Raw genomic sequence first — 60,948 nt, 5'->3', positions numbered from 1 at the left:
ACTGGCCCCAGGGTGGATCAGGGCGGTGCATTTCTGGAATGTTCCATGACTGTCAAGGCCAGTGTGCACAGCTAAACACAACCAGGTTCCTGGTTCCTGGCAGTCCTCGATTTCCTGAAAAACCTTCCACACAGTGGGCCCGAGCTTCAGCTAGAAGGCCGTATAAATCTCCTCCCTGCCCCCACTATGACGTGCAGCTTCAGGGTGGATGAATTCGCCTGTGATAAGTAAGGCTTCTGGAAGAAAGAGCTGCCTAGGGGAGCAAATGCTTCCCGCCTAGGGGAAGCAGTGCCTTGTGCCCCTGGCACAGACAGGACCTGGGACCTGCGTCCTCCTCTGGCCCCCAGTCCCCCATCCAGGTGCTTAGATTGGGGAGGCAGGGCAGCACTTCTCTCACCCCCAGCCTTTGATGCGACACAGAGCCTGGGGTTCGCTGGAGTAGGGCTGCGGAGGAGGAAACCCTGTGGTCGCGGTGGGGACTGGAGACCTCTGCCCGCCCTCGGGAACGTGTATCTTTCCTCTGTTTGCTTGCAGGGAGGAGAAGGTGAGTATAGCAGAGAACTGGAGGGGACTTCGGAGTCCGTCTCCCATGGGGCCTAGTGCTGAGGAACTTTTCCAGGTGGAGGGTAGGGTAGGCCTGGGTCATGAAATGGAGTCACAAACATACGTTTTGTTGTTGTTGTTGTTGTTTTCCTGAGACAGAGTCTTGCTCTATCCAGGCTGGAGTGTAGTGGCACGATATCAGCTCACTGCAACCTCTGCCTCCTGAGTTCAAGCAATTCTCCTGCCTCAGCCTCCCAAGTAGCTGGGACTACAGGCACACACCACCATGCCGGGCTAATTTTTGTGTTTTTAGTAGAGATGGGGTTTCACCATGTTGTCCAGGCTGGTCTCGAGCTTCTGACCTCAGGTGATCCACCCATGTCGGCCTCCCAAAATGCTGGGATTACAGGTGTGAGCCACCGTGCCTGCCCCACAGATATACTTTTAAGATAGAAGAACCGGGACTGCTGCAGCCTCATACTCAGCTAAGCCTTTGGGTTTCCAAGTAAGACCCAAAGCAGTAAAGATTTCCTTCAATTGGCCAACTCTTCAGACTGCTCACAGGCAAAAGAAGTGGACAAGGACTCAGCTTTTACACAGTGTCCCTGTCCCCTCCCCTGCAGCTTGCTTTCTTTCCTTTTCTTTCTTTCTTTCTTTCTTTCTTTCTTTCTTTCTTTCTTTCTTTCTTTCTTTCTTTCTTTCTTTCTTTCTTTCTTTCTTTCTCTCTCTCTCTCTCTTTCTTTCTTTCTTTTTCTTTCTCTCTCTCTCTCTCTCTCTCTTTCTCTCTCTCTCTCTCTTTTCTTGAGATAGGGTCTCACTCTGTAGCCTAGGCTGGAGTGCAGTGGTGTGATCTTGGCTCACTGCAGCCTTGATCTCCTGGGCTCAGGTGATCCTCCCACCTGAGCCTCTCAAGTAGCTGAGACTACAGGTGTGTGCCACCGTGCCTGGCTTTTTATTTTTGTTTTGTATTTTTTTTATAAAGACAAGGTTTTGCCATGTTGTCCAGGCTGGAATTCTTGGGCTCAAGCAATCCTCCCACCTTGGCCTCCCAAGGTGCTGGGACTTACAGGCGTGAACCGCCATGCCTGGCCACCCCTGCAACTTTTGATGTCACTTAAAGGCAGTTCTTTTCTCCCAGCTGAGCCCCAGCTTTCACCTCGAGGGCAGGGACAATGCCTGACTCTCCTTTTGCATCCTCAGTGCCTTAAAATCTAGGCAAGATGGGTGCTCAAAATGTCCAGTGAATGATGAATAAGGGGCAGGAAATCACAGTGGGGGATGAGGGAGGGAGACAGAGAGGTTGTCTGCAGGGAGCCTGCGGAGTGGGGGGGAAGAGGAGATGGGAAGGGCACAGTCCTCCAACAGTGAGGTTGGAGGACACTTGTCTCTCAGCCTTCTGACGCCATCTGCAAACCTCACAGGTCCCCTTCCACAGCCTTTCCTGAAGGTTTGCTTAAGAAGGTCAGGAGAGAGGGGAGAGGGAATTAGCCGGAGACAACAGGTTTCTTTTCTCAGTGGTTGGAAGTCAGTAGAGGCTGGGGTGGGGAAGGGCTGGCATGGGGAGCCACCTTCAGGTACGTGCATTCCTCATTCATGCTGAGCCCTGGGCTCTAGACAGCATCACACAGGCCTGCATGCTGGCGACACTGGCACAGAGAGGTGAGTCATCCATTCTTCATGGCACAGCTGTCGCCTTCCTGAAACTCGCATTAGACACGCACTCACAGAATCACATGTACCACGTGCAGCCATTACAGATGGGCACACCAACCCCAGACTGCTGTTGCCAGGTATGTACGTGTTTCCTCTCGCTCACTGGTCCTGCAGAGCCCGGGGACGTCTGCAAGGGTGAAATGAGGTACAGATGAGGTTCACTGAGGCCACTTTTCTCTATTTTTGTGCTAAAGTGACCAAGAGTAAAAACTCTGGTCACCTGGCAGCCCCTGTACTGGAGATCGGATATAAAGAATATGTAGGCCGAGTGTGGTGGCTCACGCCTGTAATCCCAGTACTTTGGGAGGCTGAGGTGGGCGGATCATGAGGTCAAGAGATTGAGACCAGCCTGGTCAACACGATGAAACCCCATCTCTACTAAAAATACAAAAATTAGTTGGACGTGGTGGTGCACATCTGTAATCCCAGCTACTTGGGAGGCTGAGGCAGGAGAATTGCTTGAACCTGGGAGGCAGAGGTTACAGTGAGCCAAGATCGTGCCACTGCACTCCAGCCTGGTGACAGAGAGAAGCTCCTTCTCAAAAAAAAAAAAAAAAAAGAAAGAAAAAAAGTAAGTCTACAAATATTACAGTCAATGGATGCCTTCGAGACCATGAACCAAGCCTAAGCACCTAGAGGCCCCAGTGAATCTGTTTGGCCGGCACATGGCTTGTATCCATTTACAGAGTAACCGCTCACTTAGGAAGCATCCAGCCGGCGCTCCCTGCTGTGCGCCAGGCCTGGGCTGGGTGCTGGGGTGCAGAAAGAAGAAAGGCAGGTGGTGCCCGCCCCAGGACCTTGGCTTCTCTCCATGCCCCATCGGGGGGTCTCCTGAACCTGAGCATTTCCCCAAAGCGAGCGCATTTTGAGTTCTTTTACAAATAATGTTTCCAAGGACTGAAACCAAAAGATCCCAGTAGAGAGAAGGGGTTTATATTACCGTTCTCCCAGCCCTGCTGCCTAACCTAGAAGCATCAGAGGCAGATTGCTTCTTGGAGGTTATCCAGTGCAGGGTTTCTTTAGGTCAGAAGAGAGTGCGGTGACAGTGTCGTGATGTGTACGAATTCAAGAGGTGTAACTCAGGCTCTACCTGCAAACCCAGGGTACAGTCTGCTGCCGAGAGGCTATCGGAGTGGTGAGTAGCCATTCATACCGCCTGTCATCAGAGAAGGAGGAGTGGGCAGGGGAGGGCCAGGTCGTGTGGCCTCCGGAGATGGCAGCAGATGATGGAGATCCGGGCAGAGGCAAGTTGAACTTTGTCCCTGGCTATGCCACTGATTCTGATTCATCATTTAGAGAGGACTCATTGGTTTTCTCTTCCTGGGCCGGCCTGCCTTTCTTTCTTTCTTTTCTTTCTCTTTCTTTCTTTCTTTCTTTCTTTCTTTCTTTCTTTCTTTCTTTCTTTCTTTCTTTCTTTCTTTCTTTCTTTCTTTCTTTCTTTGGTTCTTTCTTTCTCTTTCCTTCTTTCTTTTCCTTCCTTCCTTCTTTCCCTCTCTCCCTCCCTCCCTTCCTTCTTTCCTTCCTTCTTCTCCTTTCTTCCCTTCCCTTCCTTCCCTTTTTTCTCTCTTTCTATCCTTTTTTCTTTTCTTTCTTCTTTCTTTCTTTTTTTTTTTTTTTTAAGAAAGAAGCACCTGCCTTGCCGCCTTCCCTCCTCCGCCTGTCCAAAAGTGAATGATAAGAGTCGGGCAGTGTGCATGTCTTCTCAGAAGAAAAACTGAGGCTCAGATGTGACTTAGTGTCCCCGGTGAGTGGGTGCCTCATAAATGTTGGATATTAACTGCACCGAAAAGTCTTCTTGGGCTGTCTTCACTGTCTTCTTCTTGGCTTTGGATTCCTGAGCTGCAAAATAAGGCTGTGAGTGGAGCTCCTGACCGAGGACTGTGTGCTCCCCGATAGCTCCAGGATGGTGCAGAGTGCTGACAGCCATGCCCTGGAGCTTGCGCTTGCCAGTGCTTCGTGGGTAAGGAATTGTGAGGATTGTACAGCCCTGACAGCTCCTTAGCGATCACATAGCTCAGTAGGTGAGCCCAGCAGTTTCTGGGTGGGGGAGGGTGCTGAGTGAGCCACCAGTGGAGAGGCGCTGGACGAGATCCACTGCCCGCAGAAGAGGAGAGGGAGGTTCTGAGTGACCCACAGCACACTCCACACGCTTGGAAGATGGGGAAGCCTTCCTAGCCCCCCACTGAGCCCTGGAGGCAGCCAGTGGAACGTTCTGGGTCTGACACCCGAGTCATTTTTCACCCTGATCCTGCCCTCTTCTTGGCAGCTCTCAGAACTGACTCCTGAGGGAAGGCAAGTGTGTAAACTGACTTTCTCCAAAGTTCTCACTCTTAGGAGGATGCAGGTGAAGTTATCTATGATTCTCCCTGTGGGTCCGGTGAGTCCTCAAACTGCTTCCCTCATGGTGATAAAGTGACTGCCAGCACCCTCCAGGCCACATGCATCCTCGTTCATATCTAGGAGGGAGATGGCTCCACATCCCCCAGACATAGAACAAAGCCCCAAAAGAAGAGGACTTGCTGGTTTTCCATTCTTTGCTTTCCTGGTTTCTTAAGTCCTGGAGGTAGTGGGTTAAAGTCAGAATGGACAAGTAATTCGTTATCCAGATCAGGCCTTTTCGAGAGTGATGGGATGGGTGGTGTACGTGATAATGGCATTGGGATGGCAGGGGCAGCTGGTCACCTTGGCCCTTGTGGGGGACCCAGGAGAGCCGAGTCAAGGTCCAGCTCTGCCACTGGACTTTCTGGGGCTCAGTTTCCTCCTCTGTCAAATGGTGTCATTTCATTGTGATACTTTTCGTCTCTAGTTTCCTAATAAATGTCAGCGGCTTGACAGAATGCATCTCATTTTGAGGGGAAATGTCCACTGCATTGATTTTAAAATATCTCCTGGAAAAGGGGGACCTTCTTAGCAGAATTTACCATTTAAGGAGCCAAGTGGTACTGCCAGTAGCAGGCCCTGGTGACATCTGTCCTCACGGCTGGCCGGGGTTTGAGAGTGAAGCATGCGAATTCTGTCTCCTCTCCCCCTGCTGCCTTGAGCAGAGAAGGAATTTCTCAGGCTCTCATTCCCATAAATCTTCCCACTTACGACTCGAGTGCAACCTTTCCCTCCCTGCCCACCCTATCAAGCAAAACAAACCTAACAAAACTGCAAATGATCTAAGACCAAAATAGACCTTTCTGAATTTTGACCTTGTGGGCATGGTGGTTCATTGAAGCCAGCTTCATCTTCCCGGCATGCGTGGCCTTTCGGTTTCACCCTTTTCTGTGCCCGTGGCTGACATGTCCCCTTTGTCCTAATGCTGCCAGCCCTTCCTCCTTGAAGTGTCTCTGGGATGCCCCTCCTCTTCGTTGGCCTCCATGGGGCCTTCCTCAGCCGATCACTCACTGTTCCTGCCTCCCGGCCGATGGCTCTGATTCTCAATGGCTTCTGCATAGTGAGTGCTGCCAGGCGGTCTTCCTGGAATATCTCCTTCACCACGTTGCTCCTTCTGCCTGAGAATCTATAACGAGCACGGAAGGTCTCAGGATGTTGTGGGGACACGCTGGGTTGTTCTGATGGGCCTTTGAGGGGCTCCTGTCCAGTGGCCCTGGAATGTCTGTGTGGGAGGACTTGGTGTGGCAATCTGGTTGGAGGGGAGGGGTTACTTTTATAGAAAGCACCCCATCTTTACTTCCTGCATCATCATAAAGCCATGAAAAGAGTGAAAGTTTCCAAAGGTGATTTTATTAGAGTGCTTCACAGTCCAGCTACAGAACATCCACATCCAACTACTGTCAACAGGGGCTTCGTCAGCTCCCACAGCTAAAACACACCAAGGAGGGGCAGGCACCTGGGTTGATTTTCTCCAAAGCTCTTGATCCTATGAGGCTGCAGGTCGAGTTATCTGTGATGCTCCCTGCGGGTCAGATTAGTTCTCAGCCTGCTTCCCTCACGGTGATAAAGTGGCTGCCAGCACCTCCTGGACCACGTGCGTCCTTGTTCACAGGCAAAAGGAGGGAGACATCTGCCCTCACAGCCGGCCGGGGTTTGAGAGTGAACCTTCCCCTGAACATAGAACAAAGCCCCAAGTTCCCTCGGAAAGGATTCATTTAGGTTTTTCGTCCATCCTTGAAACCACATCTACAATAAGAGAAGTCACTGCAGGTCCCGGGGTGCCCTCCTGGAGCCTCAGGGGTGTCAGCACCCACCCCACAGGCCATTGCTGAGTGACTGCGGGTCGGCGGGGGGCCCCGCATCACCACAACGTAAGATGGAGAAACCACATCACAGGGAGCAGCGCTAAGGGATGGCCAGACGGAGGGGTAGGTGGAGACTTTGTACGTGTGGGGTGCACACACCCCAGCTCCCGCCCGGCCCCACAGGCTGTTAGCCGGGCATGAAAGTGCTGGCCCAGGGCTGAGCGCAGGCTCATGTCTGTAATTCTAGCACTTTGGGGGGCCAAGCTGGACGGATTGCTTGAGCCTAGGAGTTCGAGACCAGCCTGTGCAACACAGTGAGACCATGATTCTACAAAAAATAAGAATTTAGCTGGGTGTGATAGTGCGTGCTTATAGTCGCAGCTACTTGGGAGGCTGAGGTGGCAGGATTGCTTGAGCCAAGGAGGTCGAGGCTACAGAGAACTGGGAACACACCACTGCACTCCGGCTTGGGCAACAGAGCTCTCAATTTATGCGATCATGGCTCTCTGCATTGACTCTGTCGCCAAAATAAAATAAAATAAAATAAAATAAAATAAAATAAAGTTCTGGCCCAGAAAAAGGAGTGGGTTTGAGAAATAGTTGGGGTGGGGAAGGAGCTTTCCTGAAAGAGACACCTTTTCTTTGAAAAAGGAGAAACGGTGGCTCTGGAAGGACCCCCTCTGGAGTCAGACTTGAGTCCAAACATGCTTTTGAGGACACATCAAGTGTACACAAAACAAAGGAGGGGGTGCAGGTGTGGGGCCCCCACTGCGTCCTGGGGTGCCCCAGTCGATGGCATCTTGTGCCTGCCCTTCAGGATGGAGTGGGTTTCCTTCTGGTGCACAGCTCTGTCCCCCTGGGTGCCTGCTGCCTCTCTGAAAGTCCCCTTTTGTGTATGCATCAGCCCCAGATTGATATGGCCAGAGAGTACGTGGACACCTGCGTGCCTCAGTTTCCTCACGGAAGAAGCAGAGACGCGTTCACAGGAAACCACATAAGAAGCTTCTAGATACAAGCCTCACCCTTGAGGACAAAATTGACTTTCCTCAGGACTGAAAAGTCCCGGGGATTTTGGTTTCTTTATGGCTGGGAGTCAGGAAAGACCCTTCCTGCCCAGTGGCGAGGACATGTGGCCTCTCCTTCTCTGCTTTCCTGGGGAAGGAAATGGCAGGCGGCACCTCGCTTTACTCCATGTCCAGCCCAACAGCCCTTCCTATGTTGGAAAACTTGTAGAATCCATCTGGGGAAGAAAAGGTGCTGTGGTTCCAATTGCAACGACATCCTCTGTTCACTGCTGCCCAGGCCCTGTGGCACCAGGTAAGCTGCTGGAGTGGATGGTGGGGGTGGCTGTATTTTGGGAGGCTCCCATGCATGTTGTGTGACCATGGGGTGGGGCACACAGTGGCCCCTCAGGGGCATGTGGTTTGGTGGACCCCAAGTTCACAGCAGTGAGACCCACTGAGTCAGTGGTGGTAGTGAGGTTCCAGGAGCCTGGCTTTTCAATGCAAGAAGACACGTTGCTGAGGGTCACCTGAAGCTGGAATTGGACCAACCCAGGAAGAATAAATGAGACACTCGCAGAACCAGAAGGACCTTAGTGACCCCCATTCCCCTCCTTTGAGTTTATAGAGAGAGAGACAGGGAGGCCCAGGGAGGGGACAGGATTTACCCACAAAACAAAGCACTAGAAAGGGTTGGAATTTGACTTGAACTCTTGAACCTATTATCTTCTCATCTCTAGTCCTGGACTTGTTATTGCAAATACATCACGTAAATGGAGAAACTTAATGTTTTCAAGAATGTATGGCTCAAATAACATACACTGTTAACTATTTTAAGGCCTAAAAAACAAAAGAAAAACAGGTCAGGCAACCTCGTCACTTCTTCGTTCTTGGTTTTCACATCTCAACAGGGTTCTTACCAGTCAGGGTGGTCTGGAGTCAGAAAGGCCCCAGGGTCTCCCCAGATTTTAGGATTCTGAGGCCTAACTCACAGGTCTCTGGTTTGGAGTGCATTCGTATGCATGGGGGTCTCCTTCAAGTCACTTAATGCTTTCAGAAAATGTGAAAAAAATTAGTGGGGCATGGTGGGGTACACCTGTGGTCCCAGCTACTCTCGAGGTTGAGGTGGGAGGATAGCTTGAATCCAGGAGGTTGAGGCTGTGGTGAGCTATGATAGCACCACTGCACTGTAGCCTGGGCAACAGAGCGAGACCCTGTCAAAACACACACACACACACACACACACACACACACACAAACCAACCAAACAAAAAAAGCAAGAAAATGTGACCACATGTGAGAGAGGAGAAGGAGCTACATGAGGACGTCAACATGCCAGCGAGGCCTTTCAGAGGTGTTTTGGTCTTCAGGGCTTACACTGGGGAAATTACGTGCATAGAACAGACAGTAAGAGAATGAAGAGGGTCTTTCGAGGGTCAGCCCCCCGAGGTCCATGCTCGCTCCTTGATCATGATTTTGGTTTTGTTTTGAAAGCAGGAACCCAGTCTTCCCGTTCCACTGCTAGGTCTGCCTTATGTAACTGCGTGGGCTTGTTTTGAAGCCGGATTTAATTTTAGGTGAAGTTATACATATTTAGACTTACTAGGCCTCATGAGGAGTGAAACTCAGTCTGGCTGGTGCTTGCTCTGGGAATTAACGTGGTGTTTTCATCTGAGTTCTGGAAATCAACTGCTGCAGGAATATGTCTTGGATCCCACAGTGGTGGGGTCCCACCCACCCCGGACACTGTGCAGAGCTGGCCCTGAGCCTGCACCCCCTCCTTCATTTTCCTGCACTCGATGTGTACTCAAGAGTGTATTTGAACCAAGTCTGACTGCAGAGGGGGTCCTTCCAGAGCTACCGTTTCTCCTCTTCCAAAGAAAAGGTGACTCTTTCAGGAGAGCCCCTTCCCCACCCCAACTATTTCTCAAACCTACTCCTTTTGCTGGGCCAGAGCTTTATCTATCTATCTATCTATTTATTTATTTACTTATTTTGGAGTCAATGCAGGGAGCCATGATCACACCACTGCTCTCCACCTCTGTTGCCCAAGCTGGAGTGCAGTGGTGCCATCTCAGCTCTCTGTAGCCTTGACCTTCCAGGCAGCGATCCTCCCACCTCAGCCTCCCAAGTAACTGGGACTACAGGTCTGCACGACCACACCTGGCTGATTCCTTGTGTCTCAGTTTCCACCTCACCTTTCAGGCCTGTCTAGAGAAAAATCCTGCAATGAAGCTTGTGGAGATCCTTGAAGTTGAGACCAGTGGAGCCTGGTCTAACCCCAGGATGGGTGGTGAGACCCGGGCAGGGAGTGCGTGCGGGCTGCTCTTGCTGTTTTCCATGCAGCACAAAGGATGCCCGCCCGGGATCCTGCCCTGGCTAATGACATTGAACCTGCATCATGCGTCTGCACCGCCTCCCCGAGTCTGAGGACTGTGCTGCGCAGCCTCCTTCTGGTACTGAAGTTGGAGGAGCGAGAAGGGAGGACCCCTTCCTCCTTGTGAAGTCCGAGGACAGGCTCCTTCTGACTGGAGAACGGAAACATCACTATTGCTTATGAGAGGATGGGAAGGGAACCACCCCCCGCAGAAGACAAACCAGCATCTCCAGGAAGCTCGGCATCTGGAGAGTAGTTGGTTACGCTGGTGTCTCCTCTCTCTCTAACTTTTCCTCGACTACGCTTACAGAAAAGTGCGCACACTGTGAGTGTTCAGCCAGTTGAAGTTTTATAAGTGGAGTCCACTGGGAAGCCATGCCCTGGCGGCACCCCAGACCCTCTCCCCGCCCCTACCCCGGGTGGCTGCTGTCCGGCTCCCAGCAGCGAGGCTGGCTCTGCCTGTCCTTGGACTTCATACACTGGCAGCGGACAGTGTGTGCCCTTTTGCTTCAGGCTCTTTTGCTCAGCGGTGTTTGTTCCACCTCTTTGGAGGGATCTAAAACCCAAGCAGTGTTACCAGTGTGTGGGTCCCACAGGCAGCTTGCCAGGAGGATGTCAGGAAAAGAAAGGGGATGAGGTCAGGGACAACTTCTGCCAGAGAGACCAATGTTGTCTCCAGAGCTGGTCCCCACAATGTGGTGCGGAGCTCTGACCGCTTGTTCCCAGTGTGCAGGCTGCACAAAGCTGGGGGAAGTCCTCCTGTCCTGGTGGCCCCAGAAGCCAATGGAAGAGGCTTGATGTCTCAGGGCCCCCAGCACTCTGTCACATTCATGTACACTTTCCTGGTGCTAGGAACTGAGTGTTGATGTCTCCCCCAGATTCCCGTGTTGAAATCTTCACCCATGTGAAGATGGTGTTAGGAGGTGGGAACTTTGGAAGGTGATGAGGTCATGAGAGTGGAGCCCCAACGAATGGGATTAGTGCCCTCATGAAAGAGACATGGGAGAGAGGATCTCTCTCCTCCACCTGAGGACACAGCGGGAAGCCTGCCCATCTGCAACCAGGAAGCCAGCTTGCAGCAGAACCTGATGGTGCAGGCACCTGGGCTCAGAACTGCCAGCCTGCAGAACTCAGAGGAGAGACACGTCTGTTTTTTATAGGTCACCCAGTCAGCGGTTCTTTTTCTTTTTTTTTTTTGAGACAGAGTCTGGCTCTGTCGCCCAGGCTGATCCAGTGGCCGGATCTCGGCTCACTGCAAGCTCCGCCTCCCGGGTTTATGCCATTCTCCTGCCTCAGCCTCCCGAGCAGCTGGGACTACAGGCGCCCACCACCTCGCCCAGCTAGTTTTTTGTATTTTTTAGTGGAGACGGGCTTTCACCGTGTTAGCCAGGATGGTCTCGAACTCCTGACCTCGTGATCTGCCCGTCTCGTCCTCACAAAGTGCTGGGATTACAGGCTTGAGCCACCGCGCCCGGCCAGCGGTTCTTTTTATAGCAGCCTGAACTGACTAAGATACTTGGGAAGGTTTGTTCCTTTTTGGTTTCGGTTCTTGTTTTGTTTTAACCTAACCAAATTCTTGACCCAGTTATCTAGAAAAGAGAAGCCATGTCTTCTGAGGCGCTGGTCTTCAACAGGGGAGGCCTCCGGTGGTCTCAGAGTCTGCTGTTTGCTACGTTGGGGAAAGCTCCTGTGCTTCTTAAAACACTTCTAAGGCAATGTATAGATCATGAAAGCCATGAAATCATTGTTTTTAATTTGTTTCTCACACCATTAATTCAGGAGGGAGATTTTTACCTTTCATCCGATTTTGTGCACCAGGAAAAAATTAGGAATTGAAGTCAAGTCAGGCAGGGACCTTGGAGTTCTTTTGGTAGTGTAAGGGCTGGCCACACCAACAGATAAGATGGAGCTTTTTAAAACAAATTATTTATTTTAAAATAGAGATGAGGACTCATTAAGTTGCCTAGGCTGGTCACAAACTCCTGGCCTCAAGCAATCCTCCTGCCTCGGCCTCCCAAAGTGCTATGATTACAGGCGTGAGATGAATCTTGTCACACTGTTGCCACACAGCCTTGGTGACTTAGCCTTTCATGTTAGCTGCAATTAGGGTTGTGTTGTTCATGAGAGCGGCTCTGGAGAAAGGCTTTGGGTAAGGCATGAAGACTACGCCGACAGGCTAAGAGCACCTGGGAAGGTGATGGGCTTCCCGTGGGCCCCTTATCAGGTGGACTCAGGAAGGTGATGGACTTCCTGTGGGCCCCTCATCAGGTGGGCCTGGGAGGGTGATGGACTTCCTGTGGGTCTCTCCTCAGGTGGGCCTGGGAGGGTGATGGACTTCCTGCGGGTCTCTCGTCAGGTGGGCCTGGGAGGGTGATGGACTGCCTGTGGGTCTCTCGTCAGGTGGGCCTGGGAGGGTGATGGACTTCCTATGGTCCCCTCCTCAGGTGGACCTGGGAGAGTGATGGACTTCCTGTGGGTCTGTCCTCAGGTGGGCCTGGGAGGGTGATGGACTTCCTGCGGGTCTCTCGTCAGGTGGGCCTGGGAGGGTGATGGACTGCCTGTGGGTCTCTCGTCAGGTGGGCCTGGGAGGGTGATGGACTTCCTGTGGGTCTCTCCTCAGGTGGGCCTGGGAGGGTGATGGACTTCCTGTGGGTCTCTCCTCAGGTGGGCCTGGGAGGGTGATGGACTGCCTGTGGGTCTCTCGTCAGGTGGGCCTGGGAGGGTGATGGACTTCCTGTGGTCCCCTCCTCAGGTGGACCTGGGAGAGTGATGGACTTCCTGTGGGTATCTCATCAGGTGGGCCTGGGAGAGTGATGGACTTCCTGTGGGTATCTCATCAGGTGGACCTGGGAGGGTGATGGACTTCCTGTGGGTATCTCATCAGGTGGACCTGGGAGGGTGATGGACTTCCTATGGGTATCTCATCAGGTGGACCTGGGAGGGTGATGGACTTCCTGTGGGTATCTCATCAGGTGGACCTGGGAGGGTGATGGACTTCCTGTGGGTATCTCATCAGGTGGACCTGGGAGAGTGATGGACTTCCTGTGGGTATCTCATCAGGTGGGCCTGGGAGGGTGATGGACTTCCTGTGGGTATCTCATCAGGTGGACCTGGGAGAGTGATGGACTTCCTGTGGGTATCTCATCAGGTGGGCCTGGGAGGGTGATGGACTTCCTGTGGGTATCTCATCAGGTGGGCCTGGGAGGGTGATGGACTTCCTGTGGGTATCTCATCAGGTGGGCCTGGGAGGGTGATGGACTTCCTGTGGGTATCTCATCAGGTGGGCCTGGGAGGGTGATGGACTTCCTGTGGGTATCTCATCAGGTGGACCTGGGAGAGTGATGGACTTCCTGTGGGTATCTCATCAGGTGGACCTGGGAGGGTGATGGACTTCCTGTGGGTATCTCATCAGGTGGGCCTGGGAGGGTGATGGACTTCCTGTGGGTATCTCATCAGGTGGGCCTGGGAGAGTGATGGACATCCTGTGGGTATCTCATCAGGTGGACCTGGGAGGGTGATGGACTTCCTGTGGGTATCTCATCAGGTGGACCTGGGAGAGTGATGGACTTCCTGTGGGTATCTCATCAGGTGGACCTGGGAGAGTGATGGACTTCCTGTGGGTATCTCATCAGGTGGACCTGGGAGAGTGATGGACTTCCTGTGGGTATCTCATCAGGTGGACCTGGGAGAGTGATGGACTTCCTGTGGTCCCCTCATCAGATGGGCTACTTGCCTGCTCCGCGTCTGTGTGGAGGCTGCAGCAGGAATAGCACATCGGAGCTTAAAGCAGAGTGCTGATGTGTGCACCGCATTCTTCCAGGGCGGGCGTGGTGTTGAGAGCCCATTTGGCCAGGGTTGAATTAGCAGAATGCATTGAGAAATGGAACTCAAGCCCAGTGCGATCTTCTGGGAAACGCTGACACCAGGTAGGCCAGAAGCCCACATCAAGTCCACACAGTGCCCGCTGCCGACCGCAGTCAGGGAGAGCCACGTGCTCCAAACTGGGTGAAGATGGGGTCTGGAGAGGGCAGATTAGGAACAAATGAAGGGGGCTCAGGAGCTTCTGTGGCTGCTTTGAGGATTCCAGACCAGTGTCATGGGCAGGGGGTGCAAAGCCTTCCTTGTGTTAGGACACAAGGTCCTGGCAAGTGAGGGCCTGGTCAGGGTAATGCCAGCTTCGAGGGGCTCCCCTCCAGAGTCCCAGAGCAGAACTCTGCTTCGCTAGTCTTTCCCAAGTGGGAGGATGGCTTTGCCAGTCTCAGGGCATGCACCCAGCACTGAGCGCAGTCTGGCGTCTCAGCAGCTACTTGCTGAGCGTGCTGAATTGGTTGAGTCCTAACAGCCAAGGGAGGAAGTGGTCAGAGTGGGCTGGCCCCGAGTGCAGCTCACTGGTAGGGATTTATCAGGGGTGTCTATTGCTCGTTCTCCTCCAGAGCAGCACGTGGGAAACAGAGGCATTTCCGGTGTCCAGGTGATCTTGTGAAAGGGTCTTTTTTGTATTTTTTAAGAGATAGGGTCCGCTCAGGCTGGAGTGCAGTGGTGTGATCATAGCTCAGTGAAGCCTCCAATTTCTGGGCTCCAGTGATCCTCCCGCCTCAGCCTCCAGAGTAGCTGGGACTACAGGCTCACGCCACCATGCCTGGCTAAGTTTTGTATTTTTTGTAGGGATGCAGCCTCACTATTGTGCCCAGGCTAGTCTCGAAATCCTGGCCTCAAGTGACCTTCCTGCCTCGGCCTCCCAAAGCTCTGGGATTAAATGCATGAGTCACCATGCCTGGCCCCAAAGCGTGTTAATTCCAGACCCTCCTTGCTCACTGGAAACTCCTTTTCTGATGCCTTGGGTGAGCTGTGGTCTTCATCGTGGCCTCCTTTTTTTTTTTTCCAGCTGCCTACATTTCCACTTATTATCTGATTTTGAGGGGACTTGGAAGTTTATAGCATTTCTCTATGGCCCACCCACCATCTTGGATCTTTAAAATTCACTTCTAGCAGGGCAGTTGTTTTTCCAAATGTTATCACGGGAGCAGGAGTTGAAGAACAGAATCTTCCTCCCGTCTTCCCTTCATGCTCATTCTCTCTCTCTCTCCCCTTCATTCTTCCCCAGTCTCTCTCCCACCCCTCTCTTCTCTCTTTCCTTAGGCTGCACAATGATAACATACAAAATAGAAACAGAAAACTAAAATTAGATGTGTATGACCAAGGATTCTGCTCTGGGCAAAGGAAAAATAAATGATACCCACATTTCTATTTTTCCCAGGACTTGAAGAACAACCTTGGCTATTTGGGCAGTTGGCTATTCCTGGGAACATTTCAGAAATAACTCATGTTTGTTTATTATTGAGTATTTATAACAGTTTCAGAGTTGGTTTCCAATAGCCCCGCGGAGGCGAGTGTGGGCTCCGGGAGGGGCGGGCAGAAGGGCCTCTGGGCAGGAGGCAGGAAGGGCACCTTCACTGCTGGGTCTCGCACCCCCACCCGCTCCTTCAAATTTCTGCTTGCTGAGGCCACAACACGGGGGTGACTTCCCAAAACACAGGGCTCGGAGCTTTGTTTCTCTGCGAGTCTTCCCTGAAAGGACATAAGAGCCTAACTCGGATTACTTCTTGCATTTGATGGAGTGTGGTTCGCACACACACACACACACACAGATAGGCAAACACTCTGTGCTCAGGCGTGGATTAGAGGTGACGTTTCTGGAGGCATAAAAGGATAACAGATTCCTGAACAGTCACCCACAGACCTGCGCGCCCAGGAATGCCGCTGGCTCCAGGGCGCTGACATCACCCCTGTCCTCTGGGCCCTGGGAGAAGCGCTCTGACCCCAGGTCTCAGGATGGTTATTTTTCGCCAGCAGACCCAGGCTGTGGCATTCTCACGGTGTGCTCCAGGGAGCCAGGCTTTCAGGGAGGGCCTCTGTGGCCTTTTGAGCTCCCAGTCTCTGCCTCTGCTGTGAAAGAACCAAGAGTTAGACGTGGTTAAAGGTGGAGGGGACTTGGGACCCATCTGCTCAGCATCTTCCATTGGTAGATGAAGCCAGAGGTCAAACAGCCTGCTCAAGGTCAAACAGTCAGCGACAAAGCCACTATCCCCTTCAGCTCGCCCCTGCACTGCTCTTTGTTTATTACAGTGATCCTCAAACAAGGCGGTCTCAGGACTCGCTTTGTACTCTGAAAAACCACTGAGGCTCCTGAAGAGCTCTTGTTTATACGGCCACATCGATCAATGTATGCTGCATTAACAATTACAGCTGAGAAACTTAAAAAATATGCATTTAGTAATCTATCAGTCTATTAATAAAGCCATTGCACACCAACATAAAATATTCTTATAGAAAATAATGATTTTTTTCAAAATAAAAGAATTCGGTGAAAAGAAGGGCGTCGTTTTACATCTTGCAAGTCTTTTTAATGTATGGCTTAATAGAGGACGTTGCGGTTGTCCTATCTCCTTCCTTATTCAATCAGAATTGAACTGCATGCCATGTAGCTTCTGGAAACTTCACTGTGAGAGAATGAGAATGAAGAAGGCAATTAGTTTCTTAGAATTATTATGAAAGGATCTGGAACCCTTCAGGTGTTCCTCTGCGACACTTTGAGAACCACTGGCCAATCTATGTTTCTGTTGCCTGACAGCACTCTTTTTGGCTCTGGCCCACACAGTCGTTCAGTAAACATGCATTGAGGAACTACCAGGTGTTAAGCTGGGAATTTAAAAACAAATGTCGCATATGTAAATGCTGGTCCAAAAACTCAGTTGCAAAAGAAATAGAGCGCCCTTTGTTTTCATGTAGTAACTTGACATCTGATTGCAGGTCCGGGTGGCAGGGTGCTGGGAAATTCCAGCCAGTCCTTCCCCAGCTTTTTCCACCCAAAGACTGTGGGGTAACCTCGGGGTCTCGGGGCCCTCATTGCCTTGTGGGGCCTTTATGCTCCATGTGCATGGGGGCAACTGAGACTCTGAGGCCTGGTCTCATGGCACTCCAGCTTCCCGGGCAGGAGGTGAGGGAGGTGGGGGTCCATCTGCCCCCTTCAGAGTTCAGCTCTGTCCCTCAGAGGAGCTGAGAACATGGGCACAGTTCCCTAGGATGCATGTTCTCTCTCTCCCCGCTCATTCTCTCTCTTGTTCTCTCTCATTCTCTTTCTCTCTCCTCCCATTCTGTCTTGTTCTTTCTCTCTCTCGTTCACTCTCTCCTGTCTCTCTTGTTCTCTCTCTCCTCTCTCTTGTTCTCTCTCTCACTCGTTCTTCTCTCTCTCCTCTCTCTTGCATTCTCACTCTCATCTCACTCTCATTCTCTCCTCTCTCTTGTTCTCTCTCTCCTCTCTCTTGTTCTCTCTTTCCCTCATTCTCTCTCCTCTCTCATTCTCTCTCTTGTTCTGTCTCTCTCATTCTCTCGTTCTCTTTCTCTCTTGTTCTTCCCTCTCTCCTTCTCTCTTGTGTTCCTGCTCTCTCATCTCACTCTTATTCTCTCTCCTCTCTCTTGTTCTCTCTGTTGTTCTTTCTTTCTCATTCTCTCCCTCGTTCTCTCTCTCTCGTTCTTCTCTGTCTCGTTCTTCTCTCTCTCTCTCCTCCCTCTTGTTCTTCTCTCTCATTCTCTCTCTCTCTCGCTCTCTCTCTCATTTTCTTTCTCTCTCATTCTCCTCTCTCTCTCTTTCTCTCTCTCGTTATCTCTTTCCCTCTGTTGTTCTTTCTACCTCTCCCTTGGCTGTTTCCTGTCAGGCCAGATGAATCTCTTGTTGGGGAGATCCTTCTCCCCCCAAGCTTCTTCAAGCCCTCTCTTCCCACTCCACCTTCCCCCTTCTCCCAGGGGCTCAGGGTTTTAGAACCAAAAGCTAGAAAAATGTGCTCGCTGTTTCTGCCCCAGCCTGCCTCATGCCTCCCTCAGGATTAAATGAGATAATAATACATGTGCCTGGCACACACAAGGACCCACTGAAGCTGCTGTTGGTGTCCTTGCAATTTGTACTCAGGGATATTGAGGCAGAAAGGTAAACAGGGAAGAGGAAGGGGGAAAATTCAGGGAAAGGAAACCCTGCGGCACTCACATTTCAACACGGGCCATGACAGCGGCCCCTGGTCCCTGGTCTCCTGCAGCTGCTTGGGTCCCTCAGTGCTAAAGAGAGGGGTGGGGAGCATCCCCCACCAGGGGGGCGTCCCCTGCTACCCTCTCCTCCTTAGCCACTCTCGTTTCTCAGGTCCTGGCAAGGATTTCATTTCCAGGAAATCCACTTCTAGCTCACTCGTCAGCAGGCCCTGTTGAAGGGACACAGCCTTGTGGGGTCTCAGCAGGCCCCGTTGGTGAGACGAAGCCTTGTGGGACCAGCACTCCCGCTTGGTGGGATGCAGGCCTGTGAGCTCAGCAGGCTCATTTGGTGGGACGCAGCCTCATGGGGTCTCAGCATCAGCAGAGCTTTGCAGCCTCCAGTCTCCTCCGACACTGCCCTGCTGGGGCTGCCCAGCCTCTGCTCAGAAGCCTCCAGGGATGGACCCTTCCTTTCCAGCTCCTTCCTTTCCAGCTCCTGAGTCCTCCTCTTGGTGACTCGCCTGCTGCCCCAGGCATTTTCAGGAGTTTCAGTCTCTACGTGTCCTCATCTGTCTAGGACCAGTGCCCCTGGGAGCACGTGCCTGGCTGTCTGCTGGGAGCTGCTGGGCCAGCCCTGGGTAATTTCTGTGGGACACGCAGACTGTGGCGGGCGCACCCTGTAGGTAGTCAGGAATGGCTCACAGGTGATGGGCGTGAGCTGGAGCAGCAGTGCGCAGGGGCAGCTCACCTCTTCGCAGGAGGCGGGTCAGGTGGCCACTCCAGGTGGCTGGAACCGCTGGGGCAGGGCTGTCTTGATGACAGCTTGGGCCATCGCTCCCTTTGCCCACCTGGATGGGTCTGCTCATGCATGGCCACTGCAAACTGCACTCTGCATGTGTGTATGTATGTGTGTATGTGTGTGTGTATGTGTGTATATGTGTGTATGTGCGTGTGTGTATGTGTGTGTATGTGTGTATGTGCGTGTGTGTATGTGTGTGTATGTGCGTGTATGTGTGTATGTGCGTGTGTGTATGTGTGTATGTGCGTGTGTGTATGTGCGTGTGTATGTGTGCGTGTATGTGTGCGTGTATGTGTGTGTGTGTGTGTGCGTGTATGTGCGTGTGCGTGTACGTGTGTGTGTGCGTGTGCGTGTACGTGTGTGTGCGTGTATGTGTGTATGTGCGTGTGTGTGTATGTGTGTATGTGCGTGTGTGTGTATGTGTGTATGTGCGTGTGTGTGTATCTGTGTGTATGTGTGTATGTGCGTGTATGTGTGTATGTGCGTGTGTGTGTATGTGTGTATGTGCGTGTGGATGTGTGCATGTATGTGTGAGTGTATGTGTGTGTGCGTGTGTGTGTATATGTGTGCGTGTGTGTGTGTGCACGTGCGTGTGTGTATGCGCATGTATGTGCGTGTATACAAGTGCGTGTGTCTGTGTGGTGGCTTGCTCTCCGTACACATAGCTGCCCAGCAGAGAGAAAGAAGAGCCCGGGATGGGAGCATCTCTTCTCTTTCCTCTGATGCTGTCAAGCCTTGTGGGTAAATTTAGAAGCCGTGGTTGGTGGACAGTTAAGATTCTCTTAAAAATGGGAAACAGCCCCTGCGTGTTGCCTTTAGGCCGTGATGCTCACAGCTGGATGAGTGTCTCGCCTGGCTGGTGCTGCCTTTGCACTCCTTTGTGAACCAGGCTGGTGGTCTCCCGTGTGGGGATCAGACGTGGCATTGGGTCCCGGCTGCACCCCACAGCTGGACCCTGAGCTCTTGTGAGTCGGGGCGGAGTCACCCTTCTGTTCTCCTGGAGTGAAAACGGGAGATGGGCGGATTTGTTGCAGAAAAGCAGGATGAGGGCAAGCCCTGAGGGCCCCAGCCTGGGTTTCCTGCACAGGCAAAGCTACTTGTAGGGGCTTGAGTGAAGAAGCCCCAGGATATTACAACTCAGGAAGAAATCCACATGGTCTGTCCTGAGCAGCCTCACAGGAGGTGAATTCGAGGTGAGTCAGATGCCTTTGGGGGAGGAAATGACTTATCAGGCTGAACTTCCTTCAAAGTACATCCATCCATCACTTGCAGAAAACAAAAGCGAGCAGGAGAGAAGACAGTGGGTGAAGTCCTGGTTCCAGGCCCCCCTTTCTGCCGGGATTTGATGGATCCGTCAGCTGGTGAGGCCCCTTTAAGAGGGGTGGTATCTTCAGGCCAGGTCAGGCCCATCTGGGAGGCTCAGGCATTCCCTGCAGGGGCGAAGGCTGCTCTCCATGCACTTTTAGGGACCCCTGCTCCCACAGCGTAGCCACCCTGGCTCTTCTCCTGGTGAGAGTCTGCCTTGAGGGCTGAACAGTGCCACTGAGGAGCTAGAGAAGCTCCAGCTTCCCATGGCAGCCTTTGTGGCCTGGAGTCCTGGTTCAGTCCTGTGCCCAGGGATTCTTGCTACTGCATGCATGCTTATCTTAGACGGAAAGCTCGGGGAGGCACAGGACTTTCTGTCTGAAATGTTTCGTGCAGTGCTCAGCATGGTACACCTCCCTCACTGCCCCAGTATGATGATTTCTGCGAGAGTTTCTATCCTGATGATTCTATTTCCCCACTTTATAAAAGTGCCTAGAGTCCTAGAGAACTAGAGATGGAGGGAAATTCAGATCATCTAAACCCTTCAGCCCTTCATCAAACAGAAGAGGAAACTGAGGCTCAATCTGCATGACGTTCCCAGGGTCACGGCACAAATTCATGGAAGAAGCAGGAGGAAACTCAGTTCTCCAGTCTGGGTCCAATGTGTGTTTTAGCAATGTCTCCACAGGGTTAATGACTCAATTTTTCATGCATGGTTACTAGTAATAACAATCGTGTTGTGTTTGTTTCTGTAGCTTCGGAAATCACTCCTTCCAGTTGAGTTTCAGGTCCCAATTGCCCACACCTGCAGGTGTGAGGTTTTGCTCAGACTGATAAGGCACTCACATTTTGTGGGACTTGAATTGTCTCTGTAGCCTAGAATCTAGACTTTTTTCCCTCCTCTGCTCTCAATGAATGCAGAATTCCATCTCGGTACAATCTGTGAACCATTCTGCAGTGAGACTGTCATCGTCTCATTCACACTAGCCCGTCGGTAACACAAAGGGCTGTCATTGATGTGGTTCAGAGACTCACATCCAAGCAATAAAAATGAATCCCTTATGGTGGTCGGCAGCAACGCAAATGAATCTAGTGTCTGGCTTTAATGGGAGCGGGGAAATTGCTAACAGATGACGGTAACTTTCAGAGAGAGAGAGAGAGAGAGAGAGAGAGAGAGAGAGACTCTGGCCTTCCAGCTGAAACCACTTCTGATGGCAGCTCTTCCTCCCACATGTGCCTCACAGACGTCAAGTATTTACGGGATACCCTGAGCCCAGTCCTGCTCAGGGTTTAACAGCAGGGGCCGCGTGTGTGTGACGGCTGAGGTCACGCAGTCGTTCATTTCAAGCTGTAGAGACATTTGGTTTTAAAAACCCCAGCGCCTCCACTGGGATTGGCTTTCGGAGAAGAAAAACAGCTCTTGAGTTCTTTTCCTGTCCAAGCCGGGTGGGATCGTGCTGCATTGCTAGCCTCCATTAACCCTTTGGGGCTGAGCAAGTTCTTAAACCTTGTGACTTTCTCCCAGTGATTTTTGCCTGTTCGAGGAAGCTGTGTGAGCCGCAGTGATTTCCCGTGAGCTCACTGAAAATGCATCCGATGCGTATGCACCTGAGCTAGAAAGCACAAAGACAGCTAAGAAGCCACGTGAGGGCTCAGAAACAAACTTGTTGGGGCTTCGATAAGCCTGTTTCTGGAACCACTTTCCTCGTCTTCGAGGCAGAGGGAGGGAGGGACTCGATTATTTCTAAGTCCCTCTTGAGCTGTTACACTGTGCAAGCTCATGAATGTATTTAATCGTGCATTAGACAATTGTTTTTAATCTATGCCCTGCCTCTCCCAAGATCAACCTTTCCCTGAGATCAGGGGCACCCTCTGGGTGCACAGGGATATTTTTATTTTTTGAGTCGGAGTTTTGCTCTTTTCACCCAGGCTGGAGTGCCATGGCATGATCTCGGCTCACTGCAACCTCTGCCTCCCGGGTTCCAGTGATTCTCCTGCCTCAGCCTCCCAAGTAGTTGAGATTACAGGCATGCGCCACCACACTCGGTTAATTTTTGTATTTTTAGGAGAAATGGGGATTCACCATGTTGGCCAAGCTGGTCTTGAACTCCTGACCTCAGGTGATCCGCCCACCTTGGCCTCCCAAAATGCTGGGATTATTTCCTTCCTTCCCTTCTTTCTTCCTTCATTCCTTTCTTTCCTTCCTTCCTTCCTTCCTGCCTGCCTGCCTGCCTTCCTTCCTTCCTTCCTTCCTTCCTTCCTTCCTGCCTTCCTTCCTGCCTTCCTTCCTGCCTTCCTTCCTTCCTTCTTGTCTTTCTTTTTTTGGCAGAGTCTCACTCTGTCACCCAGGCTGGAGTGCCATGGCGCGATCTTGGCTCACTGCAACCTCCGCCTCCTGGGTTCAAAGGATTCTCCTTCCTCAGCCTCCTGAGTAGCTGGGATTACAGGTGCCTACCACCATGCCCAGATAATTTTTGTGTTTTTTTTAGTAGAGACGGGGTTTCACCATGTTGGCCAGACTGGTCTCAAACTCCTGACCTTGTGGTCCACTTGCCTCAGCCTCCCAAAGTGCTGGGACTACAGGCATGAGCCATCATGCCTGGCGACTCTTTTCAGCCCAAAGAGTCATTACTGTCACTAGGCAACATGGACAGCAACAGCACTATCTAATATTAACTTTCCCTGAATCGATAACCTCATTTGACAAATTACAATTTAACAAAAATATGTTTATACATAGAAAAAAGACTGGAAGGATGCAGGATCTCCGTGGGTGAGAAAACATGTGATTTCTGTTTTCTTCTTACTCACTTGCTATTCTCTAAATTTCCTACCGAAAACGTTAATGAATGATTTAGGTAATGAGAACACAATATTAATCACGTTTAATTGGTACATAAGGAACGACAGAGCTTGGCAGGTTCTTGCAGGGGCTTTCTGCCACCCCCAGCTGAGACACCAATGGGGCTCAGAAGCTGCCCTCCAATGACGGCTGGTGATGACGGGGACACAGCCAGCTCCCTTCTCCTCCCTCTCCGCTGTGATCCGAGCAATTCCATGTACTCCTATTCCTAAATCAAGAACACTCTTGATTTCTGGCATTAATACCAGCTCCTGACATAGGACCATATTGCTCCCTCCTTCAAATCTTTCAGACTTCCCTGCACTGTGGCCCTAAAGGGCCCTCCCCTCCTTCCATGGCACCGAGCTTCCAAAGAGCATGGTGGACACCAGGCCATACTCGTTCTCGTGCTGTCCTCTTAATATTTCAGGTCCATTTGTCAGCCACGCTTCCCTGCACCTTCCCGCACACCACCTGAGAGAGAATGGGAATCATGCTGTCTCTTCCATTAATGGTAAAGCTAGTACTAATGGCCTCGCTTGGTGCTTTGTGTATATTAAGCTCTGAGAAATAAAGGCAAAATGCGGCTGTGTTTGAACTGCACAGATAGCATCATGCCTGCATCCTGACAATCTATAAGATGAGGACTTCAAAGCATGGTGGGCAAAGTTTGCCAAATATCAGAGGAAAAGAAAGTTTCCGGAAAGCAGGGGTCTAACCCCTAGGAGCAGGCATGCATGGGGGCTGGGTGGGAATCCATGCTGGCCTCCGTCACCTGTTCGCACGTGTCCCTGGGTGGCCGTGGATAAGTTGTTGCTGGGTAATGGGGGGCTGGAGGGGCTCCCAGCATGAACCCCGACAGGAAGTGCAGGCTAGGGTTTTCCTCGGGTACAGAAGAAAGGGAATGGGAAGGATCTCCGAGGTACAACAGGCAAGAACATGGTCCATGATCCTGTGACCAGCACTGGTTCAAGCTCAGTCGACATAAGCTCCTAGCAGTGGTGGCATCTGGAGTTTGGAGGTTGTGAGTCTCTGCACCAAGTGGCCCCAGCCTGAGTCTCTGTCACGTTCTAGGGATACGTCTGCCAAGGTGTGTGTTTGTGTGTGTGTGTGTGTGTGTGTATGTGTATATGCACGCACCTTCAAAGTCCACACAGAGGCTGGGCTGGGGGCTGACATAACCTCCCCTTAGCTGCTAGCCCTGCTCGGGTTCACTTGTCTCCCACAGCTGTCAGGAAAGAGAGCGGCAGGTGAAAGCAGGCCCGGCTCCTCGTTCCTGGGAAGGCTTAGCTACACCAGCCACCCCTCGCCTGCCGTGCGGACCTCCAGCTCAGCATGGTCCCTGCAGGAGGCCAGCCCTTGGGGCACCTGGGGTTGGAAGGTGGAGGTTCCCCACCCACCCTTGAGGGCTCCCCGCATCTACGCCAGGGATGTCGCCTTGGGCTTCCTGAGGGGCTCCGTGAGATACAGGGACAGATGTGGGCCGCCCTCTGGGAGCTCAGCCGGGAGCCTGCCGGTTGTGGGGTCAGAGGGCGCATTCCACCTCCACAGGCCGCCCCGTGACCCAGCAGGGCAGCCTGGAGCAGTTAGTGTCTCAGGTCGGTTTGTCAGCTGCACCTCCCTGAACCTTCCAACGCGCCATGTGAGACTGGCAATCACGTTATCTCTCCCCTTTCAGTCAGCGCTAATGGCCTAGTGTAGTGCTTCATGTATATGAAGCCTCAAAAAATAAATGCAAAGTGCAGCTATGTTTGAACCGCACACATAGTATCATGCCCGGATCCTGGGAATAAGGATCTTATTCTTCCCTGGATCCTGGGAATAATAAGATGAAGACTTCCAAGCATCCTGGGCAAAGCTTGACAGATAGGACAGGGAAAGAAAGACGTGAACACCAGGGCGTCGCCCCCAGGAACGGACACGTATGTGGGAGAAGTGAGGAGCAGGTGTTAAAGCGGGGGCAGCCTGGAGGGCCTGGGTGAGGAGTTGAGTCTGGATCCTGGGGCTGCGCTCACCCCGCCAGTCTGAAGGTTCCTGACCCCGGTCTCTTCCCAGGCCCTGGGGCGAGAGAGCTTCTGGCTCTGCTTCCTCTGCTCGAGTGCCCCGCACTCCGTCTCTTTGTCCTTGCCTTACTTTTTGGGGTGAGTACGAGGACAGAGTCATAAGACAGTAGATGAACAGTACAGTGAGGTCTGAGACTAGGGGTGCCTTTTGGAGAAGGGAGGCAATTAGGGAGGGCCTGGAGCCCCCAGATCGGGAGAAGGAGAACAGGATAGTATAAAAAGCCAGGAACAGTCTAATCCAGCATGGCATCCAATAACACTATAGGTAAAATTCATGAGTCCTATCAAAAAGGCCTGGAGTTGGTTGCAATTAAGGGAGAGCAGTCCCCTCCCGTGTGTGGAGGGGCCCCCTGAAACTAGCCAGAGAGCCCCACCGCTGGAATGGGAGGGTTCCAAGGAGGCGGGGCGCGGTGGGGGCTGGGGCCTGCCTACTGCTGGGGTGGAGATTTTCTTTTTCCCTCCCCCGAGGCGCTTTCTCCTTCATGCTGGGTCTCTTTGGAGCAGATTCGGGAAGTGAGTGGTGAGATGCGACAATTTACCCCCAAACTTGTGTTTCACCAGCATTTGGAATTCCTGGTGTCAGCCTATGGCTCACTGAACGTTTTGCAAAGACACCATTTCATGAGACTGCTTAAGTCAGCCACAAGGGGCCTTCCTGGGTTTGCTTGATCAGATTCTCTAGTCTGGAGACTGTGGGGTGAGGCCCAGCTTTGTGGCCGCATCAGGGCCCTGGAGATGACTTCCTGTCTTTATTCTTTCCAGCTGTGGTCCACCCTGCTGTACATCCAGATTAATCTTTGGAAAACCCCTACCGCCGTTCCTACCGCCACCCTCCTCCCTTTAAAACCTCTGACGGCAGCCCACTACCCACAGGATTGAGACTAAGCTCTTTCCCTGGGCTTCAAGGCTGTCTCCAATCCCTCTCCCACCTTGTGATCCCTCCAGCGCCCTTACAGTTCACCCAGCCGGGGAGACGCCTTCATCAGGTCCCCACCAGCCCTGCTTGCTTCCGCCCTCAGACCTCGGCTTCCACGCTTTCTCCATGCTGAGGGGAAGCTCAGGTTCCATTCATGTCCCAAATCCTCAATGAAGCCTGCCTCGAACAACCTCGGCTGTGATAACCCTTCCCAGAACTTCCATCCCTGCTGTTACTGCAGCAACACCTGTTTGCTTCTTACCGTTTGTTGCACTGGAAAGCCATAGTTTTGTGATTCACATATTCTATCCAACTAGATAAGAATTCTGTTTTGGTTAAAGACTGTATCTCACACATAGGAGGCTCTGGTGCATGCACTTAACAGTTTCGCAACTCTAAGTGGGGCTTAGGGACAGCAAGGCCACTGGGAACCAGGGCTGAGAGGGCTCAGAGGAGGTGGCCTCACATCTCAGGCTCTGGGACGATGCCCAGTGAACCGGTGGCCGACAGGAGTCCCAAAGCACTGACACCTCAGATGCCGCAGATCAGTGCCCCAGGCTGGGCCTGGGCCATCAGGAATTGCTACAGGTGTTAGGTTGCAGCAGACACATCCTTTCACCTTGGTTGTTTTCCATGGAATACTATGTCAAGGAACCTTTGGAAACCAGAAGCAGGGCTGGGAACTGGGCAATGGGAGGGGACCCGCCCACCAGTGCTGCGGATGTGGGTGACGGTGCCTCCAGGACCACTGGTGCCTGGGCTGCCTGTGCCTCACCCGGGTGCATCTCTGCACGGGCAGAACCTGCCCTCCTGGAGACTGGGCTCACCCACCACCAGCGAGTCACTCTCCACCCACCTCCTCCCAGACAAACCTTTGAGTGGCAGGAAGTGTCTTGTGGTTCTGCAGAGCCAGCCGGAGGCCCTGCAGGTGGACTGAGGGCCTCCCGTGAAATCCACCTGCTCTGCCTGTGAAATCCACCTGCTCTGCCTGTGAAATCCACCTGCTCTGCCTGTGAAATCCACCTGCTCTGCCTCCTGCTTCTCAGTATTGCAACCCCCTTCCCGGCCCCACTTTCTCTGCTGTTGCTTTTGTTCCTACCTCTGGCTAACCCAGCTTTGTCCCGAGCTGTCATCTCCATCATTTCCCCATTCCCAAGTGCCTCCAAGGGGCACCAGGAAAGCATGTGGTACCCATCCTGGCTGCCCAATAAATGGGCTTCAAAATAGCTTTGCTTAAGCCCCATGGGGACACTCAGTCTCCCTGGCTCCTGCTCCCCCATTTCTCCGTCACACAGTCCCAGCTGTGCCCTGGGAGAGGTTGTCACTCAACAGCCTGGGGCACAAGCCTATTTTCAAGCAGCCCCTGGTCCTCCCCAATCACCTCCCCAAGAGCCCTCAGGTCCACCCTCTTGGGCTGACAGTGGCTGCATGTCCCTGGGTCTCCTTTAGGAGAGGCGGCCTTGACTAGGAGCGTCCCGTGCCTAGCAGAGGAAACAGACAGGCAGTAACAGGAGAAGGGTCTTCCGGACAGAGAGGAAGTACTTGCTAAGTTTTGGGTGGGTTCTATTTGGAGTGGAGTTGGGGGACAACTGAGGCTGGTGACACCTGCCTTTATTCTGACTACAGGGGGTCCCAGAAGACTGGGAAGGGGGACCCGAATTCAAAGAGGTTCTTTCCCTCAGGGCTGTGCAGTTCTGTCGAATTCCTCACAACTCTCCTCCTCGCTTCCCTCACCGGTGCATGGGTGGCCTTACTCGGTGGTAGGGCGTGAAAGGGAAAAGCACTTGGAATGAGTGGCAGAGTGGCTGCCCTTGGATGGATCACTTCTCTGGGTCTCAGTTTTCACATCTGTCCAATGGGCATAATGAAATTCCAACCCCATCTACTGCGCAGGGTTGCTGGGAAAACACAACCTCGTACCTGAGAGAGCAATGCCAGTGGGGCATGATGTGCTCGCGTCACCTTCAAAATGCCCTCTGGTTTCTGGACGGGGATGCAGGAACCGTCCAGCACTGGAGAGAAGCCACCCACTAGCTGAGTGCAAAGCCATCAGGGTGGTGCCTGTCACCTCGTCATTTCTCCAGTAGAGTCACATGTCAGTCTTCACCCGCTGCTCTCTGAGGGCCCCCGGGTGAGAACCCCAAGTCTATGGTAGGAGGGGGCGCCTGGCTGTCATATTTTGCAGAGCAGACCTTGCTCTAGTGAACACTGAGGGCCTCTTGAAACAAAACTGTGATGTCGGTGCTCAAAGTCGACCCCCGAACAGGGGCAAAGAGGGGAATAAATGACAGCCAGGCCTGGGGAGCGCTCGCCCCTCCTGCCATGTGTGGCGTGTGAGTGAAGCCCCTGCCAGCATCAGGCCTCTGACATTCCCGAGGACGTGGCTGCAGCCCCCGGAGGTGCTCCTGGTCCTGGAGCAGCCCCACCTGGTCCCAGGGGCTCAGGCCAGGTGAGCTGAGAGAGGGGAACTCGGAGCTAGCCCAGCCAGTGCCAGCCATTGTTCCCCTGCCAGCTTGGCATCTCAAGGACGGGTCATAACAAAAGAGACAGGGCCACTCCCTGAGCTGCAAGTTCTGGCCGGGAATCCAGCGGCGTCTGGGGGCACTGCAGACAGCAGCCTGCCTTTCATGTGCTGAGCTGGGGGCCTGGAAGAAACATTTTCCGTGCCTGCTGCCAAATTTCCTCAAAGAACAATGCAAGAGAAGACGCTGTTTTGCAGTCAGGGAAGCTGGAAGCGGGCGGTGGTGCAGGTTTCAGGAAGGTCAGAGGTCAGGCCATGAGCCTCTGGGAAGCTGCGCCCCCTCCCCCAGTAGAACAGGCATCCTGCGACTGTTCCCTCCTGTGCCCAGGCCCCTCTCAGGGCAGGAGCTGCCGTCATCCTCATTCGAAGGGCACTTGGGCGGGTTGTTGGAAGCGGCTGCCCCAGCAGAGATGGTTTCTCCTGCTTCCCAGAACTGTGGTGTCTAATTCGTGAGATGGAGGTGAAGGACACCTCTCGCTCATTGCTGCTGCTGCGAACAACTGCCCACGTCATTACAAAGAAATTGTCAGGAGCCTGCAGGACTCGCTGTAAGATGTGTGAACCCAAAAGTATCTGAGACAGGTCTCAATCCATTTAGAAAGTTCATTTTGCCAGGGTTAAGGACATGCCGGTGACACAGCCTCGGGAGGTCCTGATGACAAGTGCCCGAGGTGTGTGGGACTCAGCTTGGTTTTGTACATTTTAGGGAGACATGAGACATCAATCAGTATGTGTGAGATGTACATTGGTTTGGTCCAGAAAAGTGGGGCAACTCAAAGTGGGGGCTCCCAGGTCATAGGTAGATAAGAGACAAACAGTTGCATTGTTTTGAGTTTCTGATTAGCCTTTCACTGAATACACGATTTACATGTGAGAGAGTGGTGGAGGAACAATCACTGATGCCTCAGTCTGGCTCAGTGAATCTGTGTTTTTATATAGACAACAGGGCAGAGGAAGCTGCCACATGTACATTGGTCTCATATAAACAGAGGGGTGACTTTGAGTTCCTTGTGGGTAAATTGTGAGCAAGGTGTGTAAATTTTTGTCTGTGTAGTGATCTTATTTAGGAATAAAATAGGAGGCAGGTTTGCCTGATGCAGTTCCCAGCTTGAATTTTCCCTTTGAATTAGTGATTTTAGGGTCCTAAAATGTATTTTCCTTTCACAGATGTTTTATGAAGACACCACCTCTACCTTCTAGAAGATTCTAGTCTACATGGAAAATGCAAGCAAGCATGGCAGAGTGAAAAGCAGAACGGTGGGTTAAGACCACGGACTCTGGAGTTTGCTCCCTGGTCTGAATCCTGACCTAGTTACTTATGGGTCATGTACTATGCCTCAGTTTCCCCCTCCAAAAAATGAGGATGAAGATAACAACGGTGTCTCCTTATGGAGTTGTTATAAGGATGAAATGAGTCACTGTTTGCAAAGCCCTTAGAACAGTGTCTGGCATCACACACCTACAGTGTTTGCAAAATAAATAACACATGAGTAAAATAAAAAATGTGGGCCATGACAACTGGGATGAGACCACTTTTAGTTTTTAAGATGAGGTTTGGCAGTTTTCCAACATGAGTTTTTTTTTTTTTTTCTAAGCATGGTTTCGATTGCTCCTAGTCTGTTTTGGGTTTGTGGGAAAGGCACATGGGAAAGAATGTGATTCTGAAATGCAGGGAACTTCACAAAGCTTTCAAAGACCACAGCTTCACCTTCCCAGAGCAACTCCTGAAAGCAGAGACCTGTGTTTCTGCAAAGCACTGTGCAAGTCGCCTCTCCAGGTCGGGGTGGATGGAGAAGTTTCCAGGCTCTCCTGAAATCAACACTGTCATGTTGATGGGGAGAAATGAAGAACAAGAGGATTTGGCTGAGGTCCCAGGGTGCGATGGCGTCTGAGCTGAAATGCTGGGCTGCCTACAAAAATCTCTTCCAGAGATTGAACTGGAGTAGGATTTCTCTCCTCTGAACAAGTAGATGGTTATACAATGTTCCATTCTCAGGGGTAATGCCCTCTCTGGTCTTCCCAAGGCCCAGTGAAGAAGAGCGGGTTACTAGCTAAGGAAGGGAGACAAGGGCAGTGGTTTTCCACGGCTCCCGCACACGCTGGGTGTGAAGCTGGTGGTGGAAGTGGGTTTCCTCAGCAGCTGTGAGTCCTCAGAACACTGGGTCCCCATGGACCAGCCAGCAGAGGGACAGCCCTTCCTTAGTGGGGCTCTCCAAGGGCCATAGGAGCACCATGGGCTGGTGCCTGTGGCCTCGGGCTGCTCTGGGGAGAGGGTCACTGGTCCCTCTTACTCACCTCCTGTCGGGATTGGCCAGTCACAGCCTGACCACACAAGGGTGACTAGGAGTTTAGGTTGAGTGTATTGAGGGTGGCCAGGCAACCCGAGTCTAGGGCCCTCCAGGCAAAAACAACTCATCAAGCTTTTGAAAGCAACAGCTGAGTCGCTAATACCAGTAGCAACCACAATTTGCAGAATTGTGCCTGCCTTCTTCTGAGTTTTACCTAGAGTCACTGACTCAGTTCTCACTGAAACCCTACGAGCGAGCGAGGCAGTGCTATTGCCTCCATTGTATAGATGAGGCAACTGACACTCAGACAGGCGAAGTAACTTCCTCAAGGATACACAGCTTATAAACACCGGGATTCACGTCCAGTTTGTTTGGCTCTAGAATTCTTGCTCTTGACTCCAACATTACACAGCCTCTGATTTATACAATTACAAACATTTTAAATACTGTACTGGAAGCTGAATTCAAACTGCATCTGCCAGCTTGACTTCTAAGGCCCCATACACTTTACCTGAGGGGTGCTCAGCCACCAGGCAAAGAATGGGCTGCAGTGACACACTGGCACACCTGCCTCCTGCTTGCATCTGCGTTCTAAGCTGCTGCATCCCTATTGATGTGCACTGATGTGATTTGAACTCTCGAGACAATTTCTTTTTTCTTTTTTTTTTTTGAGACGCAGTCTCACTCTGGCTGGAGTGAAGTGGTGTGATCTCAGCTCACTGCAACCTCCACCTCCTGGGTTCAAGCTATTCTCCTGCCTCAGCCTCCCGAGTAGCTGGGATTACAGGCGCCCGCCACCACGCCTGGCTTTTTTTTTTTTTTTTTTTTTTTTTGTATTTTTAGTACAGACGAGGTTTCACCATGTTGGTCAGGCTGGTTTCAAGCTCCTAACCTCAAGTGATCCGCCCGCCTCAGCCTCCCAAAGTGCTGGGATTACAGGCGGGAGCCACCACGCCCAGACTCTCGGGACAATTTCTGTTCAGCCAACTTTTCCCATATCTTTCTTAAAATTATTGGTTTCCGCCCACTGTTCCAGTCAAATGTGGTCTCTTTGATGAATACCAGCTCTGTTGCCTGCAGCACATTTGCTCCTCCTGGAAGCTTTGGGTCAGTTGTGGATCTGGACAGCGTGTTTTCACTGAAGCCACTGGGTAAGGACAGTGGAGGAGCAGGAGCAGGCTGGGTAGACACTTCCTTTAGGTGCTGCTGTCTATTCAGCTGCAGACCCATCCACTGTGCATTCCCATCCAGCCGGTTTGGCCCAGAGGAGGCGGTAGGGGAGTTCCAGGACATTCCTGGTTCCTCCCCTGCCTTCTGTCTTAGCTGAGCCCTTCCTCACCTTTCCTCCCATACTCTGTTCCCTCCCCTTACTTGTGGGGCAATCTTGGGAACAGGTTCTGAAACCGGAGCTGTGGGCCAGCATTCCACCTATTGTCTGTGGGTCGGCAGAGCAGAACAAACCTGCCTGAGATTCTCATTACAGCTTGTGATTTGGGAGACCGGCCAGCTGCAGCTGTTGCTAGGGCAACCAGTGGTGCAGAAAAAGGTAACAAAAAAGAGCATGGAGCCTCTTGACTGGACTTCAGGAATGAAGGAGTGGAGAGGACGGCTAGGGCTTGCCATTCAGGGGCGACTGTTGAAATGTCAGCTGCAATCCCTCCGTCCCTCTCCAGGCCGGGACAGCCCCCAGCACAGCGCCCTGCCATGCACCACCAGCATGTGCCTGCTGTGTGTCTGTGTTTTCGGAGGTCCACTTGGCCCTGCATAGCCTTTTCTTTTTTGTGCATTTCTGCACTCACACTTGAGTGTCTTCAATTCCTTCCTCCCTTTCTCTCATTCTCGTCTGGAGCTGCTTTCCCTCTCCTTTCCCATGTACAAGAACATCAACCTCAAAAGATTAAAAGAAAATTAGCCAGGGGTGGTGACACATGCCTGTAACCTAGCTACTCAGGAGGCTGAGGTGGGAGGATCTCTTGAGCCCAGGAGGTGGAGGCTGCAGTGAGCTGTAATTGCACTACTGCACTCTAGCCTGTGTGACACAAGTCCCCATGTCTCTAAAATAAAATTTTAAAAAAGATTGAAACAATAAAACGAAATGTAAATAAGGCACGGGAGGGAACTGATGGTGCCACGCTGGCAGATCCTGTGGCCTCAGCACCTAAGCAGCCAATGGGCAAAGGTGGTGAATTCAGCCTGTCTGGATAACATGTGATGCATTGATTGGGCAGTGATTTGTGACGAGCCCTATGACGGTTTCCTTCCAGTCACCCACTGGACATCTTGTGCTGCCATACCCTGGGGAGCCAGAGGGGGGCGTTTTCCTTTGAAGGCTTTGAGAGTCACGGCCAAGCCCTTTCTTCCATGGCGTCCCTCCCTGACCCCACCCAACATCTCAGGAGTCAACCTTCATACAGAGTCGAGCTCTGGCCGTTTTACTTATCGAAGAGGGAATCCCCTACACATTCTAGGTACTCACGCAGCTCACTTGCCTGAGCACGGGCTTCGACCTTACCTCACTTCTAGTAGGAGGCCTGTTTCATTCCCACCCAATCTGCAGGGTTTCCCCTAATCCCTTAAGGATGCAGTCACTTTATGTTTCTCCAAATATCCTGATTGGAAGAATCACTCAGCAGCTTAGAGCACAGATTCCTGAGCCCCATCTCAGACCGACTGAATCAGAAACTCTGGGGAGGTTGTCTGGGAATCTGCTTTAGAAAAATTGCCCCCGCTGATGCTCATGTTAGGGGAGGTTTGGGGAACCAAGGCTAACTGCTGCTTTCGCTTCTCTGGCTCAGCACTGGGGTTCTGTCTGGGCCTCAGGGTACTCCTTCATCTGCAAGGTGGAACTGATCCTCACAGCTCTGGTATCCTGCTCACAAACTTCCCAGGCCAGGGAGGCTCTGGGGAGGCATGGCCGGCCTGGTGCTGACCCAGTGTGGTCAGGACTGGGTCATGCCCCTGTCGCCCATGGTTCACCATGCTGTGGATATCACATCCATCCATGCCTATTGGCTCATGGCAGCTTAAGCCCTAGAAGGAACAGGTGGGAGAACTTTAGCTCTGTGTGCCCACCAGGGATCTCACACCTCCTGGCTACAGGAGCCAAATGGGAGGTCACCTGGCTTTGACGTAAGCTGCCACCTCTTCATGCATCCGTCCTGCGAGTACTTGACATGCCATTGCTCTGGGGCATCGTGGCAGCGCCGTATACCGAGAGGAATGCAGGTTTGGGACTCAAAAGCTCTGCTTGAATCCTGGCTGCCACTTGCTACCTATGGGGCCCTGGAGCACTTCGTTTCTTTATCTGTAAAACATGGATAACAACCAACTTCACCAGGCTGCTGTGAAAGTTAAGTATGGAAAATTTCTAGCAGAGTGCTTTGCAGATAGAGAACTCGATGTATGTTGGTTCCCTTTCTGTTCATTTTCTCTCTTCATGTTCAGGTACAGGCTGATTCATTAAACCTCTCTCACTTCTTCTTTCAGATCCCATTAAAACACTTCTGAAGAAAGGTCAAGATACAAAAATCAATTGTATTTCCATATAGTAGCGGCAAACATTTGGGAACTGATATTTAAAAAACCAATTCCATTTACAATAGTGTCAAAAAACATAAGATAATTAGCAATAGATTAATAAAAGATGGGAAATATTCAATACTGAAAACACAAGATGATGCTGAGAGAAATTAAAGAAGATGTAAATACATGGAAAGATATACTATGTTTATGGATTGGACAACTCAGTATTAATGTCAATTCCCCCCCTAAGCCAAGATATGGCTTCAACACAATCCCAGTAGGCTTTCATTTAAAAAAATATATAAATTGACAAATGAATTTTAAAATCTGGAAATTTAGAGACTTAGAATAGCCAAAACAATTTAGGAAAAGAAGAAAAAGTTGGAGAGCTTACTCTACCTGACATCGTTTTACTGTAAAGCTAGTTATTTAAATAGTGTGGTATTGACCTAAGAATAGACAAATAGATCAGTGGAGTTCAGAAGTAGACCCACACTGACATGAGCAATTGATTACTGATGAAGTTATCAAAGCAATTCAAAAGGGAAAGGATAGCCTTTTCAACAAATGGTGGTGGCGGTCGGTCGCAGTGGCTCATGCCTGTAATCCCAGCACGTTGGGAGGCCGAGGAGGGTGGATCACCTGAAGTCAAGAGTTCGAGACCAGCCTGGCCAATATGGTGAAACCCCGTCCCTGCTAAAAATACAAAAATTAGCCAGGCCGGGGAGTGGGGGTGCCTGCAATCCCAGCTACTTGGGAGGCTGAGGCAGTAGAATCACTTGAACCCGGGAGGCAGAGGTTACAGTGAGCTGAGACCGCGTCATTGTACTCCAGCCTGGGGGACAAGGGAGAAACTCCGTCTCAAAAAACAACAAACAAACAAACAACCCCCCCCACCAGAAAAAAATAGTGCTGGAACAACTGAATATCCATGGGAAAAACATTAATTTGATTATTCCCTCTCCATACACAAAATTAAGTCAAGGTTGGTCATAAACTCAAATATGAAAGCAAAACCCATAAAAGCTTTTTGAAGAAAATGGGAAATGAAGGATAATATCTTTGTGGTCAAGGAACAGATAAAGATTTCTTTGTTAGAATACAGAAAACGATAATCATGAAATAAACAGTTAATGAATTAGATGTTAGAAAATTAAAAACCTCTGCTCATCAAAGCAAGCCTCATTCTGGACAAGCCACAGACTCGGAAAAATATTTGCAAAACTTTTGTCTGACAAAGGATTTATGAGAATTTATAAAGAACTCCTACAACCGAATAATAAAAAGACAAACAGCCCAATTAAAAAATGGGCAAAAGACTTGATGGCACCTCCTTATTTCTTTATAGAAAAGGTGTTGAGGGTCAGAGGCACCTTATTTCTTTATAGAAAAGGTGTTGAGGGTCAGAGGCACCTTATTTCTTTATAGAAAGGTGTTGAGGGTCAGAGGCACCTTATTTCTTTATAGAAAGGTGTTGAGGGTCAGAGGCACCTTATTTCTTTATAGAAAGGTGTTGAGGGTCAGAGGCACCTTATTTCTTTATAGAAAGGTGTTGAGGGTCAGAGGCAGTGGCTCACACACGTAATCTCAGCGCTTTGGAAGGCTGTGGGGGGCGGATCACTTGAGGTCAGGAGTTCAAGACCAGCTTGTCCAACACAGTGAAATCCTGTCTCTACTAAAAATACAAAAATTAGTCGGATGTGGTGGCACATGCTTGGAATCCCAGCTACTTGGCAGGCTGAGGCGGGAGGATCACTTGAACTCAGGAGGCAGAGGTGGCAGTGAGCCAAGGCACTGTACTGCAGCCTGGGCACAGAGTGAGACTCCATTTAAACAAACAAACAAACAAAAAAAGAAATATATTCAGCTGGTCAATAAATAAATGAAAAGATGCTCAACAGTATTAATTCTTTTTTTTTTTTTTTTTTTGAGACGGAGTCTCGCTCTGTCGCCCAGGCTGGAGTGCAGTGGCCAGATCTCAGCTCACTGCAAGCTCCGCCTCCCGGGTTCCCGCCATTCTCCTGCCTCAGCCTCCCGAGTAGCTGGGACCACAGGCGCCGCCACCTCGCCCGGCTAATTTTTTGTGTTTTTAGTAGAGACGGGGTTTCGCCGTGTTAGCCAGGATGGTCTCGATCTCCTGACCTTGTGATCCGCCTGTCTCGGCCTCCCAAAGTGCTGGGATTACAGGCTTGAGCCACCGCGCCCGGCCAACAGTATTATTTCTTAGAGCAAGGAAATGAAAACCATAATGCAATACTATGTCCCCCACTAGAATAACTAAACTTAAGAAACTTTACAATGTCAAGTGCTGACAAGCACAGGGGGCAACCTGAACTCTCTCATACATGGCTGGTGGGAGTACAGGATGGTGTAACCACCTTGGAAAAGGGTTTGGTGCTTATAAAATCAAACAGATACCTGCCCTATGACCCAGACATCTCACTGCTAGATATCTATCAAAAGGAAATGAAAGCATATGTCTACAAAAAACCTGTACAAGAATGTTCACAGCAGCTTTATTTATGATAGCAAAAACTGGGAAGCAACGTCCATCAGAAAGAGAATGAATGAACACATTTTGTTACATTCACATAATGGACTCCTGCACCACAATGAAAAGAACTAAAAGGACATGGATGAATCCTGCAGATGTCACACCGAGCTAAAGAAGCCGGATACAGAAGAGTGCACAGATGTGTGGATGCTTTTTTTTTTTTTTTTTGAGACGGAGTCTCACTTTGTCTCCCAGGCTGGAGTGCAGTGGCACGACCTTGGCTCACTGCAGCCTCTGCCTCCCTGGTTCAAGCAATTCTGTTGCCTCAGCCTCCTGAGTAGCTGGGGTTATAGGTGTGCACCACCACACCTGGCTAATTTTTGTATTTTTTACTAGAGGTGGGGTTTCACCATGTTGGCCAAGCTGGTCTTGAACTCCTGACCTCAGGCAATCCGCCCGCCTTGGCCTCCCAAGTGCTGGGATTACAGGTGTGAGCGACACGCCTGACCCTTTTTTTTTTTGAGACGGAGTCTTTCTCTATCACCTAGGCTGGAGTGCAGTAGTGCGATCTTGGTTCACTGCCTCCCAAGTTCAAGTGATTTTTGCTCCTCAGCTTCCCAAGTAGCTGGGAGTACAGGTGTCCACCACCACACCTGGCTAATTTTTGTATTTTTAGTAGAGATAGGGTTTAGCCATATTGGCCAGGCTGTTCTTGAACTCCTGACCTCAAGTGATCTGCCCGCCTCAGACTCCCAAATTCCTGGGATTACAGGCGTGAGTCACTGTGCCCGGCCTTGCTTCCATTTAGATGAAGCCCCAGGTCAGCAAACCCAGTCTGTATTGAGAGGAATCAGATCTGTGGCTGCCGCTGGGTGAGAACTTGGTCAGGAGGGGGCCAAACGGAGCTTTCTAGTGTGATAAACACCGGCCATATGCCTTGGTAGGGATGTGAGTCACATGCATGGATTTACATTAAAATGCACTGGACTGTACAACATTAAAATGCACTGGACTGTACATTTAAGGTTTCATTGTATGTAACTTTTACTTCTGAAACACTATGAACAGATATTGACCCTGGTGAGTAGGTTTGCTTTTCTCAGTGGTAGGAGTTAACAATTCTGAAACCATTTTCTGTTTACCAGAGGTTTAAGCAAGTGTGGAAACGTAATAAAACGGGAGTCAGGCTTCTGACTGGGAAGGGGCAGCGCATCTGTGACCTTCCCCTGGTTTCCGATCATGGCCTTGGGGTCCGCCTTCCAAGCACCTCTGCTGGGGCTGCCCCTCAGCCCTCCCCAGTGGTGGGGCGGTGGTGGGGACAGTTCTCATGTGTGTTTGTGAAGCCCGCCCAGAACTGCAGCACCTTGGGCTGGCGTGGTGGCTCACACCTGTAATCCCAGCACTTTGGGAGGCCGGGGTGGGTGGATCACGAGGTCAGGAGATCGAGACTATCCTGGTTAACACGTGAAACCCCGTTTCTACTAAAAATACAAAAAAATTAGCCAGGCGTGGTGGCGGGCACCTGTAGTCCCAGCTACTTGGGAGGCTGAGGCAGGAGAATGGCGTGAACCCGGGAGGTGGAGCTTGCAGTGAACCCAGATCGCGCCACTGCACTCCAGCCTGGGCGATAGAGCAACACTCTGTCTCAAAAAAAAAAAAAAAAAAAAAAAGACCAGTTTGAACAACATGGTGAAACCCCATCTCTACTAAAAATTACAAAAATTAGCTGGGTGTGGTGGTGCGTGCCTGTAATACCAGCTACTCAGGAGGCTGAGGCAGGAGAGTTGCTCGAACCCGGGAGGTGGAGGTTGCAGTGAGCGGAGATCATGCCATTGCACTCCAGCCTGGGCGACAGAGTGAGACTCCATATCAAAAAAAAAAAAAAGAAGAACTTCAGCATCTTTAATATTGGGAACACGCTGAGCTGTAAGTAGGGGACGGAGGTGCCAGAGGAGGGACAAACGGTAACCCAGGCCTCCTAACACCTGGGCCATGGAGGTTTAGGCACGCATCATTTTTAGGAGATCTCCACGATCTCCTTCGTGTCTGAGTGTGTCAGCATGTGCCTGTGAGCGTGTACATGTGCAAGGGTGTGCACACTCGGGTGTCAGCATCTGAACATGTGCACACTTGCAAGGGAGCTCTGGGGCCCAGGGCCGCCTTCTGTTTCCCTGAGTACAAGGTGCTGAGCTCAGGGACTAGGCCCCGAGGAAACAGGAGCCCAGGTCTTGGAAAGTCCCAGGAACCCCTGCTAGAAACATGTGCATTTCAAGGAAAAACTGGACGTTTTTCTTCAGTGTCTAGCGTCCGTTTCTTTCCCTCTCTTTAGCCCCTGAACACCCCTCTTTGTCCCCGCTGAGAGGGAGTGGCAGCACACGTCTGGGGGGACCAAGGACAGAGAAGCTGTGTGTGTGCTGGGAGTGGGGGCTGTGGCCTCCTCTTCGGAGTGAGAGAGAGACAGAGACAGAGAGAGAAACAGGCACAGAGAGACAGAGAGGGACAAAGAGAAAGGCAGAGAGAGACAGGGAGAGACACAGAGAGACAGTGAGAGAGAGCGACAGAGAGTCACAGAAAGAGACGCATAGACAGAGACAGAAAGATGGAGACAGAGACAGAGAGACAGAGACAGAGATAGAGGGAGAGACAGGTAGAGAGGGAGGGAGGGAGTGGGCACCAGGGGTCTGCGGCTGGGTTTGGGGGAGGGTGCTGCAGCAGGCAGGAGAGCCCAGGAAATGGTGGGCCTGGCCTTGGCCTGTGTCGTTCCTGTGCCCCTGCTGACGGAGAGACCTCCCGGCCCCCACTGCGGGTGCTGGTCCCACGCCCGAGCTTGTTTCTGAGCGGCCGGGCCGAGGACACACTGGGCGAAGCAGGCCTCAGTCTGGGGCAGGTGGCAGAGGGGAAAGCTGCCCCCTCACCCAGCCCCCACACAGCTGGCCGGGAAGACCCCTTGTCCCTTCCTGAGGCCCCCGCTCAGCCACCTGGTCCGAGCAGGTGCGGGTGAGACCTCGGCACAGCCAGGCCCTCTCCAGTCACGCCTCTTACCGCCCGCGTTCTGTGTGGCTCCCGTGAGCCCGTTAGTGCCTGTCAAGAGCCTCCCTCAGAGCCACAGCTTCTCTCCGCCAGATCCTGCTTCGGGGTCACCATAAAGACCTCGCCTTGTGGGGGGCTGGTTTCTGTGACGTCCACGAAGCCGTCAGATTAACGACAGAAATAAGGTGGTTCCTCCTTTAAGGAATTAGGCACAAAATCAGCATGGGACTCATCGGCCCCCACAGGTTCACAAGGGAGTTGAGTAAAAGCAACTTCACAGGGATAGAGCTGTGCCAGAGAAAATGGAAACATCTTTCCTTTAACTCGGGAATGTGTCGCGGCCGTTCCTGCTTTCTGAGCGCCGCCACCTTTCGAGGGCCTGTAATTAGGAAGGTACCTTTTCCCTTGGGGTTATTTATGCTTTCCCTTCTCCCTCGGCACACATATTCAACAACGATCTCTCTCCTTCACCTACAGACCACCCAGTCTGTGCGGGATGCCCGCCTCCCGGGGCCACGCGGTAGAACAGAGACCACTGCTGTGCTGGGTGAGACCAGGTGCCATCCAGCCCAGGAGCAGCGAGAGTCCCACCTGCATGGGGCTGCCGCCTGCCTCACACACACTCCTCTAATCCCAGGGCCATGGGACTTTATAAATGGGGAACCGGAGGCACAGAGAACGAAAATGCCATGGCTAGTACACGAGATGAGGACAAAACCATGCTCCTACCCCTGCCAGGATGGCCTCGTGGGAGTGCGGGATCAGAAAGGGCAAGTCACGAGCAAGTGACATCCACATGGGGGCCCAAGCTGGAGCCTTTCCAGAGAAGGAAGGCATGGAGAAGAGGGACCTGGTCCCTGCAGTGCCGGTGGGGCCGGAGGCTGTGCCCTGCAGGTGTGTGGGCGAGCAGCTTGGACCTGGGCGGGCCGCATCCGAGCATCCGCACTGGCTGGCTGTGCATCGTGGACATGCCTTTGAGTGTCCCGTAGCCTGTATTATTTAAGGTCACGGCGCGTTTATGATGACTGCTAGAAAGCAGCAGGTGCCTGTGAGTGCAGCTGGGACCCTGCCCTGTGGCCTTTGGATCCTGAAGAATGTGCTGGATCATTAACCAGGTGCAGGGGAGGGTGAAGCCCTGCAGCAGAAAGCAGCGCTTGCGGAGGAGGTCTCCCTCGCAGCGGGACCCCAGGCGGGTCAATTTCCGTGCGCCTCGGCTTCCTCATCCATGACACCGGGGCCTCAGGCGTGGCTGAGAGGATGGAATGGGTTAATAGATGAGCAGCATTTGTCCTGTGGGCGTTCTCTGTAAGAGCTGGGAGATGGTGTCATTGAGTTGCTGAGATAAGGGTTGGGACCCCTGGGTTCCAGCTTTGCTCCTCTTACTCAGCTCCTCTCACCCCCACAGCCTCTCTGCACCTCACTCTTCCCCTTCTTGGTGCCTTTCACTCAGGCTTTACTGGTCCAGAGAAATCTGAGTGTGCTGGCCCTTTGAGGGGGCTCCTGTGTCGGGGCAACCGCGCCGCCCCACCTGCTGACCTCGTGAAGTCTCATAACCTGATTCTTCCTCCTCGGCTGGCTGCACAGTAGGCGTGGGCAGCCCGGGAGCTTCTGCCCATCAGATAATTAAATTCCTCGTGTATTTATCAGGCCGAGAACACCCTGTACCACTCACTCCGGTGAAGCAGCTGCGTGTTGTCCTGAGCCTCCTGCAAGATGACCTCGTGGCAGGCCCAGGCACTGCAGGAAGTTGCTGTGTGCGTGGAGGTGCATGCTGTTCTCAGATGTCACACACACAGAGCCAGCATCTCACGCCAGCGATGGTGCCGCTGAGGTGTGATGAAGGCCAGATTTGCAACTTAATGGACCCTGACCTAGGAACCCAGCTTGGCTGCTAGAAGTTTCTGGGTCCTCAAATAACAATAACCACCTCCTGGGGCCATCATGAAAACTGTATGAGATAATGCATCAAAAACTCTTAGCAGAGACCTTGACTCACAGCGAGTTCTCAGTAAGTTGTGAGACTATGCACCAACTTCATTTATGGAATGAATATGGAACTCTCATTGATTTGCCTATGTTTCCAACCTGGGACACTCGATGCTGCTGACTTACATTTCTACATATCCCACGAGCCTGCGAGTCCTTCCAGCTCTGCTTGCTGTTGTCACAGCTGCCCTAGAAAATATCAGTCACACAGTGGAAACGTCTCCAGGGAAGTGGATATTCCTGCTAGAAGTGGACTGGGTGGGAGTTGGGAGTTTATTCTCTGGCTGCTCTCATCACTTGTCCGCTGCATGATTTCTCTTTGTTAATGTCTAATTTCTCTCAGGGGCCTGGCTCTCAGCTGGGTTAAATAACTCTGGTGAGGGAGACTGAAGGATCACTGGGGAAAGTCATTGTCTTTGTCCTCAGCAGTGTATTTAATCCTCTGAATTTTAGCTTTCCCTCTCTTTCTCCCCTCCCCCCTCCCCTCTCTTCCCCCCCTTCCCCTCCCTCTCTCCCTCCCTCCCTCCTGTCCTTCCTTCCTTCCTTCCTTCCTTGACAAGGTGTCATTCTGTCACCCAGCCTGGAGTGCAGGGGCATGATCTCAGCTCACTACAGCCTTGACCTCCTGGGCTCAAGTGATCCTCCCACCTCAGCCTCCTGAGTAGCTGGGACCACACGTGCACACCACCATGCCTGGCTAATTTTTGTATTTGTTGTAGAGATAGGGTCTCACTATGTTGGCCAGGCTGGTCTTGAATTCTTGGGCTCAAGTGATCCTCCCACTTTGGCCTCCCAAAGTGCTGGGACTACAGGCATGAGCCACTACACCCAGCCAACTTTAAGTTCTTTATGCTGTCGTGCAGGCCTGCACAGCCTGACGGATCAGCTCCAGACTTTGTGGCCATAAAAAGCGGCGTGAGCAAGTGCATCACAAGCACGTGCCAAGGAGAGGCAGAAGGAAGCATTTTGGTGCTTGTCTGGAGAAGGCTGAATGGAACTGGGGAGAAAGTTTTCGAATCTGTGGGATCCCATCCCAGTGAAGAAGCAAAGAGCCATCCTTTCTAGTGCTGGGCATGTGGGGCTTGGGGCTTTGCAATCCGAATGGGTTTGAGAAGCAGGCAGGCCTACAGTTGATGGCCGTGTGCTCAGAGGCTGCAGACATGCTTGTTCTTGTATGTGAGATGTGGCAATGACAAGAAGAGAGAGGTCAGGCGGCTGATGCGGCTCCTCCAAACCTAGGGATGGACTCTTGGGGCCCTGCCTCCTGGAGGGGCAGGAGTGACCCAGACCGCTCTGCAACAGCTCCAGCTCCTGAAGGACAGGGGCGCCAGCTGCTCTGAGTGGTGCTGGCCACTGTGACACTTGGCTGTTGCCCTCTAAGAAGGTCCTGCTGTCACGCCTTCCTCCTGACTGCTGACAGATATTCTTGGGGGAAGAAGCTGACACGGAGCCTACTGGTTGTGCTCTGAGAAACCTCTTCCATGGCTAAAACCAAATTTCAGGAAAGATAAGAGCAGCTCCTCAGAAGAGGAAGTTAGGAATCTCTGACCTGGATCAGGAGCAAACATATCCAAGCCCCTAATGGTGCATAAAATGTGGTGTTTACTAAACGGCTCTGTTCCTGGCCAGCCCGGACCAAATCTACAGCCTACAGGGGGAATAAAACCCATCAATGAAACCACTTTTCAGATCCAAGAACCCTTCCGTCTGACTCCACCATCCAACGAGTTTGGCTGCCAGCAAACTACCTCCTCTGGACCCTTGTTCCCAGGTCCAGAGAACAAAGGCTGTGATCAGGAACGCAGGGTCCCGAAGGACAAGGACCTGGGCTCCCGTAGGGGCCTGGCACTGGGCCTGGGAAGGTCTTTGTTTGAGTGTCCAAGCCCAGAGTGTGCGGATCCCCACCCAGTAAACACACCACTCACACTTGTAAACAAGGCATAAAACAGACATTTGGGTAAATGCATGAACAAAAATGCAAGGAGGTTCAAACTCTGTCGCTATGAATAAATAGGACTTTGTTTACAAAGCAACGAGTTCCATGAACAGACCCTGCTCTGTCCACAGCTGTGAAGGTCAAAATTCTCTGGGGCACCATGATCTTGGGATCCAGTCCCTAAGGCTAGACTGTCCCAGGATGGAGAATATTATAACACTAGCTTCTAGATATCAACCACCGCCTCTGTTCCAGTGCGTTAGGTACATGAATCCTTCTAATTACTCTGCAAGGTGGGTTTTGTAAGTCCATTTAGCAGGTGAGAAAACTGACACTCAGAGAGGTTGAGCAATTTTTCCGTGATCACACAGCTGGTAGAACTGAGATGCCCCATCACCTCTTTTTGAATCAGATGCGGACAAAACAACCCCAAATCATTTAACTTATTTACACTTAGAGTAGACGCTGAAAAAAGGGGAAGAGAAGGGGTCATGGGTGGGTATCTGGTATCAATGATGGCAATTACGTTCATCTGGACACACAGGAACCAAACCCACACCCGGATAAAGGGAAGAGAGTTTTGCAGATGTTCATTGCAAATCAGCAAAGCCAGCATCGCTGGATGCTTCCTGTGTGCAGATGCTGGCTGGGCCTGGGTCCCTCTTTTTATGAACAGCCGGTTGATGTGAACCCCTTGATGGGGACCTCCATCTAATGAGAGCGATGGAAGAGCTCATCTTCTCATTGAAAGGAGTGTTAAGTTCAATTTAATGAATGTTTACCACATACTTATTGTAGGCCAGGCTTGACGCCAGGCACTGGGTGCCTGCAAAAGCAAGTCAGAGACCCTGCCTCCAGCTAATGAGGAGGGGACCGAAGTCCAGGAAGAAGAATTAGCACTCAAAGTCCTGGACAGTGGGCTTCCCTGACACTGCCCCACCGGCCTCCTTGGGCCAGATGAGACCTGTGATGCAGTTGGACGCAGGCCCCAAAGGCTTCACAGTCTGGTCCCCATCCAGCCCTGAGCCCTCCACCCTCTGCCCCATCTGTATGTAACGGAAACAGATGGGCGAGCTGGCCTCTGAGTCTCGTGCCCCTGCATGCAGACCCGGGATCTGGAGGAAGTGTGCCTGCCTGGCTTCAAAGCCAGGGCCCACCCTTTCCTCCAGGGTCAGCCTGGCTGTGGTGCTGTCTGGGCTGGTGGATGCCAAGTCTGTGCCTGGACATCAAAACAGTGCAGCCTCCCTCTTCCCTCATCTCTCCGCCTTTGTGGCAGAGAGCACATGGCCCACTCTGTGCTGGAGAGGGCAAAGCTTCACCTCTGGCGTGCGTGCCCTTCCTTCACGTGTCTCCCCCTCGTGCCGGGTTCCCAGGCGGCTCTCCCTGCAGCCCACGGCTTTTCCACCAGGCCCTTGCCTGAGATTCCACACCTAGGCTCATCGTCAGATTCACCTGGTGGGCTTCTCAGAAGCATCTGCTTCTTGTTTGGTCCCTCAAGAATGTTTCCAGAGGTTTTGGGGGAGCCTAGAGATCTGGTTTTTTGAGAGTGTCCTGGAGGATCCTGGCAACAAACCAGGCTGTAAGATGCATGTCCCAAGCCAGACTCCCCAAATGCACATTTTGCTGGGCTGCCGTCCTCTTGTGAAATGTTTCCCAGAAACTTTACCAGCAAATCCTCCTTTTCTGGAGATTTGTGATCACAGTGACACAGCGAGGAACTGATGAGCCTTTGCAATAGGTTGCTGTTGTCTAAAGGTAAAAACGCTCTTTTGAGAGAAGATAATTTTTTTTCCTGGCATCACAACGTTTTTGTGTAGGACTAGAGAGGAAAGTCTTACTCCAGATGTTTTCTTACTTCTTCCCTCTTTTCCATAGACACATACCTACCTTGTGCCCGTTCTTTCCACGAGTGTCATGGAATCATAAGGGGAAAATGACTGGAGAAATGAATCCTGTTCCGTTAATTAACTCATTAGTGAGTTCTCACCTCCCAGGAAAAATAGTTCTGTGATCCAGTTTAAATATTTACATTTCCATTATGCTTTTTAATCAAGGATCTTAACATTAGCAATATCAGACCTTATGACAGATGGAGAAGGGATCTGGGGGGACTATGAGCTTTTGAGAGCAAAATTTATTAATTCATTCAACCAGCCAACAACCAATCAACCAACCAACCACCCACTCATTCACTCACCCACCCACCAGCCAACCAACCAATCACCAGCTGCCTATAAACCACTAACCATCCAAGCAATCAACCACCAACCAGCCAACCAACCACTCACTTACCTAAACAAACCAACCAACCACTCACCCACCTACCAACAAACCAACCAACCACTCACCCACCTACCAACAAACCAACCAACCACTCACCCACCTACCATCCAACCAACTAATCAACCACCAACCAACCAATTAGCCAATCACTGACCAACAAATCAAGCACCAACCACCCACCAACCAACCAACCAAAAACCACTCACCCACCAACCAGCCAGCCAACACACCACCCGCTAACCAATCAACCACTTACCCACCAATGAATCAACACTTTATATTAAATAAGATGCCTTTAAACAGAAACACATAAAACAAAGTTATATATGGATTGGTTGACAAAAATGCTATGATCAGGGCTGGTAGGAACATACCCCATATTTCTCCTGGGAGCAATGGTTCTGCATAGTTGTCTCTTGGTATCTTTGGGGGATTTGTTCCAGGACCTTCTGCGGATATGAGAATCCAAAGATATGCAAGGCCCTGATATAAAAGGGCATAGTGTTTGCATATAATCTATGCACACCCTCCTGTATACTTTAGATCATTTCTAGATTACTTATAACACCTAAATCAATGTAAATGCCATGTAAATAGTTGTTATACTGTACTGTTTAGGGAATAATGACAAGAATTAAAATAGACATGTTTAGTACACATGTAACCATCGTAGGCCTAACTACATTATCAATCCAGGGTTGGTTGAATCTGAGGTTTTGGAATCCATGGATTTGGTGATTGACTGTATTTGCTAATTCACTGTTCTTGGTGACTTTAGAGAACAGAAATACTGAGAATGACAAGCGTTGACTGTACTTTGTCTAATACTGAGAACGAAGGAGAATAAATGAGAATTCAGGAAGCATAAAACAAATAAGTTTACAAAGTCTGAGATAAGATGGCATTTATTGATGATTTGCTTAGATACAGATCTCCTGGCCCTTAAATGTTAACTACAGTTCACAGCCATGTTGTTTGAGCCCCTAGTTATTCTCCCTTCTAGCCTCTCTCCACAATTTGGGAAGAATTTGACACTTTTGTGGTCAAAAGCAAGAGAAACTGAGACTCTCTCTGAGGTTCACTGATAATTTTATTCTGTTTTTAAAAATAAGGCCAAGACATAATAAAGTGCACAAATCTATACAGTTTGACGGACTTTTGTATATGTATACAACCATGAAAGCATCCCTTGAACCAAGGTTTAGAACATTCCTCCTTAGATGGTTGTAGGTCTGAGAGACACACCTCCTTATACCTGTTGTATTCATCAGAAATGATCTCACCTGACTTTAGGAGAGTTATCACCTCCTATACCCATAGCAGGGATATGGTTTTTCTCTTCAGGCTCATTAACAAGTCCATATATTGATAAAAAAGATGTGAAAACATTCATATCATAAAACAAAACAAACCATGCAGATGGATAGGAAAATAAGGGATATTCCCTTAAACTACGGTGAAAGACAACACTGTTATTTACTAGTTAACGAGCTGATTCTTTGAAAATGATTAACTTCAAGAATACAGATGTTGAACAAGGTAGCATTCCTTCTTATCACTGGGCAAATATTTATGGGTGGTTATTTGAATGCTAATAAAATGTATTGAAATCAATACCTTCGTCATACTTTTTGGCTCGTAAACGTTTTGTTTATATCCTGGAGACTCATGTGTGTAGCACGTATTTCTCACTGGATGTAGCAAAGCTTATGGGGTGGCTTTCATTCGTAATTGTCTTCTGTGGATTTATGGCCAGCTTTTGTTTCAACAAAATCAACTACCAAAGAAGCTTGTGATCATTAGTTTGTGAGAAATCTTCAAAGTCGTTTTTGTTATAGGTGGTATTTAGTAGGTATTTGTTTGCTTGTTTGTTTGAGACGGGTCTGGCTGTGTCACCCAGGCTGGAGTACAGTGGCGCATTCTAGGCTCACTGCAACCTCCGCCTCCCTGGTTCAAGCAATTCTCCCGCCTCAGCCTCCTGAGTAGCTGGGATTACAGGCACACGCCACCAGACCCAGCTAATTTTTATATTTTTAGTAGAGATGGGGTTTCACCATGTTGGCCAGGCTGCTCTCGAACTCCTGACCTCAGGTGATCTGCCCATCTCGGCCTCCCAAAGTGCTGGGATTATGGGTTTGAGCCACTGCACCTGGCCTTTTTTTTTTCTTTTTTTTTTTGAGAAAAAAAGATAGATATGTAATGATCTTGCATGATAGGTGTTTTGTTCTGTAGGGATCTCTGGCAGCCCCTGTTTTATCCGTTGGACCAACTGTCTGTAAAGGCAGGTCACTTACTTCTCTCTCCTGGGGAAGGACTTTTTGCCTTACCCAAAGCTCACTAGTCACAGAGTCGTCCTGGTGACAAAGACACGGATTGAAGCTGCACTCAGCACTCATCGCCGATCAAGGGAAGTGAGCTCATCTCACCTTGACTCACAGCGATGACAGGTCCAAGCCCGCCTGTGGGCCCGTTCCTCAGAGGAGGTTTGCAATGGGGGTGGGGGTTGCCATGGTGATGCCCAGTCAACAGAATGGAGAAAAGAGAAATTTGGTTTGAAATGAAATTTGAGTCTTGAGAGAGGGCTGATATGGAGAAGGAGAATCAAACAAGCCACGTGGGAGCATCTGAAGGCCTGGAGATGAGGGCCTGTTGCGTAACTGTGAAAATTTGGCCTTTAAAATAACTAGGCATGGGCCAGAAACCAGAGCCAGTGGCTGCAACCACCCAAGTGAGTGAAAGGGAGCTGGATGAGAAGGTGGGCGCGCCTGGTTTAGGGTCCTTGACAGTTCTGCCCAGATTGCGTTTGAGGGTGGGGTGTCCTCAGGGGACTCTGGTGAGTTGGGGGTGGGGAAGGCGGCTGACTCCTTGGGGGCTGGTCACCTTCAACAGCTGTTCTCCAGTGGCACCTTAAGAAGCAATGTTAGCAATGGGAGCTCCCCCGCCAAGATGAGGGTGGTCGGTACCCAGTGACTTTCAAAGCCAGCAACCAAGGGATCTCACAGAAGTCCATCAGCCTGAAGGCAGGCATCCGGGAGATGACTAAAACCAGGCAATATAGGCAAGAGGTACCCTCAGAACCCCCTCGAGTTGCCCCACTGTTCCTTTCTGTGCTGCCTGTGTGTGCAGCCTCTGAGTTCCTTGTGTCCTCGGGAGGTGGAGTATGCATCCCTGTGGGCTCATCCGTCCTCGTCCCCATCATCCTCCCTGGCACCATGCAGACTCTGAGCTTCTGCCCGCCCCACCCAGGTGTCTCATCCCTCCTGCCTCGGGGAGCCTGGCTGAAGAGCAGGCGCCACCCTGAGTCACCCCTGCCCAGTCAGAGCAGCTCTGGTCCGAGGCTTCACCCCAGCAGACAGGCTCCTTAAGCCTCTTTAATCTGCACGGAGGAAATTCAGAAATCCAGTCATCCTGAAACCGTCTTCTTCCGGGGCAAGACAGAACCCGTGTGTGTGGGTGGATGAGTGTGGATGGTGGGCCCCAACATCACCAAAGGCAAAGAGAAGAAGGAAACTCACTATTCTAGCAGTCGCTGGGCCGAGACTCTGTTAAGCCATTTTATGGGCCGTCCCCTAAAACACGACAGTTCTGCCAGGCAGGTGTGGCAGAAGCAGGGCTGTGCATTTTCCAGAACACTGCAGCTTCAGCATGTCCTGCCTCGCCTCCCCTGGTTTCTAGCCAGGGCCCCTGGGAGTGATGCTGGAGGACACCACCTCCAGGCTGTCCCCCAAACCTCCTACCCAATACTCTCACTCTCTGTCTTCACCTGTTGACCACTTTAGGGCAGGAGATCCAGAGGGGGACTACGGAGCTCAGTGGAGCTGCGGCTTGGGAGAAGCCCACCCAAGAGAACCATATAACTAGAAACCATCACATGCGGCTTCATGTGAGGGAGAACCAGGTGTTTCATTGCACAGGGTTACTGAGATCTGGGGTTGTCTGTTATTGCAGCGAGGACCCACCCTAACACACGAGGTGTTATATGCATTTTATAGATTGCCAAGATGGTACAGAAAGAAGAAGTGGCAAAGCAACACTTAAACTCAAACCTGCCCAGCTTCAAAGTCCATGCCCTTCCCCGGGCTTCAGACTGCCATCTTTGATGTTATCTTTCATTGAGATGTTGTTTGCATTAAATGGGGGATCTTCTGGCACACGGTGGACATTGCCCAGCACCTACTCTTCCTAGGGTCAGCCTTACTCTGTCGGGTCAGGCTTTGAACATCTGGGACGTGAAGGTGGCTGACGAGGCCCCTTCGACAGCCAAGTTGGGGCACAGTCTCCTCCGGACATCCTTACTCCTTCACAGTCTCATTGCAGGTGGGGAGGAAGCTGGAGGGCTGATTTAGAGGACAGAGATACAAACAGAGTGAGCAGAGGATGCTTGGCTGCAGTTGCTCCAGAGTTTCCAGGGAGAAAACACAAGCATTGCTGAGCAGCCTTTAGGGGCTGGCATGTTCAGCTGGGCACGTGTCCACAACGAGGCATCACGCACAGTCTGAGCTGAGCTCTAGTCTCTGGGTTTCAGGACTTTCAGCACAGTCCTGGCCCTTCACGTTTAGTCTGGGTGATCAGGGACGTAAACCAGCCATGGCAAGGTGGTGAAGCACCACCATGGAAGGGCACCAGCCGGGCCCTGGGGTCACAGAAGTGTCCCAGGAGGTGCAGCTGTTCAGCCTGGTGAGAGGAGAGCGAGCCAGGAGGACGGCGAGAGACAGGCATGACGGGGCGGTGAGTGTGTACGCTGCTGAGCATGTCTGAGACAGCAGGCAGTCACCAAAAGCTTGTAAGCAGAGGTGACACCCTGACTTGTGGTTTGGAGAGATCACGGTGGCTGCCGTGCAGGGACGGAATGGAGGCTGCTCCAGTGACCCCGGCCGTGGGCAGTGGGTGGGTGAGGGGACAGAGGAAGGTGGATGGAGTTGCTGCCCCCACGACCCTGCTGAGAAAGTGCCCACGGGGCCTGGCGGGGTGTGAGTCGCAGTTGGGCTGATGTGCCTGGCTCTGCATCTGTTTTGTGAGCTGGAAGGGACAGCCTGCGCCCTGCTCCTTGGATGGACACCGATGCAGTAGTGAGGGCCTGTCTCTGAAGCTCTCTGAGCAACCAAAGGAAAGGTGGCCCCTGGGCTCAATACAGAGATATTGGGGCTGATGCGGCTGGAGGGGTGGGTGTGCAGGCCCTGCGGGGAAGGAGACTTCCAAACAGACGGCTGCCCCACGGGAAACCTGGCTGGGGCCAGTCATTCTCAGAGTCAAACCATCTTCATTCAACTCCGAGGCTGCCCCAGGCCAGTAGTGTCCTTCCTGAGAGCCCTTCCTGCGAGATTTATGAGCCAGAGCCCGGGCTGGGATCACAGAAAGCTAGAGAATGCCTTGGCTGCCCAGGGGAGTCTGGAATTCCTTCAAAACTAAGCTTCCAGACGTCCCTCTGGACTCCTCTGTCTGAAGACCGGCACTTTAAAGGCCCAAGAGAGAACTCCCATGACACCGTTTTCCCACCTCCCATCTCATCTCCCCGGTGGCTCCCCATTTCCGGGACCTCGGCTTGGCAGGACCCCTCCGGGACCTCACTCCTCTGAGATGCACTGCAGACCTTGCGGGTGACAGCAGCGTTTTGCTGACTCAGAGGCAACTGCCACGATGACCCTCCAGCCTGTGTCCAGATCTGGGGCAGCGACTTGGACAGGGGGGCAGCAGAAGCCGGGTCTGTGAGGGGCCCTGATGGGCAGCAGAAGCCGGGTCTGTGAGGGGCCCTGATGGAGGGTTGCATAAGCCAGGTCTGTGAGGGGCCCTGATGGGGAGCAGAAGCCGGGTCTGTGAGGGGCCCTGATGGAGGGTTGCATAAGCCGGGTCTGTGAGGGGCCCTGATGGGGGACAGCAGAAGCTGGGTCTGTGAGGGGCCCTGGCTGGCTTACTGGAATTCGCTCAACTTCGAAGACTTCAATTCCAACTCTGTCTGGTTTTGTTGGACTAGGAACACACAACCAGCCAAATCTTGGTTACTAGAGGGTGCCGGAGATCAAGCAGAGAAATGAAATAAAGAGAGAAACCCCAAGCGGTGGTGTTAACATGCATTGGGGCCTCTTGCCCCAACGGCAGTCTTACTTTTTTTTTTTATTTCTCGTCCACATTTTGTTGGAAAATTTTGCACATTCATAATAGCAAACAGAATATGGCAATAAGCTTCTATACACACTATTATCAAAAGTTTTCAGTTCATAATTAACCTTATTTTATCAATATTCCCCATATTCCCCCATGCTGTTTCTTGGCAAATCTAGATGACCCATTATTCCAGCCTTAAAAATGTCAGTATGTAACTGACCAAAGCTTTTTATTAGAATTGCTAGGTATGGAGGAAATTTCAGTTTCTATGACTACGCCTAGTAAAGTTTGAAAAGAAAACGACGGAGGAAATAGACATTGACAATTCATATTGAATAATTGCACAGAGACAGTTCCTTTATTTGAGGCTAAACTGAGACAGAACCTCAGATACCCTCACTCACTCCTCTCTGGCTGAGAGGGGAGGAACTTTCGTCTGGGTCGGGGAGCAATGAGGTGGGAGTTTTGTGCTTCGGTTCCTGGGGTGGAGATAGAAGGTAATAGGTAGCAGTCACTAACTGGCCCCATAAATGGTTTTGTGAGGCAGCAGCAGCTGTTTTGTGGGGGATTTGTGAGACTCTGAGGGAGGAGGAGGGAGGCCTCACGCACAACAAGGTGGCCCCCAGAGTTTGGGTTTTGGGAACCCTGGGAGACAGCGGCCATGGTCTCTGGTTCCCCTCACAGGAGCTCCAGGAGCAGTGGCCGTGGTCAGATGACAACAAAGGTGGTCAGGATCCCGAGGACAAAGAGATGCAGCCGTGGCTGCTGGGCGTAGCTGGTAGTCTGACGACAAAACACTACAAGACATCCCTCAGGTACCGTGCGTCCTTTAGAGACACTTCCCTCCACGGGGATGTGGCCCTCAGGTGTCTGTCCAACCCGAGAGCTAGCTGTGAAACGGACTCAGTGTGGAAGTACAGTCAAGGGGAGGGCTGGGGCCATGGTCGGGAGTGGAGGGGGTTGCCTGCAGTGCCTGTGGACCTTGGGGGAGGGGCACCAGGAGAGGGGAACCTGGGGGGGATACCAGGAGAGGTGGACCTAGGGGGGACACCAGGAGAGGGGGACCTGGGGGGGACACCAGGAGGGGGAGACCTGGGGGGGATACCAGGAGAGGGGGACTGAGGGGGGACACCAGGAGAGGGGGACCTGGGGGGATATCAGGAGAGGGGACCTGGGGGGAATACCAGGAGAGGGGGACCTGGGGGGGACACCAGCAGAGGGGTCCTGGGGGTGACACCAGGAGAGGGGGACCTGGGGGGATACCAGGAGGGGGGACCTAGGGGGGATACCAGGAATGGGGGACCTGGGGGGGATACCAGCAGAGGGGGACCTGGGGGGGACACCAGGAGGGGCGGACCTCGGGGGGACACCAGGAGGGGGAGACCTGGGGGGACACCAGGAGAGGGGGACCTGTGGGGGACACCAGGAGAGGGGGACCTGGGGGGGATACCAGCAGTGGGGGACCTGGGGGGACACCAGGAGAGGGGGACCTGGGGGGACACCAGGAGGGGGGACCTGGGGGGATACCAGGAGAGGGGGACCGAGGGGGGGACACCAGGAGAGGAGGATCTGGGGGGACACCAGGAGAGGGGGACCTGGGAGTACACCAAGAGATGGGGACCTGGGGGGGACACCAGGAGATGGGGACCTAGGAGGGATACCAGCAGAGGGGGCCTGGGGGGGACACCAGGAGAGAAGAATCTAGGGGGACACCAGGAGAGGAGGACCTGGGAGTACACCAAGAGACGGGGACCTGGGGGGATACCAGGAGAGGGGGACCTGGGTGGGACACCAGGAGGTGGAGACCTGGTGGGGGGAATGCCAGGTGAAGAGGACCTGGTGGGTAACACCAGGAGAGGAGGACAGGGGTGGGGGGACGCCAGGAGAGGGGTGGGGCTTGGAGTCACTCTGCCATCTTGGGCTCCTCAACTTTGGGACACCAGCTCAGCATGTCTGAGACTCGGTTTCCTCATCTGTAAATAGAGTGATCTCCCCACAGAGTGTTTGTGAGGATTAAATGATTAATTCCAGAAAAAGGCTTAAAGAAATGCCTGCCTGGTGCTGGGCCCACAATAAAGCCGGCGTCGTTACTCCTGCTGCGGTCACTGGCAGTGTGATGACCACAGCACGGGCAGGAGGGACACGGCCCACGGGGGGTCCAGCCTCCTCAGCACCTGCTCCAGGGCCCTTCCTGTCACCTCCTGGCTTCTTTGTGAACGTCCTGCTCCAGCACTGTGTGGCCGCCTGTCCCCATTACTCCTGCACCCCACATTCCTTTCTCCTCACCTGGGACCCTCTTCCTCCCCTCTCTGCGGTGGAGGCTCCCAGCCTTCTCCAAGGGCTTCCTAGGAAGTCACTTGCCCTCCGAAGCATCTCACGCACCCTCCGGACACCCTCACCCCTCCACAGGGCCTGTGGCTCCCCAACCAGTGGGTGATGCTGTCCTATCGCTGGACATCAAGGCTTTGAGGGCCCGTGTTACCCCCAGGCAGGGCCGTTAGTCCTGTAGGCTTGGACTCTGTCTTATTCATCCAGCCCCTGCATGCCGGGCACGGGTCAGGGCCTGGGTTGGGTGCTCAGGAGATGTACTCAGATCTGAACATCAGATTGGAGAATTCTGTAAACACATAGGATGCAGGGTGAGCGACTGTACGGGACATGAGCGAAGTCCTCTGGGAACCTGAGACGCAAACTCTCGAGTTCATTTTCACACCTTCCATGGTGCACACTGCATATACCAGCAGGTGCCCCCAGACGCACAGCTGAATGACGGAGAGAAGTGACCCCGTGCAGGCTTCATCTGACTCCCTCCACACGACAGAGTCCACGGCCCTGGGTAAGCCCCTCCTGGAGGGTCTCCCTGCGTTCTCTGCCAGGTCTAGACCCAGGACAGTCCTCTAGGGGGATGGGTGTGTTGACTTCCAGATGTAGAGTGTGGCCTGTATCTGCCCCTCTCTGGGTCCCACCCTTCTGGGACTGTCTCAGCTTTGAGGAAAGGAAGATGGATGTGGTCTGGTCCGGTCTGTGCCTCACCATAAGATGTCATGCTCTTGGCCACTGAAGATTTTCCCTAGTCTCTGGAGCTCCAGCCAAGCTCTCTGAGCGTCAATATCATGTTTCCGTTTTCCCGCTATTCTCAACAAGCAGCTATGGATTGATTGCTTGATCACAAGGCTGTTTTGAACAAAATAGAATGTATTGCTTTCAAGGAGTCCAAAGCCCTCAGAAGAGCATTTCCAAATTGTTTCCAATGATCTCTAACCTCTAATCTCTGAACAATGTCAACCCATCACTCCTCCATCTTGCAGTCACTCCCCATCCCCCCACCCCCATGCTGACCGTTTCCTGTCTCACACACACTGTCTGGAGATAAAGCTGGGGGGCCAGGGGTGCAGGGAGGGAGAGAGAGACACATACACACACAGAGAGAGTCAGAAACAGAGATCAGAGAGACAGAGACAGAGAGAGTTAGCGAGATCAGAGACAGAGATTCTGAGAGATCAGAGTGTCAGAGAGAGAGAGAGAGAGAGAGAGAGACGAGAGAGGGACTCAAATCTGTTTCAGATAAGAACCTGAAGCAATTGAATCAAAGTTCTGCAAAAGAAAAACAAATGCATGAAATTTAATTTTAGATGGAAAAAAAAATGACGAACCCCTTTGAGCCCTGCCTGTTAGTTTTGGTTGTGTGTCATTGTTTAAATATTCTTTGCATTTCCCCTTGCCAAAGACTGCAGTTAAATTAGAGCCGGCTTAAAGCACGCGTTATTTATGGCCGTGCCTACCCCTAAGCCTCACGGTTGTTTTGAGCCAGCAGGGAAGGTGTACTTAATATAGAGCAGGAGGGTATGTGTGCAATGTTCTTTGAATGATGATTACAAGGTGCACAGAGAAGATTTGACTTTATTTAGACATTCGGTTCCTTCGCAGTCTCCCCTCTGGGAGGGCTCTTGGCTTCCTCTCCAGACAGCATGTGTGTGGTAAGGAAAAACCTACACGTGGAGGTCTGCGGGAGGAGGCGCAGGATCGGGGTAATAGATTTTCATTATGAGGGAGGTTGCATCACCCACACTTGGAATTCCCAGGAGGTGTAGTTTGATTAAATATTTGTATGGTCCAGGTTACCCTCAGCTACCCCAATAGTGAGTGCTCCCCGAGGCAGTGTGTATTTTGGGGAATAGTAAAAAAAATCCACGCCACTTAATCAGTGATAAAACATTCAGAGACGGCAATGATTGGTGCATACCTGCGTGGAGGGTCTACACTCTAAAATATTTGCTAGCATATTATTCTCAATTTATGAAGCAACACACCAAGGCATTCTCGGTAGAGGGGGAGACCCATAAAAAAGCTTGTGCACTTAATAAAATGTGTACCGGCCAGTGGCTCACACCTGTAATCCTAGCACTTTGGGAGGCTGAGGCAGGAGGATCTCTTGAGCCCAGAAGTTCGAGGCCAGCCTGGGCAACATGGTGAAACCCCATCTCTATAAAAAGTACACAAATTAGATAGGTGTGGTGGTGCATGCCTGTGTTCCCAGCTACTCAGGAGGCTGAGGCAGGAGGATCACTTGAGTTGGGAAGGTCAAGGCTGCAGTGAGCTGAGATTGCACCATTGCACTCCAGCCGGGGCGACAGATCGAGACACTCTGCCTCAAAAACAAACAAACAAACAAACAAACAAACAAAAAACCACATACTTTCATAAAGCTGAGTTGTGTTTGCAAGGACACATCTCCCCTATAAGGAAGACTTGGGAGAGAATTGTGGATTTAATCATCTGTGATTTATCTGGGCCCAAACACACAGAAACAAGCAATAATCTTGAGTTAGAACAACAGCCACAGCCTCCGAGGTCCCTCCCACTTCCAAGACAGGGATTTCAGACAGGATGCATTATCATGTATAAATTGCAAAATAGACAGAGAGCTAGTTAATTCTACGATGCTGAGAACACCAGAGCTATCCTCAGGCAGTGCCCTCCTTGTTTTAAACCCAGTTCAGTAAATATTTTGGAGGATTTTTGATGTGTCAGATACACTCGCTCTTTGTCCAGGGCAACTGGGAGCTGGATGGAGGTCGGGAACCGCGGCTCCTGAGCCTGCTCAGTTGCTCAGTTGCTCAGGAACGGCCCAGTGCTGCACGGGTTCCAGAGAGCACGTTCCCTCTGAGGGGATGTCAGGGGCTCTCCAGAGGAAGGCAGCCTTAGAGGTGCCTCTACCAGATAGGTGGGCACTCTTCCTGTGCCCTGGCATGGCCTGAGGGTATGAAGGCAGCCGAGTCTCCTTCCTGGGGACAGTGGCTTCACCTCTCCCTTCTGGGCAGCAGCTTGCCTCCAGGAAGGTGGCTGAGGGCACTGACTCCTTCCCCAGTGGAGGAGGATTGGGGCCCCAGTCAGGGATGGGGGCAAATGGTTAAGGAGGCAGCGTGGGGGTGGCATCCAGCCCTGTGCAACGCCCTTGCCCCCACCGGCTGCCCTCCTAGCTCCTAGGCTAACGCCTGCTGCCTCCCCCAGGCTCCTCTGGGGGTCAGGGCAAAGAGGACATGGTGAGGGGACATGGTACTACTGGTTCAGGGTGCCGCCTTCACCCCGGGAAGCTGGTGTCAGCTTTCTTGGGTGGGGGGCTGCATTTACACATTGGTGAGTTCTCCGGAGGAACACCCCCAGCCGCATACAGGGTCCTCAGCACCATAGCATTCCCTGATGGGCAAATGGCCCCTCCGGCCTGTCTGTGCCTCCTACATCTCCCCGCTGTGGTCCCCCCGGCCACCTCCTTCCCGAGGTGAAGCCCCTCTACAGCACCAGCCCCTCTACAGCACCCACTCAGCTGCGGGGACCCTTGAACTCCCCCTGACATGCCACATGGCACGCTGTTGAGTGGCACTGGCCGGTTCTGTTGGTTCTGCCCAGAGACCCCCAGGAATGCTACTCTCAGCCGTCTTCCCTGGAGCACTGAGCTTGCTGGCCACGTGTCGCACAACCTCCTGGCAGCCTCAAGGACAGTCACCCCTCATCCAGGCAGCCCAGTGGAGGGGGTCTTGGGACCCCCTCCCTTGGCTTGTGGTTGGAATGCAGGGCCAAAGAGCAAGTCCTTTCCTACCCTTCCTTTGGGGAAAGGGGAAGACATGCCCTGTCCACTCCCAGACCCTCCCAAGGGAAAAGGGGATGCAAAACACCATTTGGTGAGGGGCCTGGTGGAGCCAGGAGACGCAGGTGCTCAAGGAGAGACAGGCCCCTCCACACCGGGGCCTCCTTCTGGAACCTTAGAATTCATCCCTGAATTATAATGAGACAGCCTCTACTTTGAAAAGAAACTGACTTTCCTGCATTGTTTGGCGGCAGCTCCCCAACACTGAGATCTGACGTGCCCCCAGATTCCCTGGGCTCAGCAAACAGGACATGCTGAGGACATAGAAGCCTGGGTGAGCAGACCCCAAGGGAAGTCCCGGTGTTAGAGAGGAACCTCCCACCGGAAAGACGCCGGGTTCCTCAGAGGGCCGTTTTCATGTGAGACGGGGATGTTTTATTGGGTGCAGTGGCAGGACCGAGGGCTGGGAGCGGGGAACCCCTGGGTTTGCTCTGGAAGCTCCCGTATGGGGGCAGCCAGGCCGAAGGCTGCGGGGTGAGTGCTGCATGCCGCAGGGGAGGAGGAGTGGGCTCCCTGGAGGAAGATCTCGTGACCCTCAGGCCTCCTCCAGCACCAGGCGCAGAGCTTCCCACCACCAAGGATGTTCCAGCAGAGACCACACAGCCGCGGGGCCTGGACTCGAAGCCATTGGAGTTTTGAACCTCTAAGTCCTTATTTCTTGCCAGCCCGACTATTAATAAGTCAAAAGCTCCTTGGAGCGTTGGTTTTTATTTTCTTCTCCCCTAGAGCAGTGTTGAAGGAATGAGTATCCGCCGCCCACGGCCAAGAGACCCCTGACTTCTGGTGATGAGGACCTTGCTTATCATCCAGCCCCAGATGGTCTGGCATTCACCAGCCCAGTCATCACTTTCTAATCCGGAGACGTCTTATCCTTTTATGGTTTTGCTCCCACCCTTGTGAGGTCAGCTGAGGGATGACCCTTTATCTCAGGAATGTGGCAGGAGCCAGAGAGGAGCAGCCTGAGGTGCTCGGAATTGTACCTGCTCAGGGAGCCGGGCATAGAGTCCACGTAGCTTCACTCCTGAGCCCCTGGGGAGGGTTCCTGGCAGCGTCTGCGCAGGCAGAGCCACGGGAGGAGGCAGCGTCCACTCCCAGGACTTGGTGGTACCCAGTCTTCTCCTTGCACACAAATGCCACCGTGCCTGTCATTCAAGTATTGCTTTACCTCAAAGGCTTGGATTTGGAGGGGGAGGCAGGGGGCACCTTCATCTCCTAAACAAGATCTTTCTATCGTATAGTCATGGCTTATCAAAATCATACCTTACTTTTGAAATTTAAAAACGTGCACAAAATATATTTGAACAGTTCTCCCTTGGAGTAAGGTGATTCCCATTACAAATGCAAAATCCTCCTGGAGGGGTCGGACCAGGTCATTAACCCAGTCACTCCTTCCGAACCCTTAAGCATGGCTAGTTTGTTAGATTACATACCACAGAATGATCTGGAAAGAAGGATTGCATAACTCGTCAAGGAGAGTGTTGGTTTCGTGCATGGCGCGGGGGTGGTGGGTTGGCTGGGAGGGAGATGTTTAGGTCTGGGGTCCCTGAGAAATCCCAGTGTCACAACATGACTCAGCCACAGGGCATTTAGGAGGCTGTGGGCTTGAGGGCCAGAGTCTACCAGTTGTGCTTCTCAGAGACCTGGGGGCTAGTTCCGGGTCTTCTCCCATCCCCTCTTCAACTGCAGCTTGGCTGCTTGGCTGTGCTTTATAGACTGGCCTAACTCATGAGATTCCATCAGAAGGGCTCTTGGCTAAAAAAAAAAAGTGTTGCCAGGTGCAATGACTCACACCTGTAATCCTAGCACTTCGGGAGGCCAAGGTGGGAGGATTGCTTGAGCCCAGGAGTTTGAGATCAGCATGGGCATCATAGTGAGACCCTGTTGCTACAAAAAAATCTAAAAATTAGCCTGGCGTGGTGGTGCAGGCCTGTAGTCCCAGCTACTCAGGAGGTGGAGAGGCAGGAGCATTACTTAAGCTCGGGAGTTCGAGGCTGTGGTGAGCCGTGGTTGTGCCACTGCACTCCAGCCTGTGCAGTGTGCAATGGCACAATTGTGGCTCACCACAGCCTGTGCCTATGACAGAGACTCCAAATCTAAAAACATAAAGAAAAAGAGTGTGAAGCTGCTGATGCAATCCCCTTGTCTCAGGCCATAGACAAGGTGTCTGGGGTTCAAGATGGCAGAAGTGTGCACGGGCATAGGATGTTGGTGCAGGCCTGGACCTAGGGCAGGGGCTGTGTGCAGCCAGGCCTGGTCAGCATCGCTGTGGCTACTACTCTTGTGCCACAAGTGAGGACAGTGCAGCGCAGAGCATTTCTTGAGACAGGCCAGGGGGTCTGGAGTGTAAAAGGACACCTCGGGACTGGGGCATGGCAGGGGAGTTCTAGGTGCTGAGTGCTTGCAGTTGAGCAGTCTTCGCGGCTGCTGAGAGAGGATGAGCCTCGGGCGCTTGACAGTTCTCCTGATAGTTTAGAGGCTGTGAACCCTTCCTGACTCCCCAGGACTTCTAAACTTGGAACTTGCAGTGCGCTCTTGGCGGGCTTCAGAAAATTCACCAACATCCTGAACTTGTAGCAAAACATTGTGTGCATGGGTGTTTCTCTGGAACCGGGGTCCAGGGTGAGGGAAGTTTGTGGTAATTGCGTTTTCGAAGGAGCAAAGGACTCCTGCTGGGGTGTGTCACGTGGGGACCTAGGGCCCATTCTGCCTGGCCCTTTTCTCTCTACTTCGGCAGGAAACACACACACACACACACACACACACACACACACACACACACACGTGAGTCTCCAAACTTGGAATAGTGACTGCATTGCCAGAGTGCTTATTTGTGTGTGCAGGTGTGGATTTAGAGATGGATGCAGGGAGAAGAACTATGC

The 60,948-nt window shown here is 51.9% G+C and overlaps 1 long non-coding RNA gene across 2 annotated transcripts; it reads left to right on the top strand.

Annotated features, from left to right (window-relative positions):
- The first annotated feature begins 1,912 nt into the window (after nt 1-1,912).
- On the top strand, nt 1,913-29,796 carry LOC144330994 (uncharacterized). 2 transcript variants are annotated; one of them, XR_013397785.1, is made up of 3 exons: nt 1,913-4,216; nt 7,345-7,757; nt 29,451-29,796. It is a non-coding gene; the product is annotated as an uncharacterized LOC144330994 (long non-coding RNA). The 2 variants fall into 2 exon arrangements; XR_013397786.1 differs by lacking the exon at nt 29,451-29,796 and adding an exon at nt 9,647-16,170.
- The last annotated feature ends 31,152 nt before the right edge of the window (nt 29,797-60,948 follow it).

This window comes from Macaca mulatta, chromosome 9 (assembly GCF_049350105.2).
Source record: "Macaca mulatta isolate MMU2019108-1 chromosome 9, T2T-MMU8v2.0, whole genome shotgun sequence".
Lineage (NCBI taxonomy): Eukaryota > Metazoa > Chordata > Mammalia > Primates > Cercopithecidae > Macaca > Macaca mulatta.
This window is presented reverse-complemented; position numbering and strand designations above follow the sequence as displayed.